This window comes from Primulina tabacum, chromosome 5, assembly GCF_025594145.1.
Source record: "Primulina tabacum isolate GXHZ01 chromosome 5, ASM2559414v2, whole genome shotgun sequence".
In the NCBI taxonomy this organism is placed as follows: Eukaryota; Viridiplantae; Streptophyta; class Magnoliopsida; order Lamiales; family Gesneriaceae; genus Primulina; species Primulina tabacum.
The window spans coordinates 34,424,849-34,496,937 of record NC_134554.1 but is presented as its reverse complement, the minus strand read 5'-3'; the positions used below and the strand labels follow the sequence as shown (position 1 = coordinate 34,496,937).

The 72,089-nt window shown below is 37.2% G+C and overlaps 1 non-coding gene across 1 annotated transcript; it reads right to left on the bottom strand.

The window, feature by feature from the left end:
• Nucleotides 1-34,009: 34,009 nt before the first annotated feature.
• LOC142547893 (small nucleolar RNA R71) lies at nucleotides 34,010-34,120 on the bottom strand. Its single transcript, XR_012820789.1, has one exon. It is a non-coding gene; the product is annotated as a small nucleolar RNA R71 (small nucleolar RNA).
• Between the last annotated feature and the right edge of the window lie 37,969 nt (nucleotides 34,121-72,089).

The following is a 72,089-nucleotide window of genomic DNA, read 5'->3' as shown; positions in this document are numbered from 1 at the left end:
AGGATTGTTGTACCTGGGGTTGCATCGCACACACCCTATTTAGTTGCCTGATCAGACTCGCCTCCGCTCTCTTCGCTCTACTCAAGGCATCAACGAAATGGTAAGGTCGCTGCATATTCATCAATGCAATTATCTCCGAGTTCAATCCTCTGATGAACTGATCCGCTACAGCTTCATCATTCCCAATTACATGAGGAACAAAATGCAGTAGAGTAGAGAATTTAGCAACATATCCTTCAATATTCAGTTGACCTTGTCTCAAATTCTCAAACTCTGCTTTCTTGTCCTCTCGGTACGAAGTTGAGAAAAATCTTCGATAAAATTCAGTTCTGAATATTTCCCACGAAATCACTGTACCTCTCTGTTCTAGCATTCTTTTACTTGTAATCCACCAACTTCTGGCAGTCTCTCGTAACTGGTGGAATATCAGTTTAATTCTCTGCTCATCTGAATAATCAAGTAACTCAAACAGTATTTCTATGTCATCAAACCAGTTCTCACGATCTTCAGACGTCTCGACACCACTCAGAATCGGCGGCTGAAATAACTGAAATTCTTCCAACTGTATTTCCATCTGAGTTTCTGATACATCTATCTGTTCAGTCGAAGTACTACCCCTTTCTGGAATTCTCCGTGGAGGTATATCTGCTTATCAAACCATTAGTACTCAAATACTACAAATCTGTTCCAATCTTTCTCTGATCATCTTACTGCTGAGTATGAATCAGATCTGATTCATACTCAGTGATACATAATACCAACTCAAATCAGATAATCAGGTAAACATGTATTTCAAAGCAGTAAAGCATAATGTCATGCTAGCACACACAATGTAAGTCAACATTAAAATAAATCTCATGCTAGCAATCACATGCAAGGAAGGAAAACTCAATCTACCCCGCTCATTCTCTTCTATCTCAGTCTAAAGGATCTATCGCTCTGATACCACCTGTTGTGGGGACCCGGACGCTAATCATCAACTTAATCATCTTTGGGATTTAATTATCAATTAAGATAAACAGGGTCTAAAAATTTTTCTTTAAAATGCGGAAGGTAATGGAATCAATCGATTATACAAACCAGTATAATAATACAAATCTTGTACAACATGCTTCTAGTTCAAACTAGTCTAAGGTTTAACTACTAAATTTCAAGTATCAAACCAAGTCTACATCCAAGTCCGGAATCACCACTCTAACTCATCTTCTCTCATCATCTTCTTGACCCCGATCCTGTCCCACCTGTTGTCATGCACACATACAAAACAAGACAACAGCCGGATACTCCGGTGAGAATAAATCCCAGTATAAAACATGTATACATGCATATACACAATATAAATCATAAAGCATATTATCATGCATAAAATTCATAACAATACGTTTCATAGTCTAGGAAATCAAATCAAAATAAGCATGCCGTAACAATGGGTTCCATAATCTCTGAAACCAAAATAAAATAAGCATGCAACTCAATTCAATTCATATCTTGACTCGACTCGACTCTAACTCTAGGGATCCCGGTGTGAATAAGACGTCACTGTCTGTCACCTACCCTCCCAATCGGGGTAACTGTACGTCTTATTCCTAGACTTTGGTCCTGTCTGTATCGAATGTCTACAATCGGATTGAATCTGATCCGAAGCGTCGATACCACCGAACATCTAGTTTGGCAAGTCTGCCAATGACTCTCCTATGTCAAATGCTTGAATATAAATCTATAAACAAGACATCGTCATATCAAGATATTTGAATATAATTCCATAAACAAATCAATTATATCAAAAGGTAAACAACAACCCTAGTATGTGATTTTGTTGGGCAACTCAAATTGAATCTCATTTGAGTTGTGTCTTCCCCAAAACAAAACATGAATTATACATTTGTCTTCCCGGTCTGACGAAGACGAAGTCTTGTATTCCAATCTGTCCATAACCAGTCTGGCAATGACAATCGTATAAATACAATATCAGTATATAATTCAATTCAAAACCTGTTCTGATCAATACTCAAATCAGTATATAATCTGATCCATATCTGAACAAGGTACAATCTAATTCATATCAACGATATCATCGAAATCATTACGGAATCTGATCAATATCAATCTACTGATGTTTCGACGGCATAGCAATACCGTAACGATAACCCCGTCTATCTCAACATCACAGATATAATACCAGAATTCAGTACAACTCACAATCTGAATAATAACACAACTCTGATATAGAATCTCAACTAAATCAACTCTGAAATTCATAACAATTTCATAAACAGTCTATTCTTTAATCTGGCTTAAGTTATACAATGTCTACTGTAGCAGAAACATCATATCTGATTCATATTCAATTCTGACAATATCATAACTTCAAATCGTGTCTAAACGTAACAAAACTTACGTCCAGTTATAGCCTGCGTTGATAGGAACTCGGTGCTGAAGTCGAATTGAAAATCTAACGGGCTGATCTTTCACAATCACAAATCTACAAAGGCGTAAGGATTTTCTCTCAAAAGCTTTATCCCTTTTCTGAATTTTGATAAGGAGAAGCGTGCAATTCTTATATATATACTGCATGCAACACCAGGAAACGTGGCTTATTTTTCATGTTGCACGTCACACCGCGGGTGCGCTCAGTGTAATGATATACATCAACTTTTCCGAAAGCTTCGACCGCGGGTGCGCTCAGTCCTGTAACGCGGGTGCGCTGACCTCACTGGTACAACACCGCGGGTGCGGTCTGTCTAGCACCGCGGGTGCGGTGTCACTTCCGTAATTAATCTCCAACTCTCTGTCCATCAACCGCGGGTGCGGTCTTGTTCGTAGCACGGGTGCGCTCATGCTACTGTAATTCTTCCACAATTCATGAGCTCAACCGCGGGTGCGGTCTATATTTCATGCACCGCTTCATAATCTCATTTAGTGCTTCTCATTACATGTCATGCATACTCATATCTTCCGAATATCACATCAATGAAGACTAATAAATCTCGAGCCTTACATTTCTCCCCCTCTAAGAAATGATTTCGTCCTCGAAATCACAAGTAATCAATTCAGATATATCAGAAGAAATGTATACAGAGTTTAAATCAAAATTCATCTCAATGAATCCATTCTGAAATCTTAATCTCATGACAAGTTCTGTCTTTCAGATAGTCTCTTTGAGGCCCTGTCACTTACTGTATTTTCAATAATAGAATAGTCTTCATTCTGAAATATCTTTCTTGTACGGATCTGTGATTCTAAATTGGAATAATAATTCAAGAGTATAATATCATAATACCCTTCGAAATACTCTGACAGAATCAATTTCACAATACTGGCTATACAACATCTGTATATACCAATTCAACAGCTCATACCAAATCAATATCATCAGCTGTTATCAAATCTGTTTATCCCAGTCAAGGATATATTAAATCTTCGGCCCCAAATACCAATCGTCACTATCCGACGTTGGCGTATTAAGTCGGTCTGGTCTGAGCTATCTTCATTCTCTTCTGAATTAGCTACATTTTCTTTGTCATATCTCTGACCGTATCAACTCCTATCTCAGGTATCTTCGAGATATTATTTTTATACCAACAAAATCTGCAGTACTCACTGTACAATATATCGTCTGTAACTATCTCATTACTCTTCTGATGGCTATTATCATACTATAATTCATAGGATGACAATATGTCATATTAACTGGTGCTAGCATCCAGCACTGCCAGTCCCTGGATATCTCTCAATATCCGAATAGTACGCTCTGGCTATCTGTCAGTCTGTGGATAATATATGAATGAGTTCATGGTACGTTCTGCCACAGTTAAAAAACTCAATCAAAATCACCATCTGATATAGTCTAGTTCTACATTATGATCAATCTGACCATTTCTTTGACATCGATCTTTGTCATCTGGTCATGTTTGTACATCATCTTATACAAACTAATAGATACAGATTGAACAATCTGTCAATCACAATCTGGAAAGTATTATAGTGATCTCATTACGAAATTCATCGAATTATACTCCCCATGTCTAGTCAGAATATACAAATTCTGTAATAATTCTTCTGATCTCTATCTTTCTATCTTCATTTATTGGCGGTTCAGACATTTCAGTACAATTCTGCCAACATTTCAGCATAATTTCTGCCATAACTGATTTAATCGGTCTATATCAAAACTATCTGTTCGAATTATCATATATTTTTTGTTACCTGAATGACTACTGAATCCATTTCTGTGCGCTTCTGACCCTATCTGTCATTTCCAATTCGAACTATTTGGTATAAACAATCAGTTAATAATATAAATTAAAGAAAAATACATACCTGGTATTCGGTTCTGATTGTCGATATCAAATTCTGTTGTACAATTCTGAAACATTTGACATCACAAGATAATCATTCTCATACCGTAAAATCACTTATCTGTCATTCTGATCGATGCTCTGTTCTGATTATTGAAATTAAGCTCTGAACATTCTGATTATATTTCTGATCTACTGAAATTCTCGAATTCAACTCTGATTCGGATTGAATAATCTATATCAAACACTGACTCAGAATAACAGTACTATCAAATCAGATTCATAACATCAATAATCTATACTGATCTAGTGAGTTTAGTAAACTCATAAAACGGCAATTCCTGGCAATATTGTCAATTCTGACTAATCAATCACGTCTTCATGTCGTTTTGATCGACTGCTATATATCATCTGCAAATATAATACGTCCTCAAACAATATAAGCTGTCTCAAATATTGTGTTAGAACAATAACAATACTCAGGCAGACACAAAACAACAATCGTATACGAAAATCTGCCAATTCAGACCAAAATAAATTTTTGACATTTCTGACATTTCTGCTCTGTCTGATATCGATATTATTCTTATATATTGATCATGATCGTAACTGTGTCAAAATCAATAGGTATACTAACTTCAGATATCGCATATTCTGAATACAATCTGTTTCAAGCAGGATTCATATCTGAATAATATCTGTATACAATAATCACAGTTCTCAGAGTATTCAATACAATCTTCAGATATTCGATTCAGTCAATCAGATGCTGTAAGTATATCAAAACATCATAGATACAACGAGCATGAAGTCATCATAATATCTCTGAACATACTGAAACATGCCAAAGAGAAGCATTAAATCAGATGTAACTCCTGGTCGGTACTCTTCTACTGATCTTTCAATTCTTTCAGTGTCATTCTGTACATTCAATATCATCCTGTACTGAATTCTAAAACGACACCCAATACCTGGTATCGATTCAATTCTGAAATCTATCTTTCTGATATAAAGCAAATCTGAAATCTTATCCGGCAATTATCAGCCAACTCGTACATCACTGGCAATCTGCCAATGCTAGGCTCGATTTCAGTATGTCTACTGAATACATAAGGATGCCATCTGCTCCTTTCTGTAATAATCGAGTCATAGACAATACAGATATCAAAGGAATTCTAAATCTAGAATCCTTACCGTGAAATCTTTGCTCATCAGCCATATCTGGTTTGAATTCTATACTCTCCTGACAAGAATCTATAATAGTTCTGTACTTGTCCAGCATATTAATATCAATAATGCGGTCAACTCAGAAATACAAGTACATCATAATCTAACTCGACCTCATTCTCATCTTACTGTAGTACACAATATTTCACAGAAGTCTCTGATATCAATCTTTCTTTTCCAACAAGTAAGGGAATCAATACTACCGTACAATCAGACTCAACAGATACAGCATATCTCAATGCAACTCAGTCAAAAGTAATCGTAGGGAATGCATTAGTATATATCAATACATATGCAATATAATCATAAAAGAACAATACCTGCCACTCTATCATCAGGTATGTCCGGTGTCTGTTCTTCGGTCTTCTGTTCCCTAAAATCTTCGAGAACTTCTCTGGGGACAAACTCTAGCAAAGTGTCACGGCTGTCTACAAATATGGCAACTATCAGTCACTCCATGGCATTGCTCTGTGGAATGTCTCCCTCCGCAAGTTCTGCAATACACTCCAGTATAACTTGGGCTGGAACCACTGGAGCTAGTTGAACCGCTCAGTCCACTCCCTAACTTTTTAAATGGTTTCTCTCGAACTTTCAGCAAATCTTGCTTTCCACTCGTACTGCCTTTATCAAATCGGAGAGAGGATTGTTGTACCTGGGGTTGCATCGCACACACCCTTTTTAGTTGCCTGATCAGACTCGCCTCCGCTCTCTTCGCTCTACTCAAGGCATCAACGAAATGGTAAGGTCGCTGCATATTCATCAATGCAATTATCTCCGAGTTCAATCCTCTGATGAACTGATCCGCTACAGCTTCATCATTCCCAATTACATGAGGAACAAAATGCAGTAGAGTAGAGAATTTAGCAACATATCCTTCAATATTCAGTTGACCTTGTCTCAAATTCTCAAACTCTGCTTTCTTGTCCTCTCGGTACGAAGTTGAGAAAAATCTTCGATAAAATTCAGTTCTGAATATTTCCCACGAAATCACTGTACCTCTCTGTTCTAGCATTCTTTTACTTGTAATCCACCAACTTCTGGCAGTCTCTCGTAACTGGTGGAATATCAGTTTAATTCTCTGCTCATCTGAATAATCAAGTAACTCAAACAGTATTTCTATGTCATCAAACCAGTTCTCACGATCTTCAGACGTCTCGACACCACTCAGAATCGGCGGCTGAGATAACTGAAATTCTTCCAACTGTATTTCCATATGAGTTTCTGATACATCTATCTGTACAGTCGAAGTATTACCCCTTTCTGGAATTCTCCGTGGAGGTATATCTGCTTATCAAACCATTAGTACTCAAATACTACAAATCTGTTCCAATCTTTCTCTGATCATCTTACTGCTGATCATGAATCAGATCTGATTCATACTCAGTGATACATAATACCAACTCAAATCAGATAATCAGGTAAACATGTATTTCAAAGCAGTAAAGCATAATGTCATGCTAGCACACACAATGTAAGTCAACATTAAAATAAATCTCATGCTAGCAATCACATGCAAGGAAGGAAAACTCAATCTAGCCCGCTCATTCTCTTCTATCTCAGTCTAAAGGATCTATCGCTCTGATACCACCTGTTGTGGGGACCCGGACGCTAATCATCAACTTAATCATCTTTGGGATTTAATTATCAATTAAGATAAACAGGGTTTAAAAATTTTTCTTTAAAATGCGGAAGGTAATGGAATTAATCGATTATACAAACCAGTATAATAATACAAATCTTGTACAACATGCTTCTAGTTCAAACTAGTCTAAGGTTTAACTACTAAATTTCAAGTATCAAACCAAGTCTACATCCAAGTCCGGAATCACCACTCTAACTCATCTTCTCTCATCATCTTCTTGACCTCGATCCTGTCCCACCTGTTGTCATGCACACATACAAAACAAGACAACAGCCGGATACTCCGGTGAGAATAAATCCCAGTATAAAACATGTATACATGCATATACACAATATAAATCATAAAGCATATTATCATGCATAAAATTCATAACAATAGGTTTCATAGTCTAGGAAATCAAATCAAAATAAGCATGCCGTAACAATGGGTTCCATAATCTCTGAAACCAAAATAAAATAAGCATGCAACTCAATTCAATTCATATCTTGACTCGACTCGACTCTAACTCTAGGGATCCCGGTGTGAGTAAGACGTCATTGTCTGTCACCTACCCTCCCAATCGGGGTAACTGTACGTCTTATTCCTAGACTTTGGTCCTGTCTGTATCGAATGTCTACAATCGGATTGAATCTGATCCGAAGCGTCGATACCACCGAACATCTAGTTTGGCAAGTCTGCCAATGACTCTCCTATGTCAAATGCTTAAATATAAATCTATAAACAAGACATCGTCATATCAAGATATTTGAATATAATTCCATAAACAAATCAATTATATCAAAAGGTAAACAACAACCCTAGTATGTGATTTTGTTGGGCAACTCAAATTGAATCTCATTTGAGTTGTGTCTTCCCCAAAACAAAACATGAATTATACCTTTGTCTTCCCGGTCTGACGAAGACGAAGTCTTGTATTCCAATCTGTCCATAACCAGTCTGGCAATGACAATCGTATAAATACAATATCAGTATATAATTCGATTCAAAACCTGTTCTGATCAATACTCAAATCAGTATATAATCTGATCCATATCTGAACAAGGTACAATCTAATTCATATCAACGATATCATCGAAATCATTATGGAATCTGATCAATATCAATCTACTGATGTTTCGACGGCATAGCAATACCGTCACGATAACCTCGTCTATTTCAACATCACAGATATAATACAAGAATTCAGTACAACTCACAATATGAAAAATAACACAACTCTGATATAGAATCTCAACTAAATCAACTCTTAAATTCATAACAATTTCATAAACAGTCTATTCTTTAATCTGGCTTAAGTTATACAATGTCTACTGTAGCAGAAACATCATATCTGATTCATATTCAATTCTGACAATATCATAACTTCAAATCGTGTCTAAACGTAACAAAACTTACGTCCAGTTATAGCCTGCGTTGATAGGAACTCGGTGCTGAAGTCGGATTGAAAATCTAACGGGCTGATCTTTCACAATCACAAATCTACAAAGGCGTAAGGATTTTCTCTCAAAAGCTTTATCCCTTTTCTGAATTTTGATAAGGAGAAGCGTGCAATTCTTATATATATACTGCATGCAACACCAGGAAACGTGGCTTATTTTTCATGTTGCACGTCACACCACGGGTGCGCTCAGTGTAATGATATACATCAACTTTTCCGAAAGCTTCGACCGCGGGTGCGCTCAGTCCTGTAACGCGGGTGCGCTGACCTCACTGGTACAACACCGCGGGTGCGGTCTGTCTAGCACCGCGGGTGCGGTGTCACTTCCGTAATTAATCTCCAACTCTCTGTCCATCAACCGCGGGTGTGGTCTTGTTCGTAGCACGGGTGCGCTCATGCTACTGTAATTCTTCCACAATTCATGAGCTCAACCGCTGGTGCGGTCCTTTCCTTACCGCGGGTGCGGTCTATATTTCATGCACCACTTCATAATCTCATTTAGTGCTTCTCATTACATGTCATGCATACTCATATCTTCCGAATATCACATCAATGAAGACTAATAAATCTCGAGCCTTACAAAAGTTGTGTCAAACATCACCTCGGATGTTCGTATATTATCGAGAAAGGTTGATGATTTTGACAAAAAGGGAGAAAAAGGAGAAGAAAAATTTCAAAAATGAGAAGACAAAGGAAAAAAGAAAAAATGAAGATCAACAGAAGTAATCAACTGATTTCAGTTAGAGGTTGAAGATTATGGCATATTTTTGAATATTCTTGAAGATTATTTCATTCTTTTATTCTTTGTACGAATCTGTACATTGTAAGAATTATTTTATCTACAAAGAATTCGAAGATTTTTTTCAGTTGCAGTTGATCAGTTCATATATTCCAAGTTTTGTCAAACACAAAAAAGGGAGAAATTTATGGAAGATAAATTTCGGTAGTTTGACAAACTAAATGCTTAAATCAATTGGATGAGAACTGATCAAGATGTTCGAAAGTAACTGAAAAAATACTCAAACTGACAGTTGCCTATAACTGAAGATTAATGCGCAAATTAACAAAGGCAACTGAATCAATTGAGCTGAACTTACGCAAACAACTGACTTATCAGTTGGAAACTGATCAGTTGATATATTCAGTTGTGAGCTTATCATCTATTGCTTATCAGCTGATCCTTCAGCTGTACACATCATCAATTAACGAAAAGGACATTCAATCGACAACAGTACTAAGCAGACTGCAACTAACAGTGGGAATGCCGCATATTAGAAAAGCTGCAGTGTACGAATTTCAGAAAGATATTGACGTGATAAACAATAGATATAAAGATTCAAATTACATTGATTATTACCGTTGAAGAGAAGCCTATAAATATCAGGGAAGAGCAGTTGAAAAACAACGATTCACTATTCTATCAATCTTGTTGTTACTCTGCTGAAATTCTGGCTTATATTAAAATATTAGAAGCTCACACTTATCATATTTATTCGTAGCATTCTAGGCTATTTTTCTAGCTTACTAGCACAAATTGTTTTGTTGTATATTCGATCTTTAAAGAGATTAGTTGTGCTAAGTCCAGTTGAGTACTATGAAACATATTGTAAACTAAGAGTTTCAGTTTTGGCATTGTTAATTCCAAACTGAAGTGGGTCTGTACAAGTGTTTGTATCGATCAAAGTCTTTTAGTGGATATCCTATCTTTGTGATAGAAAGGGTGACGTAGGAGTGATTGAAATCTCCGAATATCATAAAATCTCGTGTATTCTTATTTCAGTTTTTGTTATATCTATTAGTCAGTTTATTCCGCACTTTATTGTTAACTTATTAATATCGACTGACAAGATTCCGAGTTTCAGTTTGTAACTAAACTGAATCAACATTCGAAAAGATTGTGAAAATCGTGAGTGTTTATTCAACCCCCCATTCTAAACACTCTTTCGCAAGTTAATCGATCCTATCAGACTGTGAGGAAAATTTTTCACCAGTAGCTATGTTTAAGTCCATTAGAATACTATTAGCCATAACAGCATAGTATGACTATGAGATATGACAAATGGATGTAAAGATGACATTCCTCAATGGAGACATTAAATAAGATATTTATATGTGACTTGAGGGATATACATCAGTAGGAAGTGAGCATAAGGTATGCAAACTTCAGATATCAATATATGGTGTCAAGCAGGCGTCCAGAAGTTGGAACCTCAAATTCGACAACACTATCAAGGAATTTGGTTTTGCCAAAAATCTTGAGGAACCATGTGTGTACAAGAAAGTTAGTGCGAGTTTGGTGACATTCATAGTACTTTATGTTGATGATATCCTGCTCATTGGGAATGATGTATGATTACTGTAATAAACTAAAGTATGGTTAGCAAGTAATTCTCAATGAAAGATATGAGTGAAGCATCCTATGTATTGGGAATATAAATCTATAGAGATGGAACAAAGAGGATGCTGGGACTCAACCAAGTGACTTATATCGATTTAATTGTTAAGAGATTCTCTATGGAAGAGCCTAAGAGAGGATACTTACCAATGTGTCATGCTGTTACTCTATCTAAAGCAATGTTCCCCAAGACTGATGGAGAGATAGAGATGATGACACGTTTCAATATGCTTTAGTGATTGGTAGTATCATGTATGGTATGATATTAACATGCCCTGATGTTGTTTATGCTCTGAGTGTTACAAGCAGATATCAAGCAAACCTTGGTTCAATGCATTGGAAGGTTGTGAAGGATATTCTTAAGTACCTAAGGAGGACTAAGAACTTGTTCGTGGTCTATGGGCGTGGATAATTGAAATTGGAAGGATACACTGATTCTATCTTCCAAAATGATGTAGATATTTCAAAATCGACCTCTGATTATGTATGTATTCATGCTCAATGGTGGGGCTGTCTCTTGGAAAAGTTCCAAGCAAGACACCATTGCGGATTCCATCACTGAAGCTGAATATATTGTTGCATCTCCTGTAGCCAAAGAGGCAGTTTGGATGAGGAATTTCGTCCAAGAGTTGGGCGTAAGCAACACTGGTGCCGTTTCACAAGCAAAGGAACCAAGATCTCATCAGCGGTCCAAACATATACTGAGGAAATTCCACTTCATTCGGGAGATTGTGGGAAGAGGAGATATATCAGTCGAAAGAGTCACCTCTGCAGATAACGTTGCTGATCCACTTACAAAGCCCTTGCCATGACCATTGTTTGAGAAGCATCGCGAGACAATGAGATTAAAGTTTATGGATAGTTGGCTCTAGCCCAAGTGGGAGATTGTTAGAGTAGATGCCCTGCAAGCCAACAATTGGCTAGCGAATTTATTGACTCAAGTATAATAATCAATCTGTATTTTAATATAATTTGACTTTTTATGGTTTCATTTTACTTTATATGTATACACATGCAATCATCATATATAAAGTGTTTGATTATACTTTAATACAAATAAATCATAATTCGATCTTGAAACTCATTTGTAAATACTATATATTCTGAATTCGTTCCTACTCGATCCAGCCGCCTAAAAACAAGGATAAAGGCCGCTTGAGCTTGAGATTAACATCTGTGATGTTGTGTGCCATGTTTCATGGTAAGATTAACGTCCCAAAAATTTGAAGATCCACGTGAACCACATGCATGTAAGTTATTAAATTTCTTTAGTATTTGATTAAATTGTTTTAAAGCATTAAATGCATGTTTATTTTATTAATTTGTGTTTTAATTCATTGTTTATTTAAAGTTCATGAATAATGGTTTTTAAGATGCATTTCCCGCTCGAACGAGGAACGAAGACCGGAGAATTATCAGGAAAATAATTTTTATTACATGATTAATTTTTATTAATTAATATAAGGTATTTTCAAGAAATGAGCTTTGTTGGGTATTTTTACCCGCTGGAGCATGTTTTTAATTGGTACGTAAATTTTATCGAATCGGGAGACTTTTTGAGGGTTCAGTAAATATTTTCAAAAACGTACCTAAACGAAATATTTTTCAGTAGTGTTTTTGGGCTTAATGGGATTATATTATGCATAATGGGCCTAAAATTCAACTTAACCTCATTAATTTTAATTAAAGGCCCATTATACTAATTATATTATATCTAAACCTATCATTAAGACCCTAATCTCCCTACCTCCATTTGGCAGCCGCCCACTCCACTTTTTAGCAGCCACTCCCCACGTTTTCAGCAGCATTTTTTTCTCATTCCATCAGCAAGCTTCGGCCCCTTAGTTTTCTTTCAAGCAAGGTCGTCCATAGCTCCTCCGGTGCCTCCCCTTCACGCGGTTCTTCTAGTTTTCGAGCGTATAAATGCAAAAGCACTCTTTTATCATGTTTTCTCTTCATTCACGCCATAAATATGCTGAAATATATGTATTTGCATGTTCATCCTTCGATCTTGCTTGTGTATTCATTTTTGTGAAAAGTTTGACATGAAATTCGTTTATTGTTGCATGAAACTCACGTGTTCTTGTATATGTGCAAGGGGCTGCCGGTTTTTGTGTTTCTAAGGGCTGTACACGATGGTTAGAGGGTTTCAATAGGCTGGACTCGATGGTTAGATAGGTTAACTCGAGGGTCGATCGGTTTTTGTTGTTGAAGTTTGTCACAAAACCCGTCACCCTCTGCTATTTCAAATTCGGCGACTTATTGTTTGGTTTTCTGGAAATTTGTTCAACATATGATTTGTAGAACTCCTTGTTATCTTTGATTCGATAGCAAATTCGTAATTTTATGATAAGAAACAAGGGATATATGATTTTTTTCACCCTCGGTTATTTCAAATTCTGTGACTTACTGGTTCGTTTTCTAGAAATGTGTTCAACATAGTACTCTCTGTTTTCTTCGATTTGATATCAAATTCATAATTTTCTAATTATAAACGAGGAAGATATGATTTTTATCGTAAATTCGCTCAAGATGTAGAATTTCTAGGTCTCAAAACCCATCACCCTTGGTTAGTTCAAATTCTAGGACTTATTGGTTGGTTTTCTGGAAATATGTTCAACATATGATTTGTAGCACTCTCTGTTAACTTCGATTCGATAGTAAATTTGTAATTTTCTGATAAGAAATGAGATAGATATGATTTTTATCGTAACATCGCTCAAGCTGGAAAATTTGTGCACATATGCTGGAGATTTCCAGCAAACTTTGGGATTGTTTCTAGGTCCTAAGTTTTCTGAAATAAGTGGGTTAGAGTCTGGTCATGGAGGTTTGAGTCATGGTTCGATTTAGGAAAAATTTGGTTGAGTTTCGGGTTGATTCGGTTTAAAACCGGGACGCCGGTCCAAGCTTTAAAACAAATCGTTTAAGTTTTGAAACGGGCTCGAGTTTACGTCTAATAAATACTTTTAAATATGTTTTGGGATATTTTAAGGATTTTGGTAAGTTTCGGGTCAAATTTTAGAGGTTCAGGGGTAAAACGGTCATTTTGGGTTTTCAGGGGCAAAATTTTCATTTTGCACCCGAGGTGAGATTTTTGTCCTGACAGCGCCCTGAGCACTTTTTATCATGATTTAAATGTTTATGCATCATGTTTATGATTTTTATGTAATTACGATAAATAAGTTGCATGCTTGGTTTAAAGGAAAAATTACGTATATGCATTTTTATAAAGAAAAATTACGTATATGCATGTTTATTAAGTGATGAATATGATGATGTTTTTGAAGGATGAGAGTTGGTTGTGACTGACGATGCATATGTATACGATGACATGAGATATGATGAGCTGAGGCCAAGGCTCAGTGGACGGGTAATGCTGTCGCTGAAGTCCCCGCCGCCCAGTACTGTGGTTATACGTAGATGGATCCATCGAATAGAGCTGATGCGAAAGTCACAACTAATGAACTGAATTCAATTAAATGAAATGTATACGTATATGATGACATGATGAGACATGCTTTGACACGTTACGATTTTATATGACACGTTTATGTTATGCTTTTAAGTTCATGAAAGATATGTTGAGTATGATATTTTTCACTGCTTTGTGCCATGTATATGTACTTGTTATTCCTGGTACAGGTGTGTTAAGTCTTTAGACTCACTAAGCGTGTGTGATGCAGATGAGCTTGATGATGAGGGGACTGGAGGTGCCGAACTATGAGTAGGCAGATCTGGTGCGGTGACACGACCCGAGAACCGCATGTTTTCCTCATTATGATTTACGGGTTTTGAGAGCATACGAACATTTTCATACGATGATTTTACGATTTTTATAGGTTTATGTTTACGTATGATTTTGGACGAATTTGGTTATTTCAAACTGCACTGTTTTTATTGTCATATACTTAAGATCATTTTTAAATGTTATATTTTTTTGTAATGCGAAATGTTTAAATGTTATTTCAAAAATGCGAGCTTTTATTTAAAAAAAAAAATATTTCCGCACTTTTAAAACAGTAGACGTCACAGTAAGGGCATAAAGATGTCCAATCATGCAGATGGGTAATCATACGATGATTGTACCAAACAACCCTCCTTCGGACTTTCTAGGTGGTTATCATTTATCGAGAGGAAAAGTCCGTGGTTGTGATTGTACAATATTAGTCCTTACGACCGGGACAACACTGAGGCTCTACATACTAGGATTGTGCTTCGATTTGTTCACCGACTCCGCGAGGGACACAAGGTGACGAGGTTGGGTGCAATTGCAAAATGTGTAGGAGCCAGTGCAAGCTGTTGAAAGTTCAAAATTATCCGCAGCGTACATGTGCACGCTGTTAATACTATTATCGACGGCATGCCGTTAATACAACTATCCGCAGCGTGCAATGTACACCGTTAATATTAAAAAAAATCTAAATATTAGCGACGGTTTTTGACAAAACCGTCGCTAATTGGCGACAGTTCAAAACCGAAGACACCGTCGCTAACTTAACAACGATATTTAAATTTAGCGACGATTACAACACCTTCGCTACATTTCGCGACAGTTCAAAAACCGTCGCTAAAGTTTGTGTAAAAATAAAAAAAATACTTTTATAATTTAATAAATTTTAAAAAAACTACAATACAATTGACTGATAATCTTAACTAACACTTAAAAAATTAACCAAAAATTGAAACAAAAAATGTACCTAAATCGAAATTAAAATCGTATAAGAGAGAAAAATTTTTAGTGTTGTGAAGTGGTGTGGAGGAAAGTGGAAATAAAATCGGATATTTATAGACAATTTTCAACTATTAACGACGGTTTTCCAGCGACGGTTTAAATATAACAGTCGCTGATTTACCGCTATTAGCGACAGTTTAATAAAAACTGTCGCTAAAAGCGACGGTGATTTATTAAACCGTCGCCGATTTAAAATCGACGACGGTTTATCGTATACCGTCTTTAAATATAGCGATGGTTTTTTAAACCGTCGCAACCTTTAAATTAGCGACGGTTTTACCACAACTGTCGCTAATATAAAAATTCAGACCCATTTTCCGCAGCGTGCTTTTAATGCACGCCGTGAATGCATAGGGTATTAACAGCGCACATTATTGCACGCTGCGGATAGTATATAATATTACTTTCCGTAGCGTGCTTTTAATGCGCGCCGTTAATGTATATGTTATTAACGGCGCGCATTAAAAGCACGATGCGGAATGTATATAATATTTACAGCACACATAAATACACGATGTGGATATTACTTTCTGCAGCGTGCTTTTAATGCACGCCGTTATTTCTGTCAAGTGCAACAATATTAACAGCGCACATATTGATGCATGCTGTTAAAATTACTATTCGCAGCGTGCTTTTAATGCACGCTGTTGATGATGTGCTGCGGAAAATCATTTTTCTTGTAGTGCCATTGAGAGAATAAATTCAAGGGCTTAAATTTATTATAATTAAATTTTGAGAAATAAATTCAATGAGTTAAATTTATGAGATAATATATTCAAGAAGTTTAATTTATGATATTTAAAATTTGGAGATAATAAATTCAAAGAGTTGAATTTATAAAATTTGAGAATTTAATTTATTAAACTCAAAAGTTGAGTTTACTAGATATTAAATTAAATATATAGTGGGAGGTATGTTTAATGGGCTTGTACGAGTACAATTCCAACATATTAAATAATTAAAGTTCTTAATGGACTTTGAATTAATTGATTAAACTAGTTGGAGTAGTCCAATTAATTAATCAATTCTATTAGTGTTAATTATGAAACCTAAATCTAATTTTATGGAAATTAGGTCATAGTTTGATAATTAAGTAAAGAGGCACAAACCCTAGCCTCCTTATCATTGCATATTTTCGAAAATTGCACCTCCCATATCCTCCAAAATTTTCGGCCACCACCTTGAATAATTTCAAGGGTTTTGAGCCGCCTCTCGTTTTAATTAATCTCTACGCAAAACTTGTTCTAAATTTCTAGTGCAATTTAGAAGAAAAACCTTTGTTCTAGTTGTGGACCTGATTCGAAGATCAAATAAATGATTTTGAAGAAAGTTCGTAGGGATTTACGACGATATCTACGTCCGCTTTTACAGGAGTAGTTGGAGCCAAGTGAAAATTGTTCACTAAAAGTATATTACTAAACATCCTATGTATGTTTATTTAATTTAAATCATACGCGTGTCCAAATATTTTGATTGTTAAAATAAAATTTTAAAACTTCCGCTGCGATTTAGACAGGAAAAAACGATTACCCAACATTTTACACATCATGAATAAAACTCAGTACACTCTTTTTAAAACTTTCATATTAATTTGCAAGAAGTATTTGAATTTGTTGTCCATATTATATTCTATTTCGTGTTAGCATTGTTTTGTATGTTCGCATGCTTAGCAATTTCCTTTCAATTATTATTGTATTTAGTGAATAAGAAGAGAATCTCTTAACTGTTTAATGAGTATTTGGATTGGCAAATTTATCTTGATTTTGTGTTGCTTGAAACTTTTGACATAAAATTTTTTATTCTTGTTGAAACTTAAAATTTATGTATCTATGTGTTGAATATGTTTCATAAATGACATTTAAATTGAGTTGAAATTCAATGTTAGTGTTATTATTGTGCATTCTTTTGGTTATTTCTTCATTTTTTGTAATCCAAAATTTTCAAAAATATAGGGGGGAGATAATTATAATTTTAAGAGGAGATTGAATTTAAATCTCGAGGGAAGATAAACTTTGTGCTTGGTTTGTTTTTTTAATTAGAAAAACCTTTTTTTATTCTCACAAAAGGAGAAAAATGTGTTAGATTAAAATCATTCTTGTTATCATCCATATTTTGTGATCATAAAACACAAGATTTTTGAGTCTAGAAACATAAACAATCTTGATTTTTATGATATCAAAACTTGTTATTGTGTGTTGGGTTATGCATTAACGAATGAGAGTAGTAATGAGATGTGTGACCTCCTGGAAATTTATCGTGCGTCAAGCTGTTGATGTTGAGGCGCTTGATATAATTGGTTAGGTGAGATGCAAAATAATGACGTCAGATCTTAACGAGTAATATTTTCTACTAGGTACAAGGACCAGCAGTAGGGTAATGGTAAAACTGATCTTCAAGGGATATGAGACAACACCAGAAGTTAGACACGACTCCCTGGACTCATGAGCTTAATAGTCTGACCCATTAGCATCCGAGTAAGTGCACTATGTTGTTACAAGTATAAGGAAATAACTTTACGTCTTGCTAACAACTATAACTTTTGGCCTAGTGGTAAACGATTGATCCTAACAACTGGTATCGGAGTGAGGTCATGAGTTCAAATCTTCCAAGAAACATATTTCTATAGTCCCTGGGGAGAATGTTGGTTTAAGCGTGGATGAGCGAGATTAGTACTGGGATGAGTGACCTACTTGGAAGTTCTCGTGCACCAAGCTGTTGACATTGTTCCACTTGATATGGTTTGATATGTGAGTTGTAAAAGAATGACATCAAATCTTAATGTGTAATAATGTCTCTGCTGAGGAAAATGGTTGGTTGTAAGGAAAGGGTAAGACAGATATCTAAGACATATGAGACAGCACCAGCAGATAAACACGCACCTCCTTAGACTCATGGCCTAACAACCCGACCCGTTAACTCCCAAGTATGTGCACTCTATGCTAATACAAGTATAAAGAAATAAAGTTGCATTTTTGCTAACAACTATAACTTTTATCTTAGTGGTAAGCGTTTAATCCTAATATTGTGTTTGCAAGATACTTATTCAAGTGTATAGTAGCTAGAATGAGTGAGAGTAGTACAAAGATGTGTGACCTCCTAGAAATTTCTCTTGCGTCAAGCTGTTGATATTGTGTCGTTTGATCTGGTTGGCTAGGTGAGCAGTAAAAGAGTGACGTCAGATCTTAACAGGTAATATCGTCTCTGCTAGAGACATGATCGGCGATAGCGAAAGTGTAAAACTGATTTATAATGGATATGAGACAACATCAACAGATAGACATACACATCCCCGTACTCATTAGCCTAACAACCCGATCCATTAGCTTTCAAGTAGGTGTACTCTGTGATGTCACAAGTATAAAAAAATAAAGTTGCATATTGAATAACAATTATAGCTTTTGACCTAGTTATAAACGCTTAATCAGAACATATTCAGTTCAAATTTTCATCATTTTTGTGAAAATAATAATGAAAGACAAAGTTTACGATTAATAATGAAAATTTATTTATCCCCACACTTATATTTTATATAATACAATTATAATAAGTATAATTTAATTTTAATCATTACATAAAATTATATAATAGATGACTTGACATAAAATATATTTAGCGGAATATTATTTTTATTTTAAATAATATTAAAAAATTTAAAATATTTTATAATTTCTTCCCCAAATTACGATGCATTTAATTTTTATCTTTCAAAATTTTAATGTGGTTCACGATACAATTAAAAAATTTAAGATTAAAAAATCGACGACAACTTTATTGATTTTAAGTTGAAGTATATGTTTTTGATTTTAATTACTTCATAAACCTATCTTGTAGATTTTCACTTAACGTTAGACTCTTTTTTATTAACACAAGACATATATATTACGTTTTCCTATTTTGCCCTTGCCATGATAATTTAGCTTACAAAAACATCTCCACCTATTTTTTAAGATTCTTTTGGAATATATAAAAGCAAAAGACAAACTTGACAATTCATGATATAGAACTTTGCTCATGCAGACCGATCCGAGCAGAACTTCTTGATCTGGAAATAGCTGAGGAGAATCATGTGGGAACGAAAAAACGTTAGAGGGTATCAAAAATATTTTCAACGTAGCCTCTCCGATCCTAGAGTTAATTCTGAGAGCAAATTTAAGTGTGTTAGATATAAGTAGTGCTTGTGTAAGCAATGAGTGAATGAATAAAGTTGTAAAGGATAGTTGATATTTATAAAGTCAAGAATAGTTACCTTGTATGACAGGTACTCTAGCAAGACACGTTTTTCATATGAACATGAATCTGATAGGGTAAGTTTTCCGAGGTATCAGACTTGTGTTGATCTCATATCATCTTTAGTAATTTTTGAATTTGAATGTCATATCACGGATTTCTTTGGATTCTTTCCTTATCCCGAAGATTTACACGAGAGTTTCATATAGATAGGACTATTCACCGCCATATTTATTTGAGTTCAAGTTGGTGACCACTGAGTTCGACTGCTGAAAGGGGATCGGTTACGGTGCCCGGTTGCGTAACGGAAGTTTAAAATTTGTTACAACAAGAACATGAAAACCGAGCACCCACTAAGTGTGTAGCAAATACGAAAACAACAAAATGTCATACATAGAATGTTTTAAAGAAATACTTATCAATCTCGTAAGATTGATGATGGCTTCAACTAAGATGTTAAACACTTTAGCTCTTGAATGGTAGAATAATCTTCAAGCTTTCCTTTGAGCACTCCTTGCTCAAATATTAAGCCCACTACCAACAAGCTAGAACCCCTCTTATTTTGCAATAGAAAAATAAGAGGATTTATTTTAGAAGTGTAAGGATTCCTCAACAAAAATGAAGAGAAAAATATGGAAAAAAAGGCCCCCTAAGTTTCGGCCATCATGTTCAAAAGGGAGAGAAGGAAGAGTTTCTTGATTGTTCAAAAAGTGATTCAATGCATGAGCATGCCATGCATTGTTTTATGAAAAAGTTGTCTCCAACCTTTCACCTTCTTTGCATGCCTTTTGACTTGGGCTTGTAACAATTACAAGGCCCATGGACTTTTATTTAAATGTCTCAAATACATTTGAGACCATTTAAGCTTTACTTGATTTTACTCAAGCCCACTAGTTTAATAATTATTTCTAATTGGGCTCTACAAGACCCAATGCTGTTTAATTAATTCAACACTTGAATTAATTTAAATTTTTTGGACTATACTAGGCCCACTAGTGTTTAATTAATTTCAACACTTGAATTAATTTAATTTAGTCCATAATAATGTTTATGAAAATCACAATTTTCAAATACATTATTTGTTTGGTCAACTTTTAATTTAGGAACACTTCCTCAAATTAAAAGTTACATTCTCATTATAGAAGTTATACTTCTATTTTTATTTGCGCTTCTAAACTCCTTTATAAGCCGTTCAACACATTGAACTATTTTACTTCTCAACGGGATCTAGAAAATTGGCACTTGTGTGACCCTCAATGGTTCAATGATACAACTAGCCTTGAGTTCACATCTCAATGTGATTCGGGACTAAACATTTCCTTATTTAAGCATACCCCAGTTGCTTCATTCTAACTTATCAACTCCTTCATAATAAGAACGTCAGAACTCAAGTCTGATAGTACCCAACCAATCATGTTAAACGCCTAGCAGCATCGCTTAAATGATTCCCTAGGTATCAAATGATAGTGCCTGCAAGAACCAATCTATTATGGTTAGCGTACAGTACGGTCCCTTCATCTCATATATCCCGACCGATTCGACAACTATTGGTATATCGAGAACAGTCAAAGAATCGATACTATGTGTCATGTCGTAGTTGCATCGATGGTGTAATCTATGAAACCTCTTTAATAATTACCACCATACTCTGATCAGAGATTTCATACTATATAAACATGTGATCACATAGGATATCCATACCCGAAGGTAAGTGGTGAATCCCCGACTACAATTCATCGACTCCTATATGTTTCGACAAAACACCCAACCTTGCCACCTGATGACCCTATGAGAGTCGGTAAACAAGTCAAAGTGTAATGCTAGCACATAGAGTCTCAATGTTGTCTCGGGTCATAAGGACTAATAGTGTACAACCATAAACTAGGATGTTTCCACTCAATAAGTGAGAACCACTTGGAAAGTCTTATATGGAGGGTTGTTTAGTGCACTCTACTAGGAGCACCTATCTGCATGCTCGGATATCACAATATCCCCTACCAATGAAACATGGTACTCACATCTCAGATACTAGTCTTAAACTCGACCGGCCTATATCCTTCTTAGCGGCGGCTGAATCGACTAGGAACTGTTTAGAATATTCAGTATTCCAAATATGAGTTTCATGATACTCATCATATGAGCATCTCATATTCTTTCTACTATTTGTATATTCAAGGACTTTGTCTATGCAACTAGCATGGGTATACAGATAAAGATGTGCCAAAACAATAATTTCAAATATTATTAAAATAAAGATTGTTTATACATAGAGTTTCATTGTGAACACTAGGCAAACACTGGGCTCGACGGGCACCTACTCTAGCAATCTCCCACTTGCACCAGAGCCAACTACCCATATGCTTCAAACCCATCGATTCGCGATGCTTCTCGAATAATGGTCCAGGTAAAGGCTTAGTTAGTGGATCAGCAACATTATCTGCGGAGCCCACTTTGTCAATCGACACTTCTCCTCTTTCCATAATCTCTTGGAGGATGTGGTACTTTCTCAATACATGTTTGGACTTCTGATGAGACCTTGGCTCCTTTTCTTGAGCAATGGCTCCCGTGTTGTCACAAAACACCGGGACAGGAGCAACTCCATTAGGAATGACGCCAAACTCTTAGACAAAATTCCTTATCCAAACAGCCTCCTTTGCTGCAGCTGATGCTGCAATATATTCTGCCTCAGTGGTGGAATCCGCTGTACTGTCTTACTTGGAACTCTTCCAAGAGACAGCAACACCATTGAGCATGAATATGAACCCAGAGGTTGACTTCGAGTCATCGATATCGCTTTGGAAGCTAGAGTCGGTATAGCCTTCCAATTTCAGTTCTCCATCCCCATAGACCAAGAACAACTTATTGGTCCTTCTCAAATACTTGATGATGTCTTTCACAGCTTTCCAATGTGGAAGACCAGGGTTCGATTGATATCTACTCACTAAACTTAGTGCGAAAGCCACGTCAGGATGTGTAGATATCATCTCATACATGATGCTACCAATTGCAGATGCATACGGAATGTATTTTATCGCCGCTATCTCTGCATCAGTCTTGGGAGACATAGACTTGGATAGGGACACGCCATGACACATTGGTAGATGTCCTCTCTTGGACTTATCCATCAAACCGTTTCACGATGGAATCAATGTATGTGGACTGGGTGAGACCAAACAATCTTCTTGATCTATATCTATAGATCTGTATTCCCAATACAAAAGATGCTTCACCCAAGTCCTGCATCGAGAACTTACTCGCTAACCATATTTTAGTTGATTGCAACATTCTTACATCATTCCCAATGAGTAGAATGTCATCAACATAAAGCACCAAGAATGTCACAGCACTCCCAGTGACCTTCTTGTATACACAGGGTTCCTCAGGATTCTTAGTAAAACCAAACTCTTTGATTGTACTATCGAATCTAAGGTTCCAATTCCTAGATTCCTGCTTTAGACCATAAATAGATATTTGAAGTTTGCATACCATATGCTCACTTTCGACAGACGTAAACACTTCAGGTTGAGACATGTAAATCTCTTACTTAATATCCCCATTAAGATAGGTTGTCTTGACATCCATCTGCCATATCTCATAGTCATACCATGCAGCTATGGCTAGCAATATCCTTATAGACTTGAACATTTCAACTGGAGAAAAGGTTTCCTCAAGGTCAACTCCTTGTCTTTGAGTATATCCTTTTGCCACCAATCGCGTCTTGAAGGTCAATACCTTCCATCCGCCCCAAGTTTCCTCTTGTAAATCCATTTACACCCCATGGGAACAATTTCTTCAGGTGGATCAACGAGATTCCACACTTGGTTCGAATGCAGGGAATTCATCTCAGATTCCATTGCTTCAAGCCACTTGGATGAATCGGCATCAGATAATGCTTCCTTGAAGGTCCTTGGATCGCATCCATGGTTAGGCTCAGCATGGCCCTCTTCAAGAAGCAGACCATACCTCATAGGTGGTCTCGAGACTCTCTTGGATCTTCTAGAAGATTGTATCTCCTCTCTTGGCTCTTCGGGTGTGAGAACCCGAGATTTTACGATCCGAAGCAAATCAAGTAAATAATACGAACTTGAAACTTTACTCAAACTAAGCTCAAAAATGTTTGTTCCAACTAAATAACTTGACTATTAACTTAGATTTTCATTAAATTTAACTCGAGGAAGCAACTTCAAAGCTCGGAAATGAGCTCAGCAGGAGGCCAAGCCACAAGTTACCACATCCATCGAAGTGTTGTCACGAGAAGAGTAAAACCCTAGCTCAAAGACACGATCTGTCAGCTCAAAGCAGCTCAACCAAGTTTGTCCTAACAAGACCAAAAAGGGAGCTATAAGTTGAGCCAAGAGTTTGGACAAATTAAATGTGCAAGAATTAACCTTTGCGTTAACCCATGAAGGAGCTGCGGGAGGAGCTAAGGGCTAGGACATATTGATGATGCAGGAAATGACTCTTTAGAAAATCAAGGTGACAATTAAGGAGTGCATGAGATTTTGAGCCACATTCATGACTAATCTAGAACTTGAAGAATGCATGGGATTTTGGAGATTTATGCATGGAATTTTGGACCAACATTATGATTACATTCAAGCCTTTCTTGGTGACAAAGAATTCGGCCAAGGGGTGGCTAGGTGGAAGGGTTTTTGTGCCTATAAATACCACTCATCTAGGTTGAGAGAAAGGCACCCCAACAAGAAAATTCGGCTCCCTCTTCCCCCCACTCTCCAAAATTTCGGCCAAGCAAGCAAGGAAGAAAGAAGGGAAGTTTGTGCAGTCCAGTACAAGAACCTTGCGTCGAAGTGCTGCTCGATCAACAACAGCATTCGTTAAAGTTACGCCGAAGTGCTGCCCGATTTTTGAGAAGACGTGTTGTATCAAAATCTGCAAATACAGTAAGTGGGCTTTTGTTACTTATACTTTTTTTATTTTAAAACTTGAATATATAAGTTATGACATGCGTTTATGTGTGTCCTTTTTTCGAAAATTCAGTATGTTCTGTTTTAAAATTTCGATCGATATGTGCTCTGTTTGTTATTCGAAATTCTTTGGTTCCGCTGAATCCGTCTGAAACTCTGATATCTGAAAACTCTGATACGTTCTGTCTGGTAAACTCTGAATTCTGTGTTGCACTGTTACGATTCGAATTTGAAATGGGACGAGAATTGTGATTTTGTCTGGCCCCCATTGGTGGGTATAAAACCATGTTCTGTTCTAACCCTCAATGGTGGGTATAAAACCATTTCTGTCTGGCCCCCATTGGTGGGTATAAAATCGTGTTCTGGCCTCACCCCTTAGAGGACTAACATATTGGGAACAATTTGTCCATGAAAATGAGATGAGTAACAGTGTTCTGTCTGTTCTGATATGTTTTGTTTTGAACTGAGTAATCGGTTTCCGAATTGTTCTGAATCATCTGATGAATTCTGTCATTTATTCGATTTGTCTCTGTCCTGATAAGTTAAGAATATTAAGTTTTGAAAATCTGTTAAAAGAACGTTTTAATAAAACTAAGTTCTATATGTATCTTTGGAATCGATCGACCCCTACTTGCTGAGTGTTTTCCAAAACACTCACCCCTTACGAATTTCAGATAAAAATGAGGAGCAACTGGATGAGGAAGAGCAAGATGCTTTCTGGGGTTGGTGAACCGGAGATCAAGATCAGAACTCAAGATTTTACTTTTCTTTCGTTTCCGCTATTTGAAACTCTGATGTATTTTATTCCATTGTCATTGTAAGACAATACTTTATTTATGAAAAAGACTGGTTTGATTTGAAACGAGGCTTTATTGTTTTCAATTTAACTGTTAAACAATGCCGGATGTCACCGATGCTTCGGACTCGGGGCATGACATTTAAGTGGTATCAGAGCTACCAGGTTCATAATCCCGCTGAGATTTTGATAGACAAAATTTGGCGAAGTCAAATTTTGGCAAAAGCCTAGTGCATCCCAATTTGAGTCCAACATTCATTTGTTCTTGAAAATCAGCTTCCATCTGTTTCCTAAATTTCGAACAGATTTCAAAAAATCTATCCCTTCAATCGCTTCGCAATTCTTAGAATCAAAAATTTTTCCACGACCACTTTAATTGTGCCCTTTATTTGTGCCTTTCTATCCTTTATACGATTTTGATGCTTTACTTTCATTTTATCCTAGGAAATGGCTGCTCCATGTACTTGCGCTCAGGCTGCTTTTCGTATGCGTCAGCTTACCATAGATAATCAAGCTGAGGAGATTGCAACCTTGATGATGCAAGTGGCTAGGGAGAAGCTGGAAAAAAACAGGAGCTTAGTGAGATTAGGCACATATTGGAGACCGACGTACATCGACTTGCTCATCATCTGGACTTGGCTGAGAGAAAACTTCTTCAGATACCCACCGATTCAGCTCGCATTGTGCGTCTGGCTTCGCTGAAAAGAGAATTGCTAGAGAGAGTAGAAACAGAAAGAGGACGTGCTGCTCAAGCCCGTCAGCGCCAGGAGGAGTACAACGCCAGGCAGGATCGGTACATTTCGAAGCTCCACAGCGCTATGGACAGACTTCAGGATCAAAATAACTACCTACATTTGGTGATAGAGAACAAGGAGGAAGAGGAGATAGCACCGATGGAGGTGGCCGGAGACGACAGTGCCAGCGACATCGACGGCGGAGAGATGTTCAATTAGATTAGCATTATAATAAAGTATCTGGAATGTAGTAAACTTGTGACTAAGAAAATAATATGTGTACCAAACTATTTTGAAACTTTCTATTATCTTATTGCATATTTAAGAATGGATGAGTATCTTATTTAAATGTTTTTATAGGAAACCAACATGGACTTTCAAAGCATTATAAATGAACTTCAGAAACAACTTCAGGAAAAGGAGTCAGAAATTAAAACACCGAAAGAAAAGAATGATAAACTTGATAGAGATAACTATCAGTTGGACGAAAATAACGTGTGCATGATGGAGGATCTTCGTGAGGCCAGAGTGGAAGAGAAGAAACTACGCGAAGACATTAGACATTACGCAGCTTATCATCTAGAGTCAGAGCGTCAGCACGAGATCACCAAGCAAGAGTTGAAGAAAGCGCAAGATAGGAACTTTACGCTCGAAATTCGAGATAATAGTCTTCTCAAAACCCAACGTCGTCTTCAGGAGCGGATTGAAGATCAAGAAATCGATGAAAAAGTGAGCCAATCAACAATACAAGAACTACAGGATCAAGTAAACAATCTCGATCACCACAACACACAACTGCAGAATTACATTGAGCACCTACAAAATGAGATGGTCAATATGGAAGAACTCATAGAACAACTGGAAGAGAACCCTGTGGAGGAAGAAATTAATGAAGCAGTAGGGGACGGAGAAATTATAGACGAGTAGAGAGAGAGAGTTCTAGAATAGGCTTTGATTGTATCTAGAAATATTTGATTAATCATTTGTTTTGAAAAATATTTGGTTGTAAGAAAAATTTTACAATTTAATGAAATTATTCCTTTGATTAAATATTGTGGCAAACGAATTAATAAAATACATGTTTATAGGAAATGGCAGGGAGACCACCCCGAAACAACCGTAGCCCCCGTGGTGCCAACAAAAACGAAAATCCACCACCACCCAGAGTGAATCTCAGTCAAGAGGATATGATGACAATAGCTACTATCGTAGCTGCAACGTTACAAGGATTCGTCAACCCATTGGCTAACGCCATCCAACCACCACCTGAACCGCAATCGCGTGGGATTAAGTACAATTACGAATCTCTCAGAAGGAATCGAGTTTCAACTTTCGATGGGAACCCAGACCCAGAAGTCAGCCACAACTGGCTCAAGAACGTCGAAACACAACTACATTTACTGGAGATACCTGAAGAACTGAGAGTGGAGGTTGTAACACCGTTTTTGGAAGACCGAGCTAGGAAATGGTGGGAAACTGTGTCACCATCTTTGGCAGAAGTGGAAGAGATCACATGGTAGATTTTTAAGAGAGAATTTTTGAAACAATACTATCCCGCTGAATTTCGACTACAGAAGTTGGGTGAATTCGAAAACTTCAAACAGGCTCCGGATATGTCAGTGATGGAATACACTTCACGGTTCAACGATCTAGAAACCTATGTCCCAACGATCATGTCGGATGAAACGTTAAAAATGCATCGATTCAAGAAGGGCCTCAACAGTCGAATTCAGTCGGCATTGGCAGTATTCAAGCCAAACAACTTTGCGGATTTGATGGGCGCTGCAATGAGCGCAGAAACTGATATCAAGCGATGCGAGGAAGAAAACAAGAACAAAAGACCGATGAGCAGTCAATCTACTCAGAATGGTCCCAAGTTTAAGAAACCAAATTATTCAGGTGGGTCTTTCAAAGTAACACCGAAGGAAAGTGGTGTGATACATGTCGACAGAAACATGTTGGAGAATGTTATCGGAAGACAGGCGCTTGTTTTAAGTGCGGAAAGGTGGGTCATAGAATTAAAGATTGTCCTGACAACAAGGACAAAGGGACGGGGCCCAGCAAGCAACATGAAAACAAGACTAATGCTCGGGTTTATGCAATAACCCAAGAGGAAGCTGATAACACCAATGAAGTGGTGGCAGGTACCATCTTACTCAATAAAATGCCTGCATATGCTTTGTTTGATTGTGGTGCCACACATTCATTTGTGTCTAGAAGGTTTGCTAAGAAGCTTAAGCTCGAACATGATACTCTTAGTGAACCATTAAGAGTAGCAACACCGGCAAGTAAAATAATTGAGACCCAAAAAGTGTATCGAAACTATAAAATTTGTATCAGCAAACAAATTTTTGAAGCAGAATTGATTCAACTCAATATGGTTGAGTTTGACATCATTCTTGGAATGGACTGGTTAGCTAAATACCATGCCATTGTGGACTGCCAAAAGAAAAATGTTAGACTCCAGACTCCTCATGAAGAAGAGATTTTATTCCATGGAAAATCAAAAGAAAGAAAATCTCTGTTATCTGCCTCACAAGCCTGGAAAGCCATAAGAGGAGGAGAAGAAATTTATCTGGCAGTGATCAATGAAATCAAAGAAGAAGAAGTCCCAAGGTTGGAGGATATTCCAATTGTTCAAGAATTTCCAGATTTTTTCCCCGAGGAACTACCGGGAGAGATACCAGATAGGGAAGTAGAATTTGAAATCAATTTGGTCCCTGGTGCTGCGCCCATATCAAAGGCACCATACCGAATGGCTCCAGTCAAATTAAAAGAGCTAAAGGAGCAACTGCAGAAATTACTAGACAAGAAGCAGATTCGCTCCAGTGCATCCCCGTGAGGAGCCCAAGTGCTTTTTGTAAAGAAAAAGGACGGAAGCATGAGGCTATGTATTGACTACCGGGAGTTGAACAAGATCACCATAAAGAATAAGTACCCACTCCCAAGAATAGATGATCTTTTCGATCAGTTAAAGGGAGCCAAGGTCTTCTCAAAACTAGATCTGAGATCTGGTTACCATCAGTTGAAGGTCAAAGCGAAAGACATCCCTAAAACTGCTTTTAGAGCAAGATATGGACATTACGAATTCACGGTAATGCCTTTTGGCCTAACGAATGCTCCTGCAGCATTCATGGACCTGATGAAACAAGTATTCAAACCATATCTCGACAAGTTTGTGGTTGTCTTCATAGATGATATCCTTGTGTACTCACCAAGTGAAGAAGAACACAAAGAGCATCTGCGTCTCACTTTGCAGACACTTCGAGAAAAGGAACTATACGCCAAATTCAAGAAATGTGAATTTTGGTTAAAAAGTGTGGCGTTCTTAGGGCATATAATTTCTGAATTAGGAGTGTCAGTAGATCCTAAGAAGGTAGAGGCAATCAAAGATTGGCCACAACCAAAGACAGTGACTGAAGTAAGGAGTTTTCTGGGTTTAGCAGGCTACTATAGAAAATTTGTGGAAGGATTTTATTCGATAGCCATTCCACTCACCAAACTTACTCAGAAAAATTCGAAATTCATTTGGAATGAAGAATGTGAAAGAAGCTTTGAAACCCTGAAGACAAAACTCGCATCCACACCAGTACTCATTCTTCCCGAGGATGGTAAGAATTTCACTGTATACAGTGACGCATCAAAGGAAGGATTAGGGTGTGTGCTTATGCAGGAAGGTCAGGTAATTGCTTATGCCTCACGGCAACTAAAACCATATGAGCAGAATTACCCCACTCATGATTTGGAATTAGCCGCAGTGGTATTCGCGCTTAAAATCTGGAGGCACTACCTTTATGGAGTAAAATGCGAAGTTTTTACTGATCATCAGAGCCTCAAGTACATTTTCACTCAAAAAGAATTAAACATGAGGCAAAGAAGGTGGATGGAACTTCTCAAGGACTATGACCTATCAATTAATTACCATCCGGGTAAGGCAAATAAGGTGGCAGATGCGTTGAGTCGAAGGAACCCTGGGAAGGTGAACTTAAATTCCCTATCAGTGCAACCAAATCTCCGAGAGACCATCAAATTGAAGCAGAGTCAAGACACCTCCATCCTTAAAATTAAAAAACAAATCCAAGAACAAATTGACGAAAATGGGATACTCTGGATGAAAGGACGATTGTATGTGCCAAACGTCGATAGAATTCGAGAAGATGTGATGGCCGATGCACATAAATCGAGACTTTCAGTACATCCAGGAAGCACCAAGATGTACCGGGATTTGAAAAATAATTACTGGTGGAACGGTATGAAGAAAGATGTAGCTGTCTTTGTTGCTAAGTTTTTAGTCTGTCAACAAGTCAAGGCGGAACATCAAAGGCCTGGAGGACTTTTACAACCATTGGAAATACCAGAGTGGAAGTGGGATAACATCTCCATGGATTTCGTAGTAGGACTACCACGATCAAGACAGGGTCACGATGGGATCTGGGTGATCATTCACAGATTGACCAAGTCTGCCCATTTCTTGCCAGTACAAATGAAATATAATTTGGATAAATTAGCCACTTTGTATGTGGACAACATAGTGAGGCTACATGGAGTTCCAGCGAGTATTCTGTCTGACAGATATCCAAGATTTGTATCAAGATTTTGGAAAAGTTTCCAAAAATCTATGGGAACCAATGTCACTCTCAGCACGGCCTATCATCCCCAGACTGATGGCCAAACCGAAAGGACAATTCAAACCCTCGAAGATATGCTGAGGGCATGTGCACTGGATTTTTCTGGAAATTGGAGTGAACAGTTACCCTTGATCGAATTTGCCTATAACAACAGCTATCACAGTAGCATCGAGATGGCTCCGTATGAAGCTTTGTATGGAAGGAAGTGTAGGTCGCCTCTATATTGGGACGAGGTCGGAGAAAAAGCTGTTACCGGACCAGAACTTATTCAGTTAACCGTTGATAAAGTAGTCATAATCAAGGAGAGACTCAAGGCAGCCCAAGATAGGCAGAAGAGCTGGGCCGATCTGAAGAGAAGACCCTTACAGTTGGAAATTGGTGAGAAAGCTTACGTTAAGGTTTCTCCCATGAAAGGAGTAGTTCGGTTCAGTAAATCCGGAAAGTTGAATCCAAGGTATGTGGGACCGTTCGAGATACTGGAGAAAGTGGAAACCTTAACTTACCGTCTAGCTTTGCCACCTGAGATGTCCAGAGTACACAATGTTTTCCATATCTCACAACTGCGGAAATATGTCTCGGATCTGAGTCATGTACTTAAGGTTACACCACTGATAATTGAAGGAAACCTGAATGAAGAACTCAAATATGAAGAAGTCCCTACCCGAATAGTGGACTCGAAAGACCAAGTGTTGAGGAATCGGACAATACCTTATGTCAAACTATGATGAAACTTAAAATTAATAATTTATTATATGTTAAAACCTGTATTTTAAAATTTAAGTTTCATTAAAATTTTAAAATTATGTTATTTTAGTATTGTTTGTTTATATTTAATTGTCTTACTAAATATGTTTTATTTTCAGGTTTTCTACGTGTTGGTAGAATAATGATAACTCAAGCTAGAAAATTCAAATGCAGGTGACTCAAACATGTTTGGAATCCTTGAGAAATTATCTACAACTTTGCAGAAGACATGATTGCCTAAAAAGATCCTTAAGATGATCAAATTGTGCAAATATCAAAAGAAGGACAAATTTACTTTTACTATGACCAGCATATAGTAAAAATATCATAACTATTTCAATATTTAACCAAATGAGGTGAACCAAGTGGCCAAATTCATCTACAGACAATTCCCCACATGTTTGCCATTTTGAGCAGAGTCAAATTCGGTGATTAAAGTCATGGAACAAAGCATTGAAAGAAGGGACATGGAATTGAACTTGGAGGAGACAAAGAATACTATTGCAACTACATGGCATTAATAAAAATTTTGACCCTTTCTCTCATTTGGCCTATAAATAGAGGCATTGTGCTAGCTTGAGAATCATTCTATCTCATTGTAAAATATAGTGTGAGTGTGTATCAAAGTTCTAAGTTCCAATATATTTTCTTTCATGTTCTCAACTATGAGTGATATTTTAGTGTTGATCAAAAGTAATCTTATGGCAAGCTAAATCTATTATGTCAAGGTGAAGATGATGCATTCTTGGTGAAGTAAGATTGTTTATATTTTGTATATTCTTTCTTTATTTCTTTTCATTTAGCTAACATATTTTTATTGTAGGTATAAAAATGAATTATTTGTTGTTATCAATTTACATCAAATGCTTGATACCATTAAAGTGTTATCTTGATTTGTTGTTTAATTTTGATACAATAAATATTTCATCACTTATTATATATATATATATATATATATATATATTTATATAATAATATCATAATATTTCATTTAGACGATAGCGTGGCTCTGCCGGTTGTTCTAAATGAAATATTATGATTTAATACTAACATCTAACAATCTAACATTTACTTTATCGCAACTAACTTTTATTTTTCGCATCTAACTTTTACTTTCTCGCAACTAACTTTTACTTTATCGCAACTAATATTTACTTTATCGCAACTAACTTTTACTTTAGCGCAACTAACTTATTAAATCAATATATTTCATTTAGGCAATAGCGTTGCTCTGCCGGTTGTTCTAAATGAAATATAATGATTTAATTTAACATTTATTTTATGCAATTATTTATTTATATAGTCATAATTATAATCATAGGTACCATATATAAAATATCGATTAATTCGGTATTTTCTATAGTGGTAACTATATTATATTATGTGTGTGTTTAATTTTTTGGAACCATTATTTATGGTGGTTTCTTTAGTTTTACTTTTAGTTAAACAATATTACATAAACTAAAAATAAATCCTCAAGCCTTGACAAAGTTTATAATTTGTAAACTTAATTCTTGCATTTGGTAATCTATAAATTAATAAATTTAAACTCAAAATAACCTCTCTGTGGATCGATCTCGTACTTACGAATTATATTACTTACAGACAACCTACACTTGGGTGAATTATTATTTAAGTAGTAGCAAGTATTTGGCGCCGTTGCCGGGGAGGTATAAATTAAGTTTATATTTGTTAATTATGTTTTATTTATAAGTATTGTGTTTTTTTTTTTTTGTATGAGTATTTGGAGTCGAAAAAAAGTGGTAGACTTATTCGAGTATCTGAAAATAATTTAAACATGGATGATAATTCAAATAATCAAGATAATAATAATAATAATAATAATAATAATAATCAAGAACATGATCAATTAAGAACACTTAGGCACCATATGAACCCTATTAGAACTAGTGCCCCATCTTGTTTAGTTTTTCCTCCTGATGCATCTAATTTCAACTTCAAACCTCAAATTATTCAACTTTTACCAAATTTTCATGGTTTAGATTCTGAAAATCCATATTTGCATCTAAGAGAATTTGAGGAAGTTTGTAACACTTATAATGATCAAAATTGTAGCATGGATATATTTCGATTAAAGCTTTTCCCTTTTTCTTTAAAATATAAAGCTAAAACATGGCTACAAAATTTAAGATCAAGTTCAATAAGATCATGGGAAGAAATGCAACAACAATTTCTCAAAAAGTTTTTCCCTTCCCATAGAACAAACTCTTTTAAAAGACAAATTACAACTTTTTCTCAAAAATAAGGAGAAACGTTTTATCAATGTTGGGATAGATATAAAGAATTACTTAATACATGCCCACATCATGGTTTTGAAACATGGAGAATAGTTTCTCACTTTTATGAAGGTCTAATACCTAAAGATAGGCAAATGATATAATTCATGTGTAATGGAACTTTTGAAGATAAAAACCCAAATGAAGCTATGGAATATTTGGATTCATTAGCAGAAAATGCTCAAAATTGGGATAATATAGGCACAATAGAACCACCAACAACTAAAAACAATAATTCAACAAATGGGGGTGGTATCTATAATCTTAAAGATGATATAGATATTCAAGCTAAATTTGCATCTTTAGCAAGAAAAATTGAGTCATTAGAAATGAAAAAGAGTGGTCAATTAAAAAGTATTCAAGAAATTGTTTGTCATATATGTGATACACAAGATCATGCTACAAAAGATTGTCCAACATTACCTTCATTTAAAGAATGTCTCCATGAACAAGCAAATTATGTTAACAATTATAAAAAACCAATACTAGATTCTTTTTCACCATCATATAATCCTGGATGGAAAAATCATCCTAATTTTAGTTGGAGGAATGATAATAATGCACAACCGTCACAACAATATTTTCAAAATAACCAAAATCATCAAGGTTATATTCCTTATGTTACACCTCCAAGAAAAAACTTTGAAGATGTAATTCATGCATTTATCCAAAAGCAAGAGTCTATCAATATTAAAAACAGTCAATCTATGAGTGATTTGAAAGAAACTCTTGCAAAATTTGCATCTGCACTTAATATTCATGAAAAAGGAAAATTTCCATCTCAACCTCAACCTAATCCTAAAAATCAAAATCAAGAATTAAAAAATGAAAAATTTGATCAAATAAAATCTGTTATTACCCTTAGAAGTGGTAAAATAGTTAATGATCCATATAGTAATGAAAACAAGGATCATTTAAAATCAAAGAGTAAGGATGATAATCCTGATACTTTTGAGAATGATGATACCTTAAATTTTAAGAATAATATGGTGAAGGATAAATCATCTGAAATAGTAAATAAGTCAAATAAACCTCCACCATTTCCTCATGCATTAAAAAATCATAAAAAACAAAAAAGTGGTTCTGATATCTATGAAGTTTTTTAACAAGTGAAGATAAATATTCCATTATTAGATGCTATTAAACAAGTACCTTCTTATGCAAAATTTTTAAAAGACTTATGTACTGTAAAGAGAAAATTGCATGTGAAGAAAAAAGCATTCTTGGCTGAACAAGTAAGTTCTATTCTTCAAAATAATTCTAGTTTAAAATATAAAGATCCTGGTTGTCCAACAATTTCATGTATTATTGGAGAAAATAAAATTAAAAAAGCTTTGTTGGATTTGGGAGCAAGTGTGAATTTACTTCCTTATTCAGTTTATGAAAAACTTAATTTAGGAGAATTAAAACCCACTTCTGTTACTCTCTTACTGGCGGATAGGTCAATCAAAATACCTAGATGTATTGTAGAAGATGTGTTGGTTCAAGTTGATAAATTCATATATCCTGTAGATTTTATTGTTTTGGATACACAACCAATAGAAGTACATAATGAAATTCCAGTAATATTGGGACGACCATTTCTAGCAACTTCAAATGCTTTAATTAATTGTCGAAATGGAATAATGAAATTGTCTTTTGGAAATATGACTCTAGAACTTAATGTGTTAAATTTATGTAAACAACCAAGTATTAATGAAAATGAATATGATAATGAAATTGAACCAATTGTGGAAGAAAATATACAAGAAGAAAACTTAAATCAACAATCTGAAGTTTTTTCAATATAAAGTTTTGAGTCTAAAAATAATTTTAAAGAAGATGATAATACAAAACTTGAATTAAAAGTTTTACCATTAGAATTGAAATATGTATTTCTTGGTGAAAATAAAACATTTCCTGTTGTAATTTCTTCCACTCTTTTGCCAAATCAAGAAGAAGATTTGATTAAATTACTTAAAAAATATAAAAATGCAATTGGATGGACTTTGAAAGATATAAAAGGTATGAATCCTTTAATTTGTACACATAAAATTCACTTGGAAGAAAATGCTAAAACATATCAACAACCACAAAGAAGGTTAAATCCACATATGAAGGAAGTTGTTAAGAATGAAGTATTAAAACTATTAGACGCTGGAATTATCTATTCAATTTTAAATAGTAAATGGGTAAGTCCAACACAAGTAGCACCTAAAAAGTCTGGCATCACTGTTATAAAAAATGAAAAGGGAGAGTTATTACAAGCTAGGATTCCATCTAGTTGGCGTATGTGTATTGATTATAGAAAATTAAATGATGCAACTAGAAAAGATCATTTCCCACTACCATTTTTAGATCAAATTCTAGAAAAAGTAGCAGGAAATTCTTATTACTGTTTTTTTGATGGGTATTCGGGGTATTATCAAATACCTATATCATTAGAAGATCAAGAAAAAACTACTTTTACTTGTCATTTCGGAACTTTTGCATTTAAAAGAATGCTATTTGGTTTATGTAATGCTCCGGCTACTTTTCAAAGATGCATGTTAAGTATTTTCAGTGATATGATTGAAGAATATGTAGAAGTTTTTATGGATGATATAACTGTTTTTGGAAAATCATTTGAAAATTGTCTTAAAAATCTAGAAGAAGTATTAAAAAGATGTGAAAAAAAATCTTGTTTTAAATTGGGAAAAATGTCATTATATGGTTAAATCTGGGATTGTTTTAGGACATGTGATATCTGAAAAAGGAATTGAAGTTGATAAAGCCAAAGTTGATGTTATTGCTAATTTAACATAACCAAAAACGGTCAAAGAAGTTCGATCATTCTTGGGTCATGCAGGATTTTATAGAAGGTTTATAAAAAATTTCAGCATAATATCTAAACCAATTTCAAATCTTTTAACAAAAGATACACAATTTGAATGGACTCAGAAATGTGATAATGCTTTTAAAAAAATTATTAATCTTTTAGTTACATCACCTATTTTACAACCTCCAGATTGGTCTTTACCATTTGAATTAATGTGTGATGCAAGTGATTATGCTATAGAAGCTGTGTTAGGACAAAGAAAAGAAGGAAAACTTTATGCAATCTATTATGCTAGTAGAACCTTAAATAGTGCCCAAATAAATTATTCAACTACTGAAAAAGAATTACTTTCAGTAGTATTTGCATTAGATAAGTTTCGATCTTATTTAATTGGTTCTACTATTATTGTTTACACCGATCATTCTGCCATAAAATATTTATCAAATAAACAAGATGCTAAGCCAAGATTAATAAGGTGGATTTTATTGTTACAAGAATTTGATATTATAATTAAAGATAAAAAAGGAAAAGAAAATGTTGTAGCCGATCATTTATCTAGAATAATGACTGAATCATCTCATAATGAAATACCAATAAATGAAAATTTTCCAGATGATCAGTTGTTTTATGCTACTATTATGCCCTGGTTTGCTAACATTGTAAATTTTCTTGTGACAAATAAAATGCCTTCTCATTGGAATTCACAGGATAAGAATAAATTCTTGATAGAAGTTAAAAAATTTTATTGGGATGATCCTTACTTATTTAAGTATTGTCCTGACCAAATTTTCGACGATGCATACCCGACAATGAAGTAAGTAATGTTATTAAATTTTGTCATTCTGAAGCATGTGGAGGTCATTTTTCATCCAATAAAACAGCTACAAAAATCTTACAATGTGGATTTTATTGGCCGTCTTTATTCAAAGATACGCATTTTTTTGCAAATCTTGTGAAAACTGTCAGAAGATGGGATCAATTTCAAAACGAAACATGATGCCTTTAAATCCAATCATAATTATTGAAATATTTGATAGTTGGGGGATAGATTTTATGGGTCCATTTTCATTATCTTTTGGATATAAGTACATTTTAGTCGCTGTTGATTATGTTTCAAAATGGATTGAAGCAATTGCATGTAGAACTAATGATCATAAAGTTGTTATAAAATTTTTAAAATAAAATATTTTTAGCCGATCTGGAATACCTAGAGCAATAATTAGTGATGGGGGAAGTCATTTTATAAATAAATCATTTTCCTCTTTGTTAAGAAAATATGGCATTACACATAAAGTTCTACCCCATATCATCCTCAAAGTAATGGTCAAGTTGAACTTGCAAATAGAGAAATAAAACAAATTTTAGAAAAAACAGTTAATCCAAATCGAAAAGATTGGTCTTTAATATTAACTGATGCATTATGGGCATATAGAACTGCATTTAAAACATCATTAGGGATGTCACCGTATAGGTTAGTTTTTGGTAAGCATTGTCATTTACCGGTTGAACTTGAACATAAAGCTTATTGGGCAATTAAAGCATTTAATATTAATTTAGATGATGCATCTAAATTAAAAAAATTGCAAATAAATGAACTTGAAGAATTAAGAAATGATGCATATGAAAATTCAAAGATTTATAAAGATAAAACTAATGTCTTTCATGATAAAAATATTATGAGAAAGTCATTTGAAATTGGACAAAAAGTTTTGCTTTATAATTCTCGTTTGCATTTATTTTCAGGTAAACTAAGATCGAGGTGGTCAGGACCATTTATAGTCAAATTTGTTTATCCTCATGGTGCTGTTGATATTGAAAATCCTAAAAATAATGACGTGTTTAAAGTTAATGGGCAAAGACTTAAGCCTTTTATAGAAAATGAAATTCTTAATAATGAGTTTATGCCTTTATATGATCCACAATAGTTGTTTGATATTTTCATTTTGTTTTGCAGATTCTAGTTCATTTCCCGGTTAAGTGGCGGATAACGGTACTCCGTGACTGTTTAAGTCGGTTTCTTCAGTTTTCCCAAAATAATTGAAATATATATAATAATAATAATATGGATGCGTGTATTATGAATCTTCGTAAATATTTTGCTTGTTTACCTGATAATGCGTTGAAAAAAATTTATAAAGCTAGATGTGAGCGGCTAAGGTTGATGATGTCATATGGCATACCAAATGATGTCCGTTTGATAATTGAAGCAAAAGTCCGATTGGTTGGTGAAGCAAGCGAATTAATAATAAGACATATGTCAGGATTTGGTAAAAGCACATATGCCAAAAAGCGAAGAGCTAAACCTATAAACGGATGTCATAAATGTGCAAGGTGGACTTGTAAAGGAAAATGCAAAAATGTTGGAATGACATCAATGAATAGAGAAGATAAAATTTTATTCATTAAGAATGATCTGAGTAAAGAGCCTTTAGGATAATTTTCTAGAGGTTCCTGATACGCATTCTAGTGGGTACGTGCAAAATGAACTTCTTAAACTATGGTGGCAATTTCAACAGGAAGAATATCAATATGGACGGTGGAATCAGCCTTACAAAGATCCTACTGTAGTAACGCATATCTATTTAGATAAGTAAATATATATACACAATTTCGTCTTGGGAATCTGACGTTAAAAGACTCTGTTTGCCAATTTATAAGAAAATTGGATGGGAAGCATATCCTCGACTCATAGAAGGCGTTGAAGCCGTTACTGAACGTAAAATCAGAGGAAGATGTAAGCCACAATCACAACTACGCTATATATATTTGTTTTAATTTTGTCATTTTTATTTTCTTTTAATAATAATAATTTCCTGTTCAAATATTGACTTTTGGCATGTTACGCTTATAAATTCATATGCTGTGATCTAACAATTACAGAAAACATATTTCTCAACATGTCAACGTCCACGGTAAGTAAAATCAAAAATATTGTGTATTTTGTGGATCTAGTGCAGGAAAAGATTTAATTTATGAAGAAGTAGCAGAAAATATTGGAATAACACTTGCTAAAAAAAAGATTCATTTGGTATATGGTGGTGGTGAAGTTGGCCTCATGGGAAAAGTGGCAAAAGCTGCGCATGCAGGTGGAAGTGAAGTTTTAGGCATTATTCCAATTACCTTAGCCAATCTTACAGGACCAACAATAGGAGAAGAAATGAAAGTGGACAACATGTATGAACGAATCACTCAAATGATTGAACATTCAGATGCTTTCATTGCTTTGCCAGGAGGTTTCGGTACTTTGGAAGAAATATTTCATACTGTTTGTTGGGCACAATTAAATATCCACAATAAGCCAATTGGTTTGTTAAATGTTAACAATTATTATGATAAACTGTTATCGTTTCTTGAAGATGTTGTGGAACAGGGATTTATTTCATTAGCTTCGCGAAGGATGTTAGTTTCTGCTACATGTGAAGGTGAACTTATTGATTTACTGCAAGGATTTAGTCATGAACCAGATCCATCCTTATCTCAACTTAATTGGCCAACATCCAAGAGTAAGAAAAGAAAATTCATGTGATGCTAAACTTGTGATTCAACGGTATGTTTTAATGTTTTTCTTTAAGGTATGAATAATTTCTTCTTCTCCTCTTAGTTGTTTTTATATAAAAAATTAAAATATATACTTATATATAGTAATAATAATAATAATTTTTAGTTCAATGTCGAGTAAGGTGTCAGTAAAATACACCTGAGACGCATTAGTTAATAATTATTGGAAAATCACAATACACTAGATTTTAATATTCATTATATTCAAAATACAGACTAAAAGAAAAATTAGTTTTTCAAATGTACCAATTTATATATATATTTTGATCAATTAATATAAAATATATAATAGATGTATTCATATATATATATATATATAATTGTATGTGTTTTCAAATATAATAATTTCTAAAATTTTTATGAGAATATAGTTAAAAGATATGGTTTGTATGGCTGTTAACATGTATAATTGAAAGAATTCTTTTGTAAAAGTATAATATATACTCACACATCTTTTGTGAGTGAGTGGTGAGAAATGAGAAAACAATTAATAAACTTTTATTGATTATTAAAAAATGGTTAATTACAAGAATATAACTCCCCTAAAAAAAATATTTATTGAAAAAAGAAAAAAAAAGAAGTAAATATATAACGGACTGCAAAATACTTTATTCATTGTAATTTTTTAGATTTGATTGATGTACTATCAATGTGTTCTAAAACATCAATATTGTGTTAAAAAAAAAACAAAAAAAAACAAAACAAACAAACAAAAAGATTTGTTTGTGCTAGATAAGTTTCAAAGGTAGTCAGATGTATCCGTTATATAAATGTTTATACAAATAAATATATATATATATATATATATATATATATTTATGGTAGAATGTTTGGATAAAAAAATTTTATGTTATTGTAAAATTTTGCAGTCACGTTATTTAAAAAAAAAACAATAAGCTAAAAAAAAAAGATTTTATTCTTTGTAAATTTTCCTATTTTGTTTTCAATATTAGTTTAATTAATTGTCTGCTTTAATACTTAGCCTTTTTCAATGAGAGTTAATATTCATTCCAACTCCATGAGTGAAAACTAGCTATTCCTTAAACATTTTGACCTGAAAGAATATATGGAGTTGAGGCTTTTACAATAATATTCCTGATATTATACATGTTATGGTGGGTGGTGTGAATTATCTTTTTGACTATATTAATATAAAAAATTTAGAAATTTTTAAAAAAAATTATATATATATTGTTACTTTGTATATTATGTGAAAATAAAAATAATAATAAAAACACATCTAATATATATTATTATATTAAATGAATATATATATATATATAAATCGGTATATGATTTTGTTTTTAATGAATATGTATTATTTGAATATATAAAAGGAATAAAGAATCTAGGTTGTGATTTTCCGATAAATTTTATTACTAAGGGACTAGTAATAAGATAGTGTGGGGTGTGATGAAACTTAAAATTAATAATTTATTATATGTTAAAACCTGTATTTTAAAATTTAAGTTTCATTAAAATTATTAAATTATGTTATTTTAGTATTGTTTGTTTATATTTAATTGTCCTGATAGGTTAAGAATATTAAGTTTTGAAAATCTGTTAAAAGAACGTTTTAAGAAAACTAAGTTCTATATATATCTTTGGAATCGATCGACCCCCACTTGCTGAGTGTTTCCCAAAACACTCACCCCTTACAAATTTCATATAAAAATGAGGAGCAACTGGATGAGGAAGAGCAAGATGCTTTCTGGGGTTGGTGAACCGGAGATCAAGATCAGAACTCAAGATTTTACTTTTCTTTCGTTTTCGCTATTTGAAACTCTGATGTATTTTATTCCATTGTCATTGTAAGACAATACTTTATTTATGAAAAAGACTGGTTTGATTTGATACGAGGCTTTATTGTTTTCAATTTAATTGTTAAACAATGTCGGATGTCACCGATGCTTCGGACTCGGGGCGTGACATCGGGTGTGGGTTCTACAATTGTGGGTGTCTCTCGAACCTCTTCGAGTTTTATCATCTCCCTTTTTCTATCTAATAGAATTCCTTTTCCAAAAACGTTGCATTCCTAGAAACAAACGCTTTTGTTTCTTTGGGATGATAGAAATAGTATCCAACTTTATTCCTTTGATATCCCACAAAGTAACATAAAATGGATCGACTATCCAATTTATCTTCCACTACCTTCTTCACATAAGCAGGGCATCCCCATATTCTAAGATAAGAATATTTGGGAGGCTTACTCATCCATATCTCATATGGTGTCTTATCAACTGCCTTTTAATGGACATTGTTCAACAACAGTGCCGCTGTCTCAAGCGCATATCCCCAAAAGGATGGCGGCAACTCCGTGAACCCCATCATAGACCGAACCATGTCCATCAAAGTCTGGTTATGACGCTCCAAAACACCATTCTACTATCGTGTAGCAGGCGGAGTCCACTGCAAGAGAATCCCATTCTCCCTAAGATACTCTTGGAACTCGGCACTCAAGTACTCACCACCTCGATCCGATCGAAGTGTCTTGATGCTTCGTCCCAACTATTTCTCTACTTCACTTCTGAATTCTTTGAACCTTTCAAAGGCTTCAGACTTGTATTTCATCAAATATATATACCCATACCTCGAAAAGTCATCGATAAAGGTGATGAAGTAGGCATGTCCATGCTTAGTGGTGATGCTAAGCGGACCGCACACATCGGTATGGATCAAATCCAATAACCCTTTGGCTCGCTCCACGTGGCCCTTAAAGGGAATTTTGGTCATCTTTTCTTTTAGACAGGATTCACAAGTTGTGAGAGCATTAATATCAGACATATCAAACATGCCTACTCCCACTAGCTTGTTCATTCTTCTTAGGGAAATATGTCCTGATCGAGCATGCCATAATTGTGCCGAATTAAGAGTATCTTGCTTTCGCTTGTTTGTTGTTGTTATTGCTTGGACATTTTTTAGTGCAATATCTTTCAATTTTAAGGTGTAGAGATCGTTTTCAAGTTCACCCATACCTATTAAACATTCATTTTTGTAAATGTTGTCAACACATTTGCTAAATAAACAAGAATATTCATCTTTATCTAGCATAAAAATGGAAACAATGTTTTTAACCAAGTCAGGTACAAACAAAACATCTCTTAAAATCATTGTTCAAAAGCAAGTAAACATCTCCTATGGCCTTAGCAGCAACTCTTGCTTTATTGCCCATCCTCAAAAAGGTCTCACCTTCCCTAAGCCTCCTACTTCTTCCCATCACCTGCAAATCATTACAGAGATGTGAGCCACAGCCGGTATCCAATACCCAAGAAGTAGAGTTAATTGAAATGTATACTTCAATATAGAACATACCGTTTCCAGAACTCTTCTGGGCAAGATATTCTCTGCAGTTACGCCTCCAATGTCCAGGCTTCTTGCAGTGATGACAAATGTCAGCAGTCTTGTCAGCTTTAACTCGTGTATCTGTCACAGGGGGACTCGGAGATTGCCTCTTCAAGGGCACGTTCTTCTTGGGACGTTGGAAAGAACGCTTCTTTCTTTTCCCAGGTGGACCAGTCTTCGCACCAGATGAAAAACCCACATAAAGAACCAGCTTCTCTTTTTTGATGGTGGACTCAAAGGTCACAAGCATGTTCACCAACTCCTCAAGGGTCGGCTCCATCTTGTTCATGTTGAAATTCACCACAAAAGGATCAATGAGCTAGGCTGTGAGGGCCCATATTTCGTATTCATAATTTTTCGGATTTATTAAAAATTTTCCCTTTAAATAAATAAACTTGAAACGTATAAAAACTTTCGTAAAATAACCCAACGGTTTAACATAATCATAGCAGCGGAAACTGAATAATGTTTTAAACAATAACTTAAAATATATAAAAGTTATAACAAGAGTTTGAACATAAAACTGAATAATTAAACGTGAGGTCCTCGGGTTCGTACTACCGCTTATCCGAGCTAACTCACTGGTCCCCGCCCTCAGCCTCTGCATCGTCAGTACCTACATCAATCAAGTCTAGTGAGTCTAAAGACCCAGCATGCATATATCGTGAATAACTAGTAAATATATCATAAAATCGCATGCAAAAATATAGTATCGTAAAGTGTAACGTGAAAATCGTATCGTGAGTAATTATAAATACGTGTATATATGAAAATCATACGTAAAAGCTTTGCTCGATAGAGCTCTGTCATAACATATCATATCGTAATTTTTTTTTTGGTGGAGATAATGTTTCTACGCAAGTGACCCATAACATAACATGCACGTCTGATCAGACTAAACCACAGTATACTGGGCGGTACTGATGATCACAGCCCTTGGACTAAATATCCGTACCCATACATAATCTTAAACCGGTCGTAAGTCACCGGGTGAGGCAATCCCATAAGCGTAAGGTGGCCACAAGACATATCGCACATATCTCAAAATAAACACTTTATATTTTTATGAACGTAATATAATTATTATCCTGTTTTAATTTATCAAATGAGTTGGATCGTTCCCAGGCTCGCTGCGACCTAATTATAACATTAGACACATGGAAATAATCTCAACTTGACCAACATCTCATAATCGAACTAAAAACGAGACAATTACGCCCAACAAACTTAGTATCTAACCATGACTCCGTACCAACCCGAACCAACATCGAACCATCATTTAGTCATGATTAAAATAAACCTAAAATACTGGAAAATATATACCAAGGGCTGTAATACACGAAAATTGTGCATGGAGGCCAAAATCATGAAACGCTCTTTCGAGAGTCACTTTGGCACATTACACCGTAAATTCTCGTACGACCTCTAAACTTAACCAAATAACAAACGGCCAAAAACCTGACATTCCTAACTCAATAAGATACTGTTCAGTCCAAGGCCATAGGCTAAAAGCCAACCAAGAACTCGTACGTGACCTCTGAACCGCAGCAAAGCTGCTGTAAAATTCCAGCGGCAGCAGCTGTGCTTACTTCGCTTTGATTACAAGGCTAATGGTCATTGGGGCTTGAACTACCAACCAAAACCTCTTACCAACATCCTAAGGTGTGGCTTGAACCATGGCTAAGGGCTAGAAGCCAACCAAGAACTCAAACAAGCCTCCTGAACCAAAGCTCAAGTTGCTGTAAAAAAATTGCAGTAGCAGCACTTGTGCTTGCATCGCTTCATTAACGAGGCTATCGGCCATTGGGGCTTGAACCACTGACTAGAGCCTCTTAACAAAATCCTAAGGAGTGGCTTGAACCGTGGCTAAGGGCTAGAAGCCAACTAAGAACTCAAACAAGCCTCCTGAACCCAAGCTCAAGTTGCTGTCAAAAAATTGCAGCAGCAGCACTTATGCTTAAGCGCATCGCTTCATTAACAAGGCTATCGGCCATTGGGGCTTGCACCACCAACCAGAGCCTCTTAGCAACATCCTAAGGAGTGGCTTCAACCGTGGCTACTAAGGGCAATAGACCAACCACAATCAACCCAAACACCTAGGACAACACAAAGCTCAAACCGAGAACACAAAGAAAAATTATGTACCATGCGATTGTTTGGATCGCTTGCTGTCATGTATCATTCCAGTGGTCCATATGATCAACCATGGCTCGATCTAGACATGATGAAGTGTTGTATGAACCAAGGTTAAGGGCTAAAAGCCAAGCAAGATCCATCCAAAACTTCAAGAGCCAAAACTCACTCACAAAAAATCAGAAATAGAAACCGAGGGACACTTGTGTTGTTTTGCTTTAAAAACCGATGGGGCCATGAACCAAGCAATGAAAGGTCATCTTGGTCATGTCCTAGACATGCTAAGGAAGGGTCCTAACCGTGGTTACAGGCCCAAAAGCCAACCAAGATTCGAACCTCCTTGAACAACCAAAAAACCAGAATTTCGAGACTCAACTTGCAACTATGGAGGAGTTGCTAGTCAAATCTTGAATCCAGCGAGTTGGGGGCATAAACTAATGGACCAACATGATCCTAACTCACCCTAGTACATGCCTTGATGCAGCCTTGGGTGCCTGGAATCGAACCAACCCCCTGAAATCACAAAACATTACCAAACGTGAAGCATGAAGGTAGCCAAGAAAATCTGTGCAGAATTTTGTGAAATGTTGCTGTCATAATTTCGGTTTTTACCTTTAAATCATGTACATGTGATGTTAAAAAATCAGTATATGACTTGATTGAAGAGCAAAGAAACCATATATACATGCCTTAAGTTGTTTTTACAATAAACAACACAATACGTCGGATCAGGGAGACACGGCAATGGAAATGAAGACACCTTGCTATTGTTGCTGTCTTGGGTGAGAATGGGAGCTTCTAAATCTCTAATATTTCGTGCTAGGAAGAATGAAGAAGGTGGTGAAGGCTTGTGGTCAAATAAAGTGGTGCATGGGTGAGTTATTGATGTCAAGTTGGGGGGACATGCATGTTGAATGGTTGTCATTTGTTTATTTGTTGTTGGGGGAGTTAAATGGTGTCAAGTTGGGATTGTGTGGTGTAGAATATGACCGAGAGTAGGCTGCCAATTAGTGTAGGATTTGTTTAAGTTTTGCTAAGTAGAATCCTAGGCTAGATAAACTTGATTAAATGTTAATTAAGCATAATCTTGATGAATTAAGAAGCATACAATTAAATTGGTGATTAATTAATTAAATTATACTTAAATCCACTTGATTTTATTAAAATAAATTATTTCTTAGCTCGGAATAAATTTAGGAATATTTTTGGATCATAAAATTCATCTCCGATTTCCTATCTCCGGTCCGGTCTCGCGTATATATCTAAAAAGCTAAAATTTGAAATACGCGATTTAAAATCCTTAAAAATAACGTAAATGATTTAAATGCAATTAAATCAACAATTTCTTAAAATAATAACCATTGAAAATTGAATAATAGAAATTATACACATATCTACGCATATTGGTTTTTTTTCGGTTTCTACAACACTCCCTCCTTAAATAAAATTTCGTCCTCGAAATTAGAACTCACCGAATAAATCTGGAAAGAGACTCCGCATCTCTGACTCTCACTCTGAAGTAGCTTCCTCATCGGAATGATTAAGCCACTTGACCTTCACTGATTTGATCACCTTGTTCCGAAGCTTCTTATCCTTACGGTCAAAGATCTGCACTGGTCTCTCTTCATAAGACAAGTTCGGAGAAAACTGCGACGGCTAAAGTTCAACACATGAGAAGGGTTCGCTAAATACTTCCTCAACATCGACACATGGAACAAATTATGTACTCCGGCCAGATTTGGCGGAAGAGCAACACAATATGCTAATGTCCCAACTTTGTCGAGGATCTCAAATGGTCCGATGAACCTCTGACTAAGCTTCCCCTTCTTTCCGAATCTCATGACACCCTTCATCGATGCTATCTTCAGGAAAACATGGTCGCCAACGGCAAATTCTAGATCTCTCCTCCTCCGATCGGCATAACTCTTCTGTCGACTCTGAGCAGTCCTCATCTTATCACGGATTATGACTACTAGATTAGCAGTCTGCTGAACGATCTCTGGTCCTAACTCTGATCTCTCGCCTACTTCTTCCCAATGAATAGGCGATCTACACTTTCTTTCGTACAGTGCTTCATAAGGAGCCATACCTATAGACGACTGAAAGTTGTTGTTATAGGTAAACTCCACTAATGGCAACTTCGATTCCCAGCTCCCTGAGAAATCAATGACACAAGCACGGAGAAGATCCTCCAAGATCTGAATAACTCTCTCTGATTGACCATCTGTCTGAGGGTGAAAAGCTGTGCTAAACAACAACTTCGTACCCATAGCTGAATGCAGACTCTTCAAAAATGAGGAAGTGAATCTCGGATCTCTGTCAGAAACAATAGAGACTGGGATACCGTGCAATCGGACTATCTCACGGATATATAACTCGGCATACTGAATCATGGAGAAAGTCATCTTAATAAGCAAGAAATGCGCTGACTTGGTAAGACGATCAACAATCACCCATATAGCATTCGAACCTCTAGCCGACTTCGGTAAACCAACCATGAAATCCATGTTAATGTTCTCCCACTTCCACTCGGGAATGGGAAGTGGCTTGAGTAAGCCGGCTGGTCTCCGATGTTCAGCTTTCACAAGCTGACAAGTCAAACACTTGGATACAAATCTCCGGATCTCTCTCTTCATACCGGGCCATCAATATAACATCTGCAGATCCTTGTACATCTTCGTACTCCCAGGATGAATAGAGTATGGGGACATATGGGCCTCAATTAATATGTCTGTTCGAATAGAATCGCTGCTTGGAACACATATCCTATCTCGATAACGAACAATGTCATCATTCACTAGTGTACAAAATACTTCCCTTCGCCTCATCTCTCTGCCTCCACTTCGCCAACTGCTCATCAGATGACTGACCGCTGCGAATACGGTCTAATAAAGAAGACTTAATCGTCAAGATAGATAGACGGGGAACTCTACCTCGAGTATAAATCTCTAGATCAAACCTCTGAATCTCACTCTGAAGAGGCCTCTGAACTGTCAAATGAGCCATCACTGCGAGTTTTCGGCTCAAAGCATCCGCTACTACATTAGCTTTACCAGGATGGTAGCTAATGTCACAGTCATAATCCTTGACTAACTCCAACCAACGCCTCTGACGCATATTCAACTCTTTCTGCGTAAAGAAGTACTTGAGGCTCTTGTGGTCGGTAAAGATCTGACACTTCTCTCCGTATAGATAATGCCTCCAAATCTTCAAGGCAAATACTACAGCAGCTAACTCAAGATCATGAGTAGGGTAGTTCTTCTCGTGAATCTTCAACTGACGAGAAGCACACGCTATTACTTTTCCATGCTGCATCAACACTGCGCCTAGACCGAGCTTCGAAGCATCGGTATACAATACAAAATCTCCGGTCCCAGAAGGCATGGACAAGATCGGCGCTGAAATAAGAGCTTGCTTCAAAGAATCGAAGCTCTTCTGGCACTCATTGCTCCACACATACTTAGCATTCTTCTTAGTCAATGACGTGAGTGGAACTGCGAAAGAGGAGAAACCCTGAATAAACTTCCGATAGTATCCTGCTAGACCAAGGAAACTACGGATCTCTGATGCACTCTGCGACACCTCCCAATCTCTGACTGTCGCAACCTTTGCTGGGTCTACCTCAATGCCACTGCTAGATATGATGTGGCCTAGGAACGCCACTTTCTCCAACCAGAACTCGCACTTGCTGAACTTAGCGAACAACTTGTGCCTCTCCAACGTCTGCAATACTGCGGTCAGATGCCTGTTGTGATCCTCTAGACACTTTGAGTAGGCGAGAATGTCGTCTATGAATACAATAACGAACTGATCAAGATACGGCTGAAATACACGGTTCATGAGATCCATGAAGATCGCCGGCGCATTCGCCAGACCGAACGGCATCACTAGGAACTAGAAGTGCCCATAATGAGTCCTTAAAGCAGTCTTAAAATTATCGGCTTCTTTCACCCTCAACTGGTGATATCCGGAACGCAGATCTATCTTGGAGAATACTGAGGCTCCCTGTAACTGATAAAACAAATCCTCGATCCTCGGAAGTGGGTATTTATTCTTCACTGTAATCCTGTTCAACTCCTTGTAGTCAATGCAAAGCCTCATAGATCCGTCTTTCTTCTTCATGAATAAGACAGGCGCGCCCCATGGAGAGAAACTCGGGCGAATAAACTTGTGAGGCCGGGGCCGAAGAGGGCGGGGGGTGATCGCCGGTGCCATCAGTTGCACGGACAATGAGCGGCTCCTAGCAGGCTTCTAGGTGGAGGGAACATGAATGAACCGACCCACACGGGAATGAGAGGGATTCCGAGACTGTTCAATGTAATGGACTGTACAGTTGAAGAGGACTTAAAAGATTTGATTGGTACTACTCATATCACGAAGGTGCATCTTCTTTTCGGTAGCTCATCACATAAGAACTTCAAAGTTAAGCGTGCTTGACTTGGGGCAATTTTGGGATGGGTGACCTCCTGGGAAGTTTCCCAGGGTGCGTGTGAGTGAGGACATAAGCACGTTGGAAAGACTCGTATTGATACAGTGAGGACAGTCGTCGAATCTGGGACGTTGCAGTTGGTATCAGAGCCGACCTCTCTTAGTACGGTGTGGTTCGGGGACGAACCAAGCGGAAGCTGGTGGGCATGTGAGGCCCGGGGCCGAAGAGGGTGGGGGGTGATCGCCGGTGCCATCAGTTGCACGGACAATGAGCGGCTCCTGGCAGGCTTCTAGGTGGAGGGAACATGAATGAACCGACCCACACGGGAATGAGAGGGATTCCGAGACTGTTCAATGTAATGGACTGTACAGTTGAAGAGGGCTTAAAAGATTTGATTGGTACTACTCATATCACGAAGGTGCATCTTCTTTTCGGTAGCTCATCACATAAGAACTTCAAAGTTAAGCGTGCTTGACTTGGGGCAATTTTGGGATGGGTGACCTCCTGGGAAGTTTCCCATGATGCGTGTGAGTGAGGAAATAAGCACGCTGGAAAGACTCGTCTTGATACAGTGAGGACGGTCGTCGAATCTGGGACGTTACAAAACTCCTTGTCAAGAAGCTCCTGAATCTGTTTCTTGAGCTCAACCATTTCTGACGGTTCTAATCTGTATGGCGCCTTAGAGATAGGCGCGGTACCTGGCATAAGATCGATCGAAAACTCAACCTCTCGTACCGGTGGTCTACCAGAGACATCACCGGGGAAAACGTTTGAAAAGTCCCTGACAACTGGGACATCTGCAACTGACTGGCTGGGGACCTCGGGAACAGATATAAATGTCGCAATGAATGCTCGACAACCCCTATGCATGAGCATCCTAGCCTGAATACAAGATATCATGATAAGCACATTAAAGTATCTGTCAGGCTCAAATAAGAACTGCTCCCTTCCAAGCGGTCGGACTAGAACAGATCTCCGATGAAAATCAATAAGTACTCTGTTCTTGTGCAGCCAATCCATCCCAAGGATAATATCAAACTCTGGCATTGGCAGCACAATCAAATCCGCATAGACAAGATTTTCATGAAGCTCGAGGTCTATGTCTCGTACTACGCTAGTCGCTGCCATCTCCTCGCCAGATGGAATAACCACAGAATACGCCACATCCAATCCAATCGTCTTGACCTCGATAGAATTCGCAAAGGTCTCAGATATGAATGAATGAGTGGCTCCTGAATCAATCAAGGCGTTCGTAGAAGCTCCGCCTATAAATATTCTTCCTGAAAGTTTGGAACAACTATCTAAACCCAATAATTTACCAGAATTAATCTTATAAATATGCAAAAGGTCAAAGTTCTTCTAACTTAGATTCTCAAAACGACCCGAATAGAACATGCAATCTTATCACAATTTCTAAGTTCAAATCTTATAACCCAATAATTCAAAGCAATTAATCCCAAAACGCTGAATTAAATATGCTAAAATTTTCCCAAATATAAACTTAAAGATTTAATATACCTGTCAAGAGCATAGTCCCTAGGTTCTCCTCCGCTGCATAGAGTGCAAACACTCTGCCCTGAGTAGGCAATGTCCCTTGAGGACAATCCTTCAGCAAATGGTCAGTACCGCTACACTTGAAACACTTCCCTGAGCCATACATGCAAACTCCGGTAGGGCGGCGTGAAACGTCTTGCCCTTTTTATTGCTTTCAAAGTACTAGATTTTTTTTTTATAAACACTCAATTTTCGGCCATACACATAAACCTCATGAAAATATTTTTATAAAATATTTTATCCTTTAAAATAAAACATCATCCAACTAACATTTTAAAATCAAGTGCAATAGTCATAAAAAGTAGAAGCGCTGGTCCTCGGATTGTGTGCACCTTCAGTCCAGTCAAATCACCCGTCAAGACCTCCCTCAATCTCACCTGCATCCATCACACCTAGTGAGTCTAAAGACTCAACACATCATCATCTTTATAGCAAGTATTACGTAATACAGTCAACATATAACAGTGAAAAATATTTGTACTTAAAATATCGTTTTCATGAAAATGCATAAACTTAAACATAAACATTTTCATAAATATTTTCATGATGCATTTCATAAACCTTAACCTTTTTCCTCAACATGACATGACATAAAACACTTTTCATGATCATAAACATTTTTTCTTTTATTTTTCTTTTTCTTTTGTTGAATTCCGATCGTTAATTATGACTTTTCTGATCATGACATGAAGGTCGATGGATCCATCTACATATAACCACAGTACTGGGCGGCGGGGGACACCAGCAACATTCTCACCGGTCAACTGGGCTCTGACCTATCATTATTCGAATAGAAATACGATCGTCGGGGCTCCCTCTGGGGCCTTTTCCCATAAATGGGCTCCCTCTGGGGCCTTTTCCCCTCACGATATTCCCATTCTTCCATTACCACAAAACCGTTACCACATATTCGCAATGATGGAAACACGATCGTCGGGCTCCCACTGGGACCATAACCCTCACGATGTCGCCAACATTAACGAATTAGTCACAATCACTTCACTTCCTTCAACATTTACATTCTCATCACTTTATAAAAATAATGCATAACATAACATTTTGTGTTTGAAACCAAGCATGCAACATGTCTTTTAAATATCTTCCTTAAATCATAAAATCCCTTAAACATTTAAAAATCATAATTTAATCATGGATACATCATAAACATTCAAAAATAATCATGATATCATAAAAATAGCATTTAGGGCATTGTCATGACCTTTACTAATTTCCCGGCGTAAAAAGACCGTTTTACCCCTGGACTCGACGCTTTACGTTTTCGACTTTTTTCTTGATTTCATGACTCTAACGTGTCCCAAATAATTATTTAAGCTTACATTAATTTTTCCATAATTTTATTTAGCTTAAATATTAGACTTTTTTATTTATCTTTTAATTAATTGTTTTGACGGTGTTTTAATCATATTATTTTAGCTCTTATGGACCCCGACTCGACCCCCGTGAGCCGTTTTCCAATTTTTCTTTACTTAAAACCATATTTTGACACCTAAACTTCGACCCCGAGCCAACTTCTGATTTTCACGAGTTACCCCCGAACCAAGTCGAGCCAAAACTTGCCCAACACAATAATTTAGCCTACTGGACTCTAACTTCATCAAGCAACCCTCCCCAAAACCAAAAACGAAGGTCCTCTCTACTGCCCATAAGATGGCTGAGAGTTTCAATGAGCTTGGACTCTATGTTTTGGTGCCTAGACCCTAAGCCGACGCCCCAGGCCCTGAACCAACGTGTTGTGCACCACCTTAGGACCCTAGTGAATTACCCTTGCCCAGCCCGTGCCCACGCATCGAGCCCCTGAGCCCCTGCAGCCGCGCGAAGGCAGCAACAGCTGAGGCTGTGCTCTCGGATAGAGTCCTAGCGTGGCTAGGACTCTTCCCCAGCCCTGACCATGAGTCCTAGCTTGGCTAGGACTCTCCCCCTGACCCGTGACATGCCCTAGCCGTGCCCCGGCCCAAGCCAAGACCAAGCTCAACCCTCCCTCATGAAACCCGATCACCCTATCCCAAGACAGCCGTATGCAGTTTTTTTATTTCCTGTTTTCTTTGGTTTCTGCCGATCTTGGGTGTGTGTGTGGGACTTTGTTTTGCTTGAAACTGTGCTTAAACATAATATAGCATCATGGCAGCCCCCTTAGCATGCAAAGAACAAATTATTTGACTCAAAATCACCTTCCCTCAAGCATACATGCAATATTACGAAAATTCTTAAAATATTTCATGTTCCTCATTCATTCAATAATTCAAATCATAATATGATATGATGGATGAGAAAAGGAAGATTTAGGCGTGCCTTTGCGTATAATACGCTCGAATAATCGTTGACGACGAAGAACGGGAGACGACTACGGCTTCTACTTTGCTTGTTGCCTTCGAAAAACCCTTGCCAAAAATCCTTCAAAGTGCCGTGAGGTTTGTGTGTGTGTGGTGGGAAGTTTTTCAGAAAATAAACTAGGTGGCCGATTATTTGATGGAGTAGAATAGGGTTTTGGGATTTTTTAATATATTATATACTCTAATTAACCACTAACTAGGTTTTAGGCCTATTAAGCCTTGAAATTTAAGCCCATTAGTTTTAATTAGGACATAATTAAAATATTTACAAAGTTTTTCTTTAATTAAATATGTGAATTTATTAGCTGGGTTTCCAAAAAGTTCGTATTTTAGTTGAAAAACCAACACCGATAAAATTTACGTCCCGGCGTATAAAATCACCTCATAACCCTATGTGTTCAAAAATACTAAAGAAAACATCAACCATATTTTAAATAATTAAAAACAATTATTTAATAAAACATTTTCTATTTTTCAGCCCTCGGTCTCCGTTCCTCGATCGCAACTTGAATAACCTTTAAAAATACATTTTAATGCAACAATGTAGAAATTATATTTTTAACATACAATTGTGCACAACATAATTAATTCATGTAACTAAAACATTTAATTAAAATACAGGAGAATTTAATAATTTATATGCATGTGGTTCGGTTGGACCTTTAAATTTTCAAGGCGTTACACGGCGTGTGCTGTGAAGGGCCTAAAACTCCTTTCTTGAAAATTTGCGGAAAATTTAAAAATTTTCTTTTTAAAAGAACTTAAATGGCCTCATTCATAAAATCACTGGTGAATCAAGTTCAATATTTCAAAATATTGCAGCGGAAGAAAATCAAAGTTTTGCCAACAACAACGATTTAAAAATATCCAACAACTGATAAAAATTGTTTGCGGAATAACATAACAACTGCTGCACTGAGGTCCTCGGGTGCCACTACTGCCGACCCAAGCTGGCTCACTGGTCCCCGCCCTCGGCCCTGGCCTCATCAGTACCTACAACAATCAAGTCTAGTGAGCCTAAAGACTCAGCATGCATATATCACAGGTAACGAGTAAAAATCTGAATTAAAATATGCATGAGTTAACTTATCCTGTCCTGAGGCATACTGAAAATAATCTGTACTGAGCAATTATAATACGTGCATAACTGAACTGGAAATCACTGTAAAATATTTGCTCCTTGGAGCCTGTACTGAAATATCTGGTAAAATTTTCTGTTGAGATTATGTTTTACGCCTGTGGCCACTGCACTAAGCTGAACTGATCGGTAACTGGCTACCGGGGAGGCTGAAACTGAACTGAGCTGGCCGGTCACTGGCGACCGGGTGGTACCATACTGAACTGATCGGTCACTGGCAACCGTATAAAATAACACTCCCACATAGTGAATGAACCACAAGCCATATTGCATAAATCTCAAAAATAATCATTTTCTGTTTAATGCACGTAATATAATTAACTGACGTAATGAAAAATCCTGTAATTTTACCAACTGGATTGGATTGGATCGTTCCCAGGCTCGCTGCAACCTAACTGTGCCATGAAAAATATGCAATAGCTTAAACATGACCAACTATGCAATTTACGTTCAAAAGATGCGACTATGACGCCTAATGACTTCGCATTTAATCATGACTCCGAGCCAACCTGAACCGACACTGAACCGACGTATAGTCATGATTAAAATACGCTGAAAAATCATAAAATAATGTTCCTAAAATGATAGGGTCGAAATCTAGGTGGAATGGAGGCCAAAACACGAAACGCTCTTTCGAGAGTCAATTTGGCACATTGCACCGTAAATTCTCGTACGACCTCAAAAATGATCCAAATGACGAACGGTTGAAAAAATGACCTTCCTAACTCAATGAGGCACTGTCCAGTCCAAGGCCATGGGCTAAAAGCCAACCAAGAACTCGAACGAGCCTTCTAAACGACACAGCAACTTGCTGTAATTTCCAGCAGCTGCGCAACTACAAGACTTGCGTTGGTTTCGAGACTATCGGCCATTAGGGGCGTGAACCACCAACCAGAGACTCTTACCAACATCCCAAGGAATGATTTGAACCATGGCGAAGGGCCCTAGGCCAGCCACAATTTGCCTCATTCCAGCAACCACCCGAAAGTTCTCACCGAGGGCCCTCATGCGTGCGTGTGTAGTGTTTATGCTATGATCGATGTCTTGCGTCGTTCCAGTGGCCATTTGATTGACCATGGCACAATCTAGACATCTAGGAGCATGATATGAACCGTGGCTAAGGGCCATAGGCCAACCAAGATCCACACCAAGCAACAAAAGAAACGAAACCAAATGCTGAAAAATGGAAGGGCCGAATGGGGAAAGGGGCTGTTCTTGTTGATTATTTAAAAACCGCTGAGCCATGGACCAAGCCACCAAAAGGGCAACTTAGTCACGTATTAGACATGCTAGGGAAGTGATCCAACCATGGCTAAAGGCCCTTGGGGCAGCCAAGATCAGATCCTTCCTCCTTGACATCCAAACTGAATTTTCGAATCACATTTCTGCACTTATGGGGAACTTGCTGTCATTCTGAATTTCCAGCAAGCATGGGGCTGGTTTGAATGGACCAACATGGTCCTAATGCATCCTACTACATGTATACAAGCCGCCTTGGGAGCGTGGAGTCGATCCAATACCTGAAACCATCAAAACTCAGAAAAACGTGAAGCTTGTCAAGGGAAGTCGAAAATTCTGCATGTGTGTTCCAAAATTTTTTGACATGGATCTCGATTTTTGCTTGCTACAACATGATCATGTACTGAAAAATAAATGATAATATGACTTGATTGAGGTTTGAAAGAAATCTAGACATGCCTGGTTTCGTTTCGAAAGAAAACGAAAAGAAGAGACGAGACGGCGCGGAGGAGACGGAGTGGCTTGCTTCTCTACCTTTCTTGGCTCTCGATTTTTCTCCCTTTCTCCCTAGCTGTTATTCACGCTTTTTTTTCTACTGAAAAGGGGTCTTATTTTCGGTGGAGGTGGAGGGGGGAGTGATGGTTATGAAGGTGAGGAGAAGGGTGCACAAAAATAGGATCATATCAAGACCAAGTCTTCATGCATTTGAATTTTTGAATTTTGAATTGCTATCAAATGATCTCTTGGGTGATTCTAGACTATAGTGGCCGATTTTATCATGCCAAACAAGGGTTAGGATAGTGGTCTAGTATTAATTAATTAAGGTGGAAAAATAGCTAAAAGAATTAGCATGCTAATCAACCAAGAATGGGTCAAAGGTGAGTTGGCAAGTCCTAGTTTGTTCTTCTAGGGGTGTGGTCGAAAATGCATGATAAATGGTAGGGGGAAAATTGATTATCTAGTAATTTAATAACCCTTAAAAGCCTTACTAATCCTTTAATTAATTTAGTGAACTAACCCCTTAATTAAGTAACTTAAATGAGCTCATTTCTTAATCACCTCCAATAATTTAAATTAAAATCCTCAACTAACTTAAATAATTCCTTAAACTTCTTTTTAACTTAAATGAACTTACTTGCTAGCTAAATTAACTTCTGGAAATATTTCTCAAATCTTAAATTCTATCTCAAAACTCCAACTCCAGTCCGGCCTCACTGAAATAACTGAAATGCTAAAAATCAAACTACTGAACTGAAATAATGAATAATTAACTTCAAATAAATGCATTTAAAATAATCATGCAATGAAGTCAATTAAATTTAAAAATCTAGAATTATGCATGGCTTATACGTCTACTGACTTACGGGTTCTACATGTGCACCTGGCACAGACCGGCTACTCCTGCCTCCTCGGGACCACACGTCCTTCCTGCTGCTGCTGCTCTCTGCTCCTCGATGGGCCATGGAAAGGCCTCTTATGCTGCTGCTGCTGAGGAGGGCGGTGGGGCACCTGAAATGGCCGCTTACCCTGGCGGTCATTCTCGATATCTCTCTGATCCTGTTCTGCAGTAAGAGCTCTAGAGACAGCGACCTCATATGTCGTAGGGCCAGCAACCCTAACATCACGGCGCAAGATTGACCGCAATCCACCCATGAAGTGCCTAAGTCTGACACCCTCGTCGTTCGCGATCAGGGGTACAAAGTGACAACCCCTCTCGAACTTACGGATAAACTCCGTAACAGTCATGTCACCCTGTCTCAGGGTCATAAACTTCCTGGTCAATCTCGAACGCACGTCATCAGTAAACACTTAGAGAAGAATACCTCTCTAAAGCGCGTCCAACTGAGAGTAGCTAGATCCAGAACTACAGATCCGCCCTCCCACCACAGACGGGCGTCTCCTTCAAAAATATAGGTCGCACAGCGGATCCTGTCAACATCCTCCAGCTCCATAAATCTGAAAGTAACCTCTAGGGACTTAATCCATCCTTCAGAAACCATGGGATCAGACGTCCCAGTGAACTCCTTCGGGTTCATCCTCATGAACCGCTCACATATAGCCTCGGGTCAAGGCGGCCTAGCTACCGCTGCAGCATTGTTCCCCGCGAATTGTGCGAAGAACTGAGTCATACCTGCCATCATCTGGGTATGCATATCAGGTGGTGGAGGAGGTGGCGGTGGACCTCTATCCTCATAACGGTTCTGAGTCTCATCAGCCTCGCTTTCAGCACCCCTCGGGCGGTCAATAGCTCATCTAGGAGGCATACTGTACCATGTAAAGTCCTTACGTAACCAACATGCAATATTTCTACTATTTTTCTTGAAATTTAAATATATAATTGCTAAAACATAATCTTAACATAAAATATTTTTCATGAGAACATGCTGATAAAATATTTCATGAGAACATGCTGGTAAACTATTTCAGTGCTAAAAAAAATGTAATACGTGAAAGTAGGACTTACAAACTGAAGACGTGACTTCGTGAACTTCTCTAGATCAGTAGTAAGTACAACCCTTTACAAGAAACATCGCTTTGATACCAACTATGAGGGCCCGTATTTCGTATTCATAATTTTTCGGATTTATTAAAAAATTTTCCTTTAAATAAATAAACTTGTAACATATAAAAACTTTCGTAAAATAACCCAACGGTTTAACATAATCATAACTGCGGAAACTGAATAATGTTTTAAACAATAACTTAAAATATATAAAAGTTACAACAAGAGTTTGAACATAAAACTGAATAATTAAACGTGAGGTCCTCGGGTTCGTACTACCGCTGATCCGAGCTAACTCACTGGTCCCCGCCCTCAGCCTCTACATCGTCAGTACCTACATCAATCAAGTCTAGTGAGTCTAAAGACCCAGCATGCAGATATCTTGAATAACAAGTAAATATATCATAAAATCGCATGCAACGTAAAAATATCGTATCGTAAAGCGTAACGTGAAAATCGTAACGTGAGTAATTATAAATACGTGCATATCTGAAAATCATACGTAAAAGCTTTGCTCGATAGAGCTCTGTCATAACATATCATATCGTAATTTTTTTTTTGGTAGAGATAATGTTTCTACGCAAGTGGCCCATAACATAACATGCACGTCTGATCAGACTAAATCACAGTATATTGGGCGGTAGTGATCATCACAGCCCTAGGACTGGATATCCGTACCCATACATAATCGTAAACCGGTCGTAAGTCACCGGGTGAAGCAATCCCATAAGCGTAAGGTGGCCACAAGACATATCGCATATATCTCAAAAATAAACAATTTATATTTTTATGCACGTAATATAATTATTATCCTGTTTTAATTTACCAGTTGAGTTGGATCGTTCCCATACTCGTTGCAACCTAATTCTAATATGAGACACATGCAAATAATCTCAACTTGACCAACATCTCATAATCGAACTAAAAACGAGACAATTACGCCCAACAAACTTAGTATCTAACCATGACTCCGAACCAACATCGAACCATCGTTTATTCATGATTAAAATACACCTAAAATACTGGAAAATATATACCAAGGGCTGTAATACACCAAAATTGTGCATGGAGGCCAAAATCATGAAACGCTCTTTCGAGAGTCACTTTGGCACATTGCACCGTAAATTCTCCTACGACCTCTAAACTTAACCAAATAACAAACGGCCAAAAACCTGACCTTCCTAACTAAATAAGGTACTGTCCAGTCCAAGTCCATAGGCTAAAAGCCAACCAAGAACTCATACATGACCTCTGAACCGCAGCAAAGCTGCTGTAAAATTCCAGCGGCAGCAGCTGTGCTTGCTTCGCTTTGATTACAAGGCTAATGGTCATTGGAGCTTGAACCACCGACCAAAACCTCTTACCAACATCCTAAGGTGTGGCTTGAACAATGGCTAAGGGCTAGAAGACAACCAAGAACTCAAAAACAAGCCTCCTGAACCGAAGCTCAAGTTGCTGTCAAAAAATTGCAGCAGCAGCACTTGTGCTTGCATCGCTTCATTAACGAGGCTATCGGCCATTGGGGCTTGAACCACCAACTAGACCCTCTTACCAACATCCTAAGGAGTGGCTTGAACCATGGCTAAGGGCTAGAAGCCAACCAAGAACTCAAACAAGCCTCCTGAACCAAAGCTCAAGTTGCTGTCAAAAAATTGCAGCAGCAGCACTTGTGCTTGCATCGCATCATTAACGAGGCTATCGGCCATTGGGGCTTGAACCACCAACCAGAGCCTCTTACCAACATCCTAAGGAGTGGCTTGAATCATTGCTAAGGGCACTAGGCCAACCACAATCCACCCAAACACCTAGGACAACACAAATCTCAAACCGAGAACACAAAGAAAAATTCTGTACCATGCGATTGTTTGGATCGCTTGCTGTCATGTATCGTTCCAGTGGTCATATTATCAACCATGGCTTGATCTAGACATGATGAAGTGTTGTATGAACCAAGGCTAAGGGCTAAAAGCCAAGCAAGATCCATCCAAAACTTCAAGAGCCAAAACTCACTCACAAAAAATAAGAAATAGAAACCGAGGGACACTTGTGTTGTTTTGCTTTAAAAACCGATGGGGCCATGAACCAAGCAATGAAAGGTCATCTTGGCCATGTCCTAGACATGCTAAGGAAGGGTCCTAACCGTGGTTACAGGCCCAAAAGCCAACCAAGATTCGAACCTCCTTGAACAACCAAAAAACCAGAATTTCGAGACTCAACTTGCAACTATGGAGGAGTTGCTGTCAAATCTTGAATCCAGCGAGTTGGGGGCTTAAACTAATGGACCAACATGATCCTAACTCACCCTAGTACATGCCTAGATGCAGCCTTTGGTGCCTGAAATCGAACCAACCCCTTGAAATCACAAAACAATACCAAACATGAAGCATGAAGGTAGCCGAGAAAATCTGTGCAGAATTTTGTGAAATGTTGCTGTCATAATTTCGGTTTTTACCTTTAAATCATGTACATGTGATGTTAAAAAATCAGTATATGACTTGATTGAAGAGCAAAGAAACCATATATACATGCCTTAAGTTGTTTTTACAATAAACAACACATACGTCGGATCGGAAGACACGGCAACAGAAATGAAGACACCTTGCTATTGTTGCTGTTTTGGGTGAGAATGGGAGCTTCTAAATCTCTAATATTTCGTGCTAGGGAGAATGAAGAAGGTGGTGAAGGCTTGTGGTCAAATAAAGTGGTGCATGGGTGAGTTATTGATGTCAAGTTGGGGGGACATGCATGTTGAATGGTTGTCATTTGTTTTCTTGTTGTTGGGGGAGTTAAATGGTGTCAAGTTGGGATTGTGTGGAGTAGAATATGACCGAGAGTAGGATGCCAATTAGTGTAGGATTTGTTTAAGTTTTGCTAAGTAGAATCCTAGGCTAGATAAGCTTGATTAAAAGGTTAATTAAGCATAATCTTGATGAATTAAGAAGCCTACAATTAAATTGATGATTAATTAATTAAAGTAGACTTAAATCCCCTTGATTTCATTAAATAAATTATTTCTTAGCTCGGAATAAATTTAGGAATATTTTTGGATCATAAAATTCATCTCCGATTTCCTATCTCCGGTCCAGGTCTCGCGTATATATCTAAAAAGCTAAAATTTGAAATACGCGATTTAAAATCCTTAAAAATAGCATAAATGATTTAAATGCAATTAAATCAACAATTTCTTAAAATAATAACCATTGAAAATTAAATAATAGAAATTATGCACATATCTACGCATATTGGTTTTTTTTTCGGTTTCTACATAGGCAGTGACAAGAGCAACACGTCGGTGGTCAACTCCGAAGGCAACGTCAAATCCATGCCAACGAGCTTGTTCACGAGCCCAATCAACTTCAGGTCATGCTCATGGGCCGAGGCCCCATCTCGCATACGCAAAGTGATCAGCTCCTTGACGGTAGCATGCCTAAGAGGTCGAGTCTGCTCACCAAAGAGCTCCTTGAGATGCAAATGAATGTCAGCAGCACTCTTTACATCCTCAAAACGCCTCTGCAGCTCATCATTCATAGAAGCCTTGATATAACACCTGGCTTTCAAGTCATGGTCACATCATTCCTTGTAAGTCTGCAATTCCTCAGGAGTGCAGTCAGTCGGAGCCTCAATAGGGGGCGACTCAGTCAATGTATATACTATCCTTTTCGAATTCAAGACGATTTTCAGGTTTCTTAGCCAAGTGAGGTAATTAGGTCCAGTTAATATGTGTTTTTTGAGTATTGCAGATAACGGATTGCGAATCCAAGACGTTGTCAAAAATTGTACTGAAAAGTAAAACAGATAAATGTTAATGACTATTTTAAAATATTTAGTATAAAGTATGGACTTTTACTTTATAAATTTTCGCTCCCACTGTTTCGACATTTTTCACTACCCTCTAGTGGAAACGGGAAACTCCTTTCCTCAGTAGGTACGTAAGGTCCAATTAGCAAATTATGATCCCGAATAATATCAGCCAATCATAATTCCTAAAAGGTAGTTTTCAATTGCATCACTATGCAACCCTCTACGTAAACTTTTGTCTCACGTTTGATTAGGACCCAATAATATGACGTCGTTCATCTTTACGTGTCAAGCCTTACCCATCGATGTTGAACCTTAATGGACGTTCGCCATGAATTCCCTCAATAATATGAGCCGAAATTATGAGAGTTCCACGTAGTTCACATCACCATGTCAATGGATGTCACAGCTTTCCGGTGTCTAGGGCCCCCCCAATAATATGAGCCGAGCTCCGAACACGGGTAGCGTTCATCATCCACCCATTGTCGATGGAAGACATGGAAATTATAACAATTTTATAATTCCCCTTTTCGGGCTGGATATTAATTTTAAATCTTATTCAAAATGAGGGTTTTTAATTTTGAAAGGTCTCATCATTAATTTTATTTAAAAGCTCGCCATGTTTGATCGTATGTTGGCCAGATTCATGCAACTTTGTTATTATCATAATAATAACGCACATACTCATTATTTATAACATATCATGCATATATTATAAATAGTAAACAAAACAAGGATGATCAATCGCACCAAAACTAATGGCCCGTGTGAGCTAAACACGGGCCTTGGTCCAATCCTAGAGAAATGCATGGGATGCAAATGCAACTATTACATAAGCTTCCAATATTTACATGTCTTCGATCTTCATAATCATCAAGGCCATGATCTTCCAATCTTGATCTTCCACTATACTAATATTTACAAATAAATATCCTATGGCAAATAGGGATACATCTCATGGGATGGGAACGGGCCATAAACCAAGTCCACTTTAAATTTGATAATTATTACAATCATTCAACACAAAATATCCTAGCATACACCTAGCAAATTGGGCTTGGGCTTTTGATAATCCTTCATGCACAATATCACATATCATACACCATCAATTAAATATCACAATAATCAATTGATCCAATATTATATATCTTGATCCAATCACTAACCGCCACGATTATAAACTAAATTAACAAAGTATACAAACTCATTTGTCTACTTTCTATTTAATTTATTTATAACCGAATTTTTTGTAAATCACCATTTACTATAAATAATTAAAGTCCAACTTCAATTATTTATTTTATGAGATAATATGTACAACTTTTGTGGATTTCAACTTAAGGGCCCAAAAAGTCACCAAAAAATATTTTGGCCCATTTAAATTCACAAATTATGTTAATCATCTAATGGCCCAACAACTTCAAGGCCCATGACACTTTGATATTCCAAAACACTTTTGAAAACCCTAGTCGTCATCGCTGTCGTCGGAGCTCCGTCGCCGGATTCCGGCCAACTTACCAAAAAAAATTTTTTTATTTAAAATAAGGGGCTGTTCAGGCAAGGGGCTGCCCTTGCTGCCTGTTTCAGGCAGCCCCTTGGGCAGCCCGAGGTGCCCGAAATGGGCAGCAACTTGCTGCCCAAAAATCGCCCAAAAACCGGCCATCGATTTGTTGTTTTGATTGTTGCATGCGGTTAGAAATAGACGTCAACATAATATCATGTATTTGCTACACCAAAATTGTAACTATAGCTCTGATACCACTTGAAAGAGGATCGGTAACAGTGCCCGGTTGCGCAACGGAAGTTTAAAATTTGTTACAACAAGAACATGAAAACCGAGCACCCACTAAGTGTGTAGCAAATACGAAAATAACAAAATATCATACATAGAGTGTTTTAAAGAAATACCTTATAATCTCGTAAAATTGATAATGGCTCCAACTAAGATGTTAAACACCTTAGCTCTTGAATGGTAGACTAATCTTCAAGCTTTCCTTTGAGCACTCCTTGCTCAAATATTAAGCCCACCACCAACAAGCTAGAACCCCTCTTATTTTGCACTAGAAAAATAAGAGGATTTTTCTTTGAGAAGTGTAAGGATTCCTCAACAAAAATGAATAGAAAAATATGGAGAAAAAGGCCCCCTAAGTTTCGGCCATCATGTTCAAAAGGGATAGAAGGAAGAGTTTCTTGGTTGTTCAAAAAGTGATTCAATGCATAAGCATGCCATGCATTGTTTTATGAAAAAGTTGTCTCCAACCTTTCACCTTCCTTGCATGCCTTTTGACTTGGGCTTGTAACAATTACAAGACCCATGGACTTTTATTTAAATGTCTCAAACACTAGTTTAATAATTATTTCTAATTGGGCTCTACAAGGCCCAATGTTATTTAATTAATTCAACACTTGAATTAATTTAATTATTTGGACTATACTAGGCCCACTAGTGTTTAATTAATTTCAACACTTGAATTAATTTAATTTAGTCCATAATAATGTTTATGAAAATCACAATTTTCAAATACATTATTTGTTTGGCCAACTTTTAATTTAGGAACACTTCCTCAAATTAAAAGTTACATTCTCTTTATAGAAGTCATACTTCTATTTTTATTTGTGCTTATAAACTCCTTTATAAGCCGTTCAACATATTGAACTATTTTACTTCTCAACGGGATCTAGAAAGCTAGTACTTGTGTGGCCCTCAATGATTCATTGATATAACTAGCAATGGGTTCACATCTCCATGTGATTCGGGACTAAACATGTCCTTCTATGAGCATACCCCAATTGCTCCATTCTTAATTATCAACTCCTTGATAATAAGAACTGTCAGAACTCAAGTCTGATAGTACCCAACCAATCATGTTAAACGCCTAGCAGCATAGCTTACATGATTCCCTAGGTATCAAATGATAGTGCCTATAAGAACCAATCTATTATGGTTAGCGTACAGTACGGTCCCTTCATCTCATATATCCCGACCAATTCGACAACTATTGGTATATCGAGAACTGTCAAAGAATCGATACTATGTGTCATGTCGTAGTTGCATCGATGGTGTAATCTATGAAACCCCTTTAATAATTATCACCATACTCTGGTCAGAGATTTCATACTACATATACATGTGATCACATAGGATATCCATACCCGAAGGTAAGCGGTGAATCCCCGACTACAATGCATCGACTCCTATATGTTTCGACAAAACACCCAACCTTGCCACCTGATGACCCCATGAGAGTCGGTAAACAAGTCAAAGTGCAATGCTAGCATGCAGAGTCTCAATGTTCTCCCGGGTCTTAAGGACTAATAGTGTACAACCATAAACTAGGACATTTTCACTCGATAAGTGAGAACCACTTGGAAAGTCCTTTATGGAGGGTTGTTCAGTGCACACTACAAGGAGCATCTATCTGCATGTTCGGACATCACAATGTCCCCTATCAATGAAACATGATACTCACATCGCAGATACTAGTCTCGAACTCGAGCGGCCTATATCCTTCTTAGCGGCGGCTGAATCGACTAGGAACTATTTAGAATATACAGTATTGCAAATATGAGTTTCATGATACCCATCATATGAGCATCTCATATTCTTTCTACTATTTGTATATTCAAGGACTTTATCTATGCAACTAGCATGGATATACAGATAAAGATGTGCCAAAACAATGATTTCAAATATAATTAAAATAAAAATTGTTTATACATATAGATTAAACATGAACCATCGGCCAACACTTGGCTCAACGGGCACCTACTCTAACAACTGCGTGTTCAATATCAATCAAAGGAAAATTTACCGAGGGTAGTTCCACCTCCGAGCATTGTATTGGACTTACTTTTTGGGTTGGAATATATTATTCTTGAGCCCATTGTCTTTATATATGGACTTATATGTGGCCTGGTTCGAGTAGATATACTTTGGGTCGGTTTAGATTTTTGGGGGTGTCAATATTATCTCCCAATCTAAAAGAAGCTTGAAGTTTAGACCAAGTTTTTGGATCCGACCCAGATTTAAAGAGCATATTTTTGAAGACACTGATTCAGATGACATCCGAGCAGTTGAAATGTCTGGTTGGGATTGAGATCTGAGTGATTTGTGTTTCATCTACACTTGTATTTTGTGTTTGTTCGTGCCTAGTTGAACTGTTGAAACATGGATAATGGACGGTTAAGATTAAGACCTGTGTAAATCCAAACCTAGATCCGTGTGACTTTTATTTTCATTCGTTAAATGCCCACATGTACGACATGATTTTACGTCTATTCAAATTCCCACATGGACGACATGATTTGAGCCAACTTCCCCTTAACTTATTTTCCATCCTCTCATCTTTAGAGGTTATTTAAAAATATTTTTACATTAGGATTACCATGGGTCTTCTAGTTAGGTTTGTACATATAAAAAGGGTAGGCCCGAGTCGGTTTTATATTAACTTGAAAACCGAGCACCAATTTTTTGTGGGTAACCCCTCTTCTCACAAAGGGTGACCGAACCACTTTTTTACGTCTCTTTTCATGTGCCTTAGTCGTGCCTCATGAATTTGGAGGAGCAAAAATAAAAAATCGACTAACCTCCAAAGAATGTGGCTTTGGCCGTCAGGGACCTCTGTCTTGATGATGTGGATTAGCTCGAAGACTCCTCAAAGAAGGCTTAGGCCGTCGAGAAGAGGCCTGTTGTTGAGGTATTTGACTTACCATCCCGCTCACCTTCACCCTGAGTTCTGACTCCTTTATAATGTCCCGAGGCCTGTCTAATGCTCAACTCATCAGGTGCAATGGCATTCGACCTGATGCAAAAGTTGATTTCGGATACCGGCCAAAGAAAGTTCGACAGTTACCCGATCATGAGCTGGATAAATATATATCCCTTGATTTCCTTATGACTAAGTGATAACTGTCGTTTTTGCAAATTTTGTTATATTAACTTTAATTCATTATCGCATAAGTTTAGAGTATCAAGTCTGCATTTTTCTGTTTTATAATAATTTATGCATATTGTAAGACCCGAGAATTTTATCCTATTAATCTGAAATGATTTGGGGATAATTGATATGATTATAGACGGAAAGGATCGGATCCGGAAAAGACGAGATAATGCATGAAAATGTGCGAGGAACAGTAGCCCTCGCGCATATGCGCGGCACAGATGCGCGCATATGCGTGACGTGGGCAGAGGACCTCGCGCATATGCGTGAAGTGAGTCGCGCATATGCGCGAGCCTGTACAAGCGAAAGACCCTTCGCGAGGACAGAACACCTCGCGCATATGCGCGAGAAGGGTCGCGCATATGCGCGAGGCAAGTATTTGGAGTGATTGCCGAGACAGTAAGTCTCGCGCATATGCGCGAGACATGACGCGCATATGCGCGAGCAGGTGTATTCAGGAATGCCGAGTCCAGAGAGTTGGGCGCATATGCGCGGAAATGTGTCGCGCATATGCGCCAGCAGTTGGGAAGACACGCGCCGAGACTTAAGGTCTCGCGCATATGCGCCGATTGATGTCGCGCATATGCGCGAGACGTGTTGCGTGAAGAATGTGCCATTTGCCTTGCTGCATTCACGAGATATATATATATATATATATATATATATATATATATATATATATAACATTCCTCTTCAGACAAGAAAAACAAAGGGAGAAACGAAGAAAGAGAAGATTCAGAGAAGCTCCGAAAATCCTTACGCCTTTTGTGAGAAATCCGCCCGTCCGATTTTGAATCCGACTTCGGTATTGAGTTCCTATCAACGTAGGCTACAACTGGACGTAAGTTTTACTACGTTTTGATATGATTTGAGATTATGGTATTGTCAGAATCTGATATGATTCTTATATGATGTTCTGGTCATGTTAGACATCGTATAATCGAAACCGTGAAGAATAAATACCATATGGAATTGTTATGATTTTCGGAGTTGTTTTGGAATCGATTTGATATCAGAATTGAATTGTTACCGATTATGAGATGTTAGAATTGATATCTGACTGAGATGATATTGCTGGGTATATTGAGACTATGACGTTATATTGTTGAAACAGAATTTGATTTAATTCTGATTATACCCAGTGTTGTTTGAGTGGTGTATTGATATCGTACCCTCGATATTGTTATTGTCAGATTGAGTATTGACAGGCTTTGAGTTCGAGACTTCGACAGAGTCAGAGTATCAGAAAGAAAGGTATAAATTAATGTTGAGTTGGGATTGCACAACTCGAGTGAGGTTTGACTCGAGTTTCCCTAAATCACTTGCTTAGTTTATTGCATTGATATTTGTAATTGATAAGATTGATGTTTGTAGTCTATTGATTTATAGCCACTGCATGTATTGACTACTGATTCGCTAGTCATCGGCTGATTCGCCTAGTTACTGTATGCATGTATTGACTGCTGATTCGCTAGTCATTGGCTGATTCGCCAAGTTACCGGCTGATTCGTCTGGCTATCGGCTGATTCGCCTAGTCCCTGACTGACTCGTCTAATTATTGGCTGATTCGCCTAATCCTTGACTGATTCGTCTGGTTATTGGCTGATTCGTCTAGTTATCGACTGATTCGTCTAAACTTTGGCTGATTCGCTTAATTACTGACTGATTCGTCTAATTATTGGCTGATTCGCTTAATCCTTGACTGATTCGTCAATTCTGTGGCTGTTTCGCCCAGACACTGGATATATGAATTATATCGATGCCGTTTAGGGTTGATTCATTCCTATCGACTGAGATTCGATATAGTTATCAATATTCAGACATTGGGATCCCTAGATTAGGAATGAGTCGAGTCTGAGACGACGCGTTGTTTGAGTCAAGTCTGATACGACTAGTTGATTTACAGTTTGAATATCATACATGTTTGTTGATTGGCTGCATGTGAAGGATATTTGTTATATGCTTTTGTATATGTTTTTATATGATTGCATGTTTACATTGTTTATACTGGGATTTATTCTCACCGGAGTTATCCGGCTGTTGTCTTGTTTTGTATGTGTGCTTGACAACAGGTGAGACAGGTTCAGGGTTGAGAAGATGAAGAGAGATCGTGATTAGAGTGGAGGCTCCGAACTTGGATTAGAGATAGGGTTGGACACTTGATATTAGCTATTAGACCTTAGTTGAATAAATGTATATAGTACAGGACTTGTACTTTTATACTGAGATGTATATACGTTTTATTTCACTACGTTCCGCATTTTAAAAAAAAAATTAGACCCTGTTTTATAATTGATTAATTAGTCCCAATGATGATTAAGAACATGATTAGCGTCCGGGTCCCCACAACAGGTGGTATCAGAGCGATAGATCCTTTAGACTGAGATAGAAGCTAGTGAGCGTGGTAGATTGAGTTTTTTTTCCTTGCTTGTGATTGCTAGCATGCTTTACTGCTGTATATAATACATGTTACTTGACTTATCTGATTCGATTGTGTAATATGTATTATTGGGAACGAATTTGAACAGATTCTCGATCAGCAGTAAGATGATCGAAGGAAGGACTGAATTGAAACAGGTTTGTTGGATTGGGTTACTAATCCTTTGATATTCAGACATGCCTCCTCGAAGAATACCAGAACAGGGTAGCACATCGAATCCTCCAATGGATGTGACAGCAACTCCGATGGAAACGTTATTGAAAAGGTTTCAGTCATTCAAACCACCGACTCTGAAGGGTACTGAGACATCAGTTGAGTGTGAGAGTTGGTTAGATAACATTGAGATGCTATTTGATTCATTGGAGTACAGTGATGAGCGCCGAATTAAATTGATTGGGCACCAGTTGCTTGATGTTGCAAAGAACTGGTGGATTACGATGAAGAGGGCCTTGGAACAGCGAGGTACGACTATTACTTGGGATGTATTTAAAACTGAGTTTTATCAAAGATTTTTCCTAGTGTCGTACAGGAAAGACAAGGGGGCGGAGTTGCCAATTTGAGACAGGGTCAGCTGAACATTGAAGAATATGTGACCAAGTTCTCTACCTTGTTGAAGTTTGCTCCACATGTGGTTGGAAATGACGAAGCCGTTGCTGATCAGTTAATCAATGGCTTGAATCCCGATATATTTACATTGGTGAACAAAGGACGACCGAATAACTTTGATGATGCCATGAATAGAGCAAAGGGCGCGGAAGCGGGTCTGATAAGGCAGAGAGGAACTGTAGATATTCCTCCCGCACCGAGACCACAGCAACCATCTCCCCAATTTGAGAGTGATAGTAGCAGTGGTGGAAAGAAAGATTTTCTGAAGGCTAGAGGAAAGCAGTTTAAGAAGTCTGGCGCCAGTTCTTCTAGCTCCAGTGGTTCCAAACAGAATTATACTGGAACTTATTGTGGAAATTGTGGAGGGAGACATTCCACTGAGCAATGCCAAGGAGTACTTGGTAGTTGCCACTTCTGCAAACAACAGGGACATTTTGCCAGAGTGTGTCCACAGAAGGGTTCTCAAAGATTTCAGGGAGCCGAATCATCTGGATCAGCGGCACAGTGGAGTAGACGATCAGCTGCTGTTTCTTCGTTTCAGCCAGCACCATCTCAGTCACAGCAGAGGCCAGGAGGAAGCCAGATAGTTGGCCAGCCTCCTAGACAGCAGGCCAGAGTATTTGCTTTGACTGAGGAGCAGGCTCAGGAAGCACCAGATGATGATGTTGCAGGTAACTGTTCTTGATGTAGTTATCCTGCTTTTGTATTGATGAATACAGACGCTTCCCATACGTTTATTCTTGAACGATTTGCATTGAGTCATGCATTACTTGTTGAGTCTTTATCTACTGTAGTATATCTTTTTACTGGTTTGGGAAAGTTTTTATATCAGTGAATTCTGTAAAATATCGGATACTACAGTAGGATGAGAATGAGATTGAGTTAGATCGTGTGGTAGCTTGTATTGTACTAGTGTTGTCTGGTTTTGAGACTGCATTACTGATATTGATATGCTGACCAAGTACAGAGCTACCCTAGATTAGTTCCAGAAGATGGTGAGAATCGGACCTGAGATGGCCAAGGGATGAATAGTGTACGATAAGGATTCTAGATTGAGAATTCCTTTGATAATTCGTACGATCTATAACTTGATTATTACAGAAAGGAACAGAGGGATTCCTTATGTATTCAGTTGATTTACTGAAGTTGAGTCTATCATTGGCTGATTTACCAATGAC